Source organism: Mytilus galloprovincialis, chromosome 12 (genome assembly GCF_965363235.1).
Source record: "Mytilus galloprovincialis chromosome 12, xbMytGall1.hap1.1, whole genome shotgun sequence".
Lineage (NCBI taxonomy): Eukaryota > Metazoa > Mollusca > Bivalvia > Mytilida > Mytilidae > Mytilus > Mytilus galloprovincialis.
The window spans coordinates 55,229,111-55,301,199 of NC_134849.1; the positions used below are offsets into that span (position 1 = coordinate 55,229,111).

The 72,089-nt window shown below is 32.2% G+C and overlaps 3 protein-coding genes and 2 pseudogenes across 3 annotated transcripts; 3 read left to right on the forward strand and 2 right to left on the reverse strand.

The window, feature by feature from the left end:
* The first annotated feature begins 1,647 nt into the window (after nt 1-1,647).
* LOC143054277 (uncharacterized) lies at nt 1,648-15,918 on the forward strand. Its single transcript, XM_076227233.1, has 10 exons — nt 1,648-1,736; nt 2,341-2,535; nt 6,704-6,810; nt 7,169-7,268; nt 7,651-7,785; nt 8,851-9,027; nt 9,522-9,629; nt 10,496-10,543; nt 12,300-12,378; nt 13,917-15,918. The coding sequence occupies exons 1-10, from the start codon at nt 1,685-1,687 to the stop codon at nt 15,616-15,618; spliced, it is 2,703 nt and encodes a 900-aa protein (XP_076083348.1). The 5' UTR covers nt 1,648-1,684; the 3' UTR covers nt 15,619-15,918.
* Nucleotides 15,919-16,939: 1,021 nt separating this feature from the next.
* LOC143054278 (uncharacterized) lies at nt 16,940-25,300 on the forward strand (annotated as a pseudogene).
* Nucleotides 25,301-29,013: 3,713 nt separating this feature from the next.
* Nucleotides 29,014-31,413, reverse strand: LOC143055541 (cysteinyl leukotriene receptor 2-like). The gene has a single exon (XM_076228702.1). It carries the CDS (start codon nt 31,385-31,387, stop codon nt 30,251-30,253), a length of 1,137 nt encoding a protein of 378 aa, XP_076084817.1. The 5' UTR covers nt 31,388-31,413; the 3' UTR covers nt 29,014-30,250.
* An 11,944-nt stretch (nt 31,414-43,357) lies between these two features.
* LOC143055542 (uncharacterized) lies at nt 43,358-47,871 on the forward strand (annotated as a pseudogene).
* Nucleotides 47,872-69,747: 21,876 nt separating this feature from the next.
* Nucleotides 69,748-71,028, reverse strand: LOC143053714 (cysteinyl leukotriene receptor 2-like). Its single transcript, XM_076226501.1, has one exon. The coding sequence runs from the start codon at nt 71,026-71,028 to the stop codon at nt 69,886-69,888; it is 1,143 nt and encodes a 380-aa protein (XP_076082616.1). The 3' UTR covers nt 69,748-69,885.
* Nucleotides 71,029-72,089: the final 1,061 nt, after the last annotated feature.

Below are 72,089 nucleotides of genomic sequence, written 5' to 3' on the forward strand. Positions count from 1 at the left end.
ATATGATATGAATTTATTCAGTTTTTACAAAACCAGAACGATGAGTTGGATGTTTACGTTTACATATATCACTTCATTTGACCATTTATATTTAACTTGATTCGAGCGTCACTGATGGGTCTTTTGTAGACTGGCGACTGGCGCAAATACAAAATTTATATCCTGGTATCTATGATAAGTTTATTTCGATACCTTATAACAGTTTCTTAGCTCCTTATGTTTTATCTTTTTCTTGTAGCAGTGTACAATAGATATCACAATCTCCAACAGTAGCGGTTAGCGCAAATTTCATTGCGACATCAAGGATTCAGTATTCCTAACGTACCAATACTTTGAACTGGGGTCCTTTATAGCTTGCTGTTCGGTGGGAGGCACGGCTCCGCAGTGAAGACCGTACTTTGACCTATAATGGTTTACTTTAATAAATTATGACTTGGATGGAGAGTTGTCTCATTGGAGCTCATACCACATCTTCTTATATGAACACTATATGAGTCATGCAACCGATATAAAATGAAAACAAAGCGTTAACATTGTATGCGTCCGAAAAGCTTTTCTATAACTATCTTCATCAGTAACGATTATTAGAAGAAGGCCAACAATTTATAAAGAAAGTCGATTAAAGCTTAACGATGATCGTTCAAAATGTACATTCAATGATTTCATTAGAATTTAGAAATTTTATAAATATTTGGTCAAAATTTCAAAATTTCAAAATTTTTCTTATGTTTGGAATTTTGATATTTTAAAACTTTGATCAAAATTTAAAAAATCTAAAACTTGAAAACTTTTTGATATTTTGAAATTATAAGTGTTACACGGAATGTTTGGCAGTGACTTTCCATGGAGTGCAACTATAATAAAGCCATTCGCCACAACTCGGTCGATAGCGGATTTATTGATAAAAAAAGAAACTAAATGTCCGAGTTATTTCCCCTTACTTATTTTCAGGCAGTATTAAAATAAAATTAACAGTATCCTGCTATCATTAGTCTTGCACAACGAACAACACACTACATTTATACACTGACAGGATCTGAGGATTAGGATCTGAGGATTATAAACAATCTATTTACAAATAAAACATACTTTTATAAACTACAATACAATGTATGTATAAGAGTATATCCGCATAAAAAAATAATAATTGTAAGTATATAATATGTATACTTTTGTTTTAGATGTACAACATGTATATAATAACTGCTGTAAAATTACGATTTGAATGCATGTAAGTGTTTTGAAATTTACATTTTTCTGTGAATTCAACATATTGTTGGATAAACTCTATAGTGAGATAATAAAAACGTTCCTTGTATAAGCGACACTTCAACCGCTAGTTTGGTTGGTACTTTAACAACTACATGTACATGTAGTCTATAAAGTATTACTTGTTACAGCTTGTAAGTGAAGTCATTTGCCCATAAAACAAGCAAGTGCCAAAGGAAGCATGAAGCACGCCTACTGGTGGCCCTCGACTGTTTTCCGCTCTTTCGTCGGATTGTTGTATCTTTGACAACGTTGATTCCCCAGTTCCATTTATCAATATTATGATTATTTTGTACTTTTAATTGTGTCTAAATGCGTTATAGTAGCATGTGTACATCAAGTTTGTTTTTAATATATATTTGTTTATTTTGATTTTTTCAGATTATTTTAAGGGAGATAACTCGGACATAGAATCATGGTTCCTATGACACTATTGATTATTTTCATGTTATTGAACAGCCATCAAGGTAAGACACCTATATTTAAGAGATAACTGTATTGTATTTGATGCTTTAAGGACGTTCATCGGTAGTTTTACTGTCGCAAATTTAGTTTACCTGGCGACGCAATTCAAAAATTCAAAATGTCGGCTTCCTTAGTTACAGGCAAGGAGATAGAGAACTTTACGCTATCTGTCATCTAATCAGAACCATTGATACAAAATAATTGCATTAGAATTTAATTTAGTGGCATAAAACACCAATCAATCAATTAATCAGTGAATGGGAATGATAGAAAATTTGTGCTTGAATTTAAATGAACCAAAATAACTGGTAGAATTTTCCGAGGAAAGTGCATTAGTGTTTATAGGGTTTCTCTGACTATTTCATTCCGTGATTCTATACATGTTCTTAATGTGCTGATGAAGTTGGTTAATATACTTCGTACGGCTTTCTGTTAAAATTTATACAATTACAAGTTGGGTTTTTTCTTCTACAAAAAGCCGTAGCAAGAATATTGACCGATATTTAGAATATTTTTTTAAATCGCGTAATAACTAATTTTAAAGGAAACCTATATAATAAACACTTTGAAATTCTTTAATTTTCGTTTACCTTATTTTCTTTGCAGTTGCATTAGAGACCGTTATTGTAAGAACTTATTACAATACAGAATTATCATGGACAGATGCTAAAGATTTCTGCTTTAACCAGAGCAGTATTCTAGAAGTTAACCATACAGATACCATGACAAGTTTTGAAAACGAGACAGCACAAATATGGACTGGATCTTATACCACGTGGTCTAACTGGGCTTTGATCTGGGGTACGTTTACCGTTTACAATAAGAGGATCTGGTCGGGGTACTCAATTTCTCTATTCAACAGTGGCATAGCTAGGTAATTTTTACGTGTAAGCCAAAACCTCAGCGAGGGGTCTGAGGGTTCAGGTCATTGCACCTGCTGGTAGTTGGTTCGAAGTCCCGTAAGCTAATAGATTATCGAGAATGAGATACCATTCCCTTTATTAAAAATTCTAATCAATAAAATATACTTTAAAAAGAATCTAAATGGTTTATTTCTTATGTTTAGTGTATTCATTGTGTTAATTTGGAATCTTATGGTCATTGGTTTTACAGAAAATGTCCTACATGTAACTGGTTACTTTATGTTTGAAAGGAGCCATGGGGTAAATGCCGTTATTGAACATGAAATAATTAATGTTCGGAGATGATCAGACGCAGTATTAAAATGCGCGAAGGTTCTGTAGAACCCTGGTTCTCGCCTTTGATTGCTTACCTAAAAAAATTAATGAATTTATCTGTCTTTTACAGGATTTAAAAAAAAATCAAATATTTTCTTCAGATGTTTTTCTTGTTCTGGAATATCGACTTCTGTCTTACTTTCACGACAATCTATTGAGGTTAATCATGTAAACTTGCGGAAAAATAAGTATGTCTATAAGTATAATGATAAAAGAATGGAAGACAAACATTTCTTTCAAAATTTTAATTCAGACATTAATCAGGAAAAAAACTTCTTCCAAAGTATCACACAATTCAATCAAGGTTTGACAAAGTACATTGTAATTGGTTAAAAAAATAAACCAAGACTGTATCTACTTGTTCAAATTTTTTTTCTTTAATTCTATAAATATGGGGGAATTAAATATATAATTTCATCATTATGCCCTAGATACATTTTTGGTCATAAACAGTTTCTGTCCAACTTCCATACGAAGGTTTCACAAAGTTATTGATATTAAAAAAAAAAACAATTTTAACCAAACACTGAACCATTAAAGTGACGCTGCCGACGAAATTTATGATCACTATGTCTGGCTTTCGCGACATACGAAAATGTCACAGGCTCGACAAAAATGCAAACCACATATCGAATTTCAGAAGATAATAAATTGCTTTAAACAAAAGGGAAGTGGGTAAAATTATCAGTAAATTCAAACTAGTTACTTCAGACTTTGAAAGACAATAAACAAATCTATATAATTATAAGTAAATTCAAACTAGTAAATTCAGACTTTGAAAGACAATGAACAAATCTATATAATATGATATCATACCATTTGGTTGAAAAGTAAATTTCGTCGCAATTACAAGTAATTGAAAAAAGAAATATAAGGCTGATGTACTTGTAATATTCAGTTCTTTATATTTTATTTAGTAAGATAACAGTAATTTTTTTATCAAAATATTTTTTTCATCAAAATTCAAGTGGACGCCCGGGCGTTTTGACGTAAACGTAGCTACGCGCCTGAAATTTCGTAGATTTGTTTGGTAATTTCTCTAGTATTCTTTATTACTTTTGCCCATTATTCCCATTTCTTCATATTTTTAGTCAATTCGTCTGTTGTTTAAATCCATAATTATTCTCTCCCATATAAAACCCACTCTTATAGTATCGATGCACAATCGAAGTTGCCAAACTAATACATGTTGTTTCTTAAAAATTGCAACATAAACATCAACTAAAATAATTTGAACTAAGAATAAAACAACACATTGGTAGACACTATAATTTAAGGAAAACAATTTAGATAGAGTGGAACTTGAGCAGGCTATTTTAACACAGCTGGTACTGTTTCAATACTTGTTGGTTTTGTTTTCCTTTTGCAAATGGAATTATCTCCTTGTTAGGAATACATAGAACAACCAGCCTTCAAATACCAAAACATATTTTCCAGAAAGGTTTGCACTGATAAGAAGCACTGTTTTTTTTTTATACCCCCCTTTATGAGCATTATGTCTTCTGGTCTGTGTGTCCGTTTGTCCATTCGTGTGTCCGTCAGTCCCTTCGTCCGTCTGTCCCGCTTCAGGTTAAAGTTTTTGGTCGAGGTAGTCTTTGATGAAGTTAATGTCCAATCAACTTGAAACTTAGTAAACATGATCCCTATTATATAATCTTTCTAAGCTTAATGCCAAATTAGAGATTTTACCCTATTTTCATAGTCCACTGTACATAAACAATGATAGTGCGGATGGGGCATCCGTGTACTTGGGACACATTCTTGTTTACATTTAAATAAGTATAGAACTGTTCTATTAGATTTTGTCATTAATATTGCAAAAATAAACAATCTAATAAAAACAGATCTACGCGCAAGCTTATAAAAATGAGCGAGTGCACATATTTATTTTTTTAATTGCTTGTTCCTTAATTACAATGTTCTCATTTTTTTTATGGCATGAATGTATCTGTGGGTATCGGAAAATAGTAAAATCACAAAAATACTGAATTCCGAGGAAAATTCAAAACGAAAAATCCCCCAATCAACTGACAAAATCAAAACCTCAAACACATCAAACGAATGGACAACAACTGTCACATTCCTTAATTTATTAGAGTTGAGGTTAATGCGTCAAACAAACAGACACCCATCTACTTAGATTTTGAGACTCGAAAATCGATTTACATCTGAAGGTCAACATGACTGAAACCGTCAACTATAAATAGCTAGTTAAATTAACCATTTATAGTCAAACTGTCAAATAATCATATCTATAACAGCCACGAAAGATAAACAGGATGTTGAAACTGACCATGAATTAATGGTTAATTACACGGGGTAATTCAAATTCATTACCACGTTTTTGATTTTGCCATGCACTGAGTTAAAAACCAATATTATTAGTCTATTTTCACTTAACGAAGACCAGTTCTATAGTCGCGTTACAGATTAATACAAAAACACACAGAAACGGAAATAGAATAATTTTGATATTGTAGAGGTAGAGGAAAAAATATATGTTTTGCAAAACTTCTATGGTTACCGACCAACTTGTCTGTCCGTTTTTGTTTTGTTTCATAAAAAGCTGACGAAACCATAAAAGTACACTGTCATTATTTCATTCTTATATAGAAATGAGAACAATCATGTGGTATGAGTGTCAATGACAGTGGCGGATCTAGAAATTTTCATAAGTGGGGGCCTGTTGACTGCCTAAGAGAGGGGTCCAGCTCCGGTCATGCCTCAGTGATTCCCTATATAAGCAAACAAATTTTTCCCAGAAAAGGGGGGTTCCAGGCCCCTTTGCCCTACCCCCCCCCCCCCCCCTAATCCGCCTCTGGAGACAGCTCGCTAAGATATAATTAGCACAGACAAGAAAGCTCTGTCACAGCCAAATAACAATATTTTAACTTTAAGAAGACCAGTTCTGCATTTACATTACAGATTAAACTAAAACGCGAAATAAATGAAAAACTAGAATAATCTAGTTGATGTGAGGGAAGCAGAAAAATACACCACAAGCACGGGAATACATTCTAGTGTATCCACACTGCACGAGCAACAAACACTACAATATTAAAACCAGAAGATGTCTACAAAGAAGTTAATTAAATACGGAGTCAACCAAAAGCAAATTTTGAAAATACTCATATATTGTTTACAATATGGCTTATTCTAATGCAATTATTTTGTAACAATTGTTCTGATTGGATGACAGCAAGCGTAAAAATTTCTCTATCTCCTTGTCTGTAACTAAGGGAGCCGACATTTTGAATTTCGGAATGTTTTGACATGTTATTTCTGCAAAAATAAACACAAAACTCACTTGTTGCGCAACTCTCAACAAGAGACCAAATGACACAGAAGTTTACAACTATAGGTCACCGGCACGGTCTTCAAGAATGAGCAAAGCCCATACCGCATAGTCAGCTATAAGAGTCCCCGAAATGACAATGCAAAACAATTCAAACGAGAAAACGAACAGCCTTATTTATGTACAAATGGATGAACGATAAACAAATATGCTATACAAGAACAAATGACAACGATTGAATTACAGACTCCTGGCTTGGGACAGGCACATACATACCGAATGTGACGGGGTTTAACATGTTAGCGGGATTCCAATCCTACTCCATACCTGGGACAGTGGTATACCAGTACAACATAAGAACGAACTATAAAAATCAGTTGAAAAAGGCTTCAAAACTTATTAGATGGATACAAATTGGTTGATTTTGTATTTGTAGGCTGTTATATGTCTCCACAGACAGTATCTACTACGTTTGAGGACATTAACGACGGAAAGTATGACTGTCAAAAGTACTGTCAATCGTCACAATACTTTGCTTATGAGGTTTGTTGTGTATTACATGTATTAAAGATACATTTATTCTTATGAAATCTTGATGTAACAAATGCTTTTATTGACTAGAATATACCGTAAAATCCACAACTGACTTTTGACATATGTTTTTATTGGCTAGAATATTCCGTAAACTCCTTAACTGCCTTAATTATGTGACCATATGCTATGGAGTATAACGAAACAATTCGAGTATAATATATATTTTAATAATTTGTCTTCAATTTCCACATAAAATAAATTTTGTGTTAAAAGAAAATAAATATTGGTAGATAAAAGGATTTAAAATTATTTTTGTAAATATACGATTTATGTTAAAATCTTATATTTTTACGTGTTGTATTTACAGGGTGCTGCGTGTTACTGTCTAGATGTAACCGGTTCTCCTGTCTCATATTCCAATTGTCTAACATCGAATCGAACACCGAGTTATGTGATTGTATATAAACGTTAGTATCTTATTTGTATTTTATATTGGGCAATTCCATTCATGTCTCTCTCTTGGTTAGGTTTTGTGAAATGGGTGGGGATAGAGGAGGGTTCCAATTCAAGTTATTTATAGGGGGTATATAATATGTTCTTGTAAATTTCTATCATTTTTTTGTTCATGGTTATTGAAGCAAGTGTGATAATTCAACATCGTTTTCTCTCTATTTTCTCTAAAAAGGTTCGCACTGTATGTAGTTCAAGTTTTAATGATAACACATTTGTTGCCTTAACCTGCAGAAAGAACCCACATATCTATTTTATAAACGATGTCAATAAAGGTTTCAGAATATGAGGTGACTTGTGGTTTCCTCTTTATTGATCTATTTTGATATATTTGTATAGAAAATATTACTGGAGTACAGAGGTCATTAGATGACACACCAGAAGACCAATTAAAATGTATGTCAGCTCAGTGTCAGGACGGAGAAATCATTCTCAGATCAGAAAACTGCAACAGTTATTATGAAGGAATATGTGGTAAACAATACCTTTAGGAATGCAAGTGTACATAGTTACTCATAATAGAATAAATTGAAAATGGAAATGAATTTGTCAAAGGGATAACAACCCGACCAACGTGCAGAAAACAGCTGAAGGCCACCAAAGTGTTTTCAATACAGCTAAAAAATCCTGCATCCTCAACTGGCCCCTTTACAAAGATATGATATAAATAATAGGTGGTGTGAGCTATGCATCGATGAGCAGGTACAAATGTACCCGACAATAGAAAACAATCGGTAGATTTTACATGTCAACACACAGTTTCAACGACAGCCAAGTGTCTATTCAATATGTTAAGCATAGTACTAAATCTACACGAGTCCAGGGTATATCGCCTTGCTTCAGTAAATTCTAACATTTGTAGTTAAAGAAAACCGTGTAAATTGTAAGGCTTATATTACGAAGAAGTACTTAATCAAGCTAAATTGCATGTGTCTATCTGTATTGCAGTCGAAACTTAACAACACAATGCATTTGTATGTTCCTTAAATCATATTCATAACTTATGACTAAGCTGTCACTAGTGAAGCAATATACAAACAAAAAATTGTGGTATGAATGCCAATGCGAAAATTGCAAACCAGATAATAATCGTTGTGTTCACCGCACGCTCTTCAACAATGAGAAAAAATAACGTTTACCCAACTATAAAAGGGACCTTCATGAAAAATGTGATACTAGAAGTAAACCTGAATCAACGACAACCACTGAGTTACAGGTTTCTGTTTATGGGCAAGAACATAAAAAATATGGAAGGGTTAAACATGTTAATAACACTAAACCGTACCCTTCAGTAACCTTGGATAATCATGATAGTTGTGTAACAGCATAACACACATTATAAAAACAAACTGTAAAATGTTGCAGAAATGGCGTATACTAGGACCTGAATAGATCGATATGAAAGAACAGGTTACACTTTCGAATGTTCATCCTCTGTGTTCATGTGAGTTTAGAAGGTTTTCGTAACCAGTAGTTGTCCGTATATTGTATTTGAAAAAATTGTTTTAGCTTATGTAACCTATAATTGTTTTTTTCAAGAATCTGGATTTAATAATGGAAGCAATACAACACAACAATCCGCAACTACTTTATGTGACAACGCTGATTCATTTTTGCAGTGGTACAATAACAAATCTTTTTGTGACACTGGAAAAACAAACCAACTATGGACCAGTGCAACACGTGTCATTCATACAGACGATCTAACAATGTATGGTTAGTAAGAACTTTTACTAAAATGTCTTTTAATTATTTGTGTCATTTTTTTCCTGCCATGTTGACATAAACCTTCCTTCTTTTTTTAAGTATACTAGATCATCATGCCCGAGAAATTGCGATACAATTTGGCAAGTGTTGACACACGGACTTTTTACATTTCGCCGGCAGTACATCGACTGATCTTATGCTTAAGACATGGATCGATAATGGTCTTCAAATTCGGATATTTTTCCACTGACAAACTTGATTATTTTGTGTTTCAAACACAAATTTATGGTTTCAGAGGAGTTGCGGCAAAATGAAATCCTTTTGTAGTATAGATTCAAATACGCCTACAGTATTTCTCTTCTATTACAACGATATCCTCTAAGCCCTAAATAATGAAATTAAAATGTATTTTGATTTAATATGTGGGTAAATTAGGTATCCCATTAAAGTATATCCCACAACTGCATATACCTATATTAATGCATGATTCGTTTTTTTTTCAGATCAAGCATCATCTATTAATCCAATGATGTGTCAGTACATGGACATCCGGAATTCATCAACAGCGTTAGGAGACTGCACAGACAGACGGACATTTATATGTAGATTGGGTAAGTTATGCATTTGACCATATTATTCTAAATCTTTAATTGTCCTCTGAAATAATATAAAAAAATAGATTATCTTCAGTTGAAAATGGTTTCGTAAGAGTTATTTATTTACCTTTGGGCGCCATATTGAAGGACTCTATGAATATATTCCTTAAAAAAATCGATGAAATTTAACAGGTTATTGTGGAGGCCATATCTTTGAAATAGTTGGATTCTGAACAGTTATCTGCTCTTTGGTTGGGATGCTGCGCATTTACCACAACGGCGACTAAATATGAATTATATTCATTAGATGGACGCAACCGGTACACAATAATACACTGGCTATTGTGCTATGCAATTATATCATACTTAATAAGGGGCTTACTGTACATTGATATATTAACTAAGATAATTATTAGATTGAGTACAAGTATTTTGTAGATTTGTTCTGACCTAGAACATACATTTCGCAAACAATTTATGCAGTTTTCAAGGTAACAATTACCTGACGTGCATCAAGTGCACTTATTGTTCGAAACCGGTAACAAACAGGCATCGTGTAAATGCATCTGATAAAAACCATAAGCAGTGTACTGTGGAACAAATTTTTTTCGTGGGTACCAATTTTCGTGGTTTGAGGAAGACTTACATATTCATGGATATTTAATATCGTGATTTTGGAAAAGTCTACACTCTTTCGTTTAGAAAATTTGTAATTCGTTGAATATTTGAATTCGTGCATCTCCTGTACCCACGAAATCCAGGAAAATTAGTATCCAACGAATATAAATAAAATGAATCCACAGTATTAGCAATTGTAGTAATCAAATGACAAAATCAAAGTAAACAGCTCTATTCATATGTGAATAATTTATTTTTTGTAGAGAAAATTGTCTTACCAAGTGAAACGGTTGAAAGTAATAATATTATAGGCAAGTACTATAGATATGTGTGTTTATCTACTGCACATGATGACGATTTACGAATCTTTTATTCATATATAACACATGCATGAATCGGATTTTACATAAATATGAGTGATGTGAGACATATAAAAATACCACGGTTCAAATCAGCACAAATTAATCTACAGATCAACCAGGAGAGCATATAAATAAAGGCAACAGTAGTATACCGCTGTTCAAAACTCGTAAATCTATGAACAAAAAAAACAAAATCGGGGTAACAAACCAAAACTGAGGGAAACGCATTAAATATCAGAGGAGAACAACATCAAAATGTAACACACACAGCAACGGACTAAGCATTAGACAAAATCCGATGAGAATAACCAATACAGCATGAAAACCAAATACATGAATTTGGGATAGAAAAGTACCGTGACACGTCTTATAGTAATGTGAATTCACACTCAAATATAGGAGAAAACAAACAACACAACGGAAACACAACGTAAAAATGTTACACACACAGAAACGAACTATGATATAACAATGGCCATTTTCCTGACTTAGTACAGGACATTTTTAAAGAAAAAAATGGTGGGTTGAACCTGGTTTTGTGGCATGCCAAACCTCGCACTTTAATGGCATTGTTAAATATAACATTAAAATGACAACATAATAGTACAGGACTACAATACAAATAAAAAGGAGAACGTATTAGGCAAAGAAACACATGAAAAATAGATAACAAAAGACATCAGGTTTAAAATTCAATACGTCAAAAACGCGCCTCGTCCACACAAGACTTACCAGTGACGCCCACATATAAAAGTTCGAGAGTAAAAAAAGGTACAAAGTTGTACAGCTCTGAGGATCAAAAGTTAAAAAAGGTTGTTCCAAATACGGCTAGGGTTTTCTGCTTGTGATAATCACATCCTTATTATTTAGAACAATTTATGCTATTGCAAACAGTAAATTTTATCAAATGAATATAAAAGATTTACATGATAAAACTTACGTCTTAACTAATTACAGAAAAAAAACCTCGAATACATAATACATTGAAGACCAACACAGAAAATAGATACACCCGACTTAGCGAATATAAACATGGCGAAATTCTAAGACTAACAAAGAATATAAACATGGCGAATTTCTAAGACTTACAAAGATCATTAAAGTAGGCCAATAAACAACCACTGACTAGGTTCCATGTTGAATTATCGTGTGTTCAGACATTTCATTTGTATTATCTCACTCTGCCTTCGAGTTTTAATCACGATCAATGGACAATTCAAACAACATACAGTTACAGAAAATAAAACGCAAATCAACACAGCATACTATATTATAACTGTTAGATAAAAAAACTAAACTCCAGTAAATATTAAACGTAACATATAGCATGTTCGTAATCACTAAAAGAAGGCTAAACAATCAACCTGCTCACGTGAACCTGCTGATACGACATGCTCTAATTATACATAAAGAATAAGGAAAGAAAATTTAACATGAATTAAAAGCATTAAATGGAAGAACAAAATTGTTTCTTCATGTTATTTGATAGAATACATAACTAAATTAAAAAACAAGTATGACCTTCATTGGTCGCTGTCTGAGAGATTAGTTTCGATATTGTATCGTTATTTGAGTCACTTCTTACATAAAATTTAATCAATAATTTTATATAATATAATAGAAAAAACATTGTTTAGTTGCTTAGGGAGTTTTTGTTAAATAATTTCCTAAGAGTTCGGTATCCTCTTTATTTTATTTTTTACAGGTATATCAATGTATGGACTGATGGGATTAATTTCACTGGTGATTGTCCTTATAATTATTATCGTTGGCATCAAAACAAGGTAAAACTATCTTGAACTGTAATATAATCTGTATTGCAAAATTCCACCCGTAAGGATCAGGCAATACAAACATCAGCTATACAATTAAATACAATGCAATACAATGCATTACAATAAATTGAATTTGATGCGACTGTCATACAAGTGAGAGGTTTAGCGCTATAAAACCAGGTTCAATCCACCATTTTCTACATTCGAAAAGGCCTTTACTAACTAAGTCAGTTTGATGTGTTTTAGCCTTTGATTTTTCCATTTGATTAGGGACTTTCCGTTTTGAATTTTTTTTCGGAGTTCAGCATTTTAATTTTGTGATTTTACTTTTTTCAGGAATATGGCCGTTGTTATCCATTCGTTTGATGTGTTTTATCATTTTATTTTGCCATTTGGTTAGGGACTTTCCGTTTTAAATTTTCTTCGGGTCTAGTATTTTTGTAATATTACTTTTTTCTAACCAATGAAAACTTAGTCACACCATAATACCACCAATCAAACCGTAATTTGTTAAGTAATTATTTCAAGATAATGAGATTATTGTTTAAGACTAATTGCCTCGTAGCGTGATTCGAAACAATTAAACTTGATACGTACTGTTTTTCGTCTTTACCAGTTTTTTTATAATTAACTCTGATAATGATTTGTTTTTGTAATTATATCATGTTCTACATTATCTTTATAAAAAATCTTATTTGAACTTTGATAAGGCACAGAAAAATACCACAATTTGTTATTATGACAGGAACATAAGTTATAAGAGTCCGTATTTTAGCTCACCTGACCCAAAGACTCAATTTTCGCAATTTGTTTGTTTTCCATTATTGTCTGTTATTGTGTTAGCTACAAATGACAGGGGAAAACTTTATACAGATAAAAATAATTAGCAAAGCAAGAAGTTAGTATTGTCGAAATTTTGACTACTTCTTATTGGAGTAATGCCCTTTAACAACAATTTCACATTGTGTTTGTGCCTTTTATATAAAAAAAACCAAAAAAAAACCCAAAACAATAGATATATTAAGTTAGTAACTCTAGTGTGCAAAATTGAGGCACATATAAAAATCTACAAAAACGTTAATATTGTCGAAATTGTCATAAGACGCCTTATTAGAGTTAAACTATAATAAATAGGACACTTAAAAAGCAAAACATGCATTGTTGTTTCAATGACACCCATACCACATCTTCTAATATCTATATAAGTAGAACATGACTGAAATCGTCCATAACTCCTTATTGTAATTATTGCCCTTTCATGAAGAGTATTACCAATGTTTACCGTATTTAATGGCCAAAATTCGTCAGTAGACTTCTTATTGGAGCTACATGTATGGCTCTTAGTATTGATTTTTGTTAATTTACTTTCTTTTCATATGGTAGTAATTGGGATATATCTACTTTTGTTTGTTTTTTCTTTCGACTATTTAGCTTACTTTTTGTGATTGGTATCTGATTTATTCAATATTTTAAAATCTTTGGTGACAACCAAAGGAACACACTTAGATCAGTTTAATAAGTATATTTCGTTGTATTGTTTGTTTAAGTAATCATGGTAGTAGCAACAAGCGGAAAAAGGAGGATGTGAAAGAGCATGCTGCTGTTGTAAACCAGCGTTCATATTCTGTACAAATTACCGAATTGCAATCCCCATTGGAAGACATAATAGAAGACAGTGAAAGTATCAATGAACAATCAAGTGATGGGAGAAACAGCGGAAACGGAAGTGTGTTGGAAGTGCAGACATCTTTTAAAAACGATAAATTAAATAAACGTCTTACAACTTTCAAACGAGGCAGTCATCGATCAAAACCAGAAATCGGAAACATTACTACTGGAAAAGCGGAAGAAACAAGTGATAATGATGACTCAATAAACAGTATTTGTCATACTAAAACACAAACGGAACAATCAGTACTTAACTCGAACACTATCAATATTGAATCACATCAAATGGAGCATATTCCCTGTATCAACAGTAGATCTGAACACGAAGACAATTATCATCCTACTAAGGACTTCAAAGAGCAGTATCAACCTAACAAGCCTACAATAAACATAAATCAGGATAGTAAAACAGAAACAGAAAACAAGAAATGTCCCGAATTGGCTTTACAAGTTGATTTTGTAGATACTAAAGACACGAAGAACTTTCCAATTCCTGCTCGTGATATCATTTATGAATTATCTGGTAATACGGATCCCAACGATGTGCAAAATTCAACTAGAAGAGAAAGTTACTTTGCAAATGATTTAACTTGTGATTATGATGACATCAACGATCCAGAAGATGCGTCACATACTTCTCGAAGACAAATCGACTTTTCAATATGTTCAAATGAGTTAACCAGTGATTATGATGATATTGAGGAACATGAAGATGCATCACATGCTTCCCGAAGACAAAACAAATATATTCATGAGTTCACCTGTGATTATGATGATATCAATGATTCTGAAGATGTGACAGCTTCATCCCGAAGACAACTTGACTTTACAAATGAATTTCCTGGGGGTGATTACGATGATATTGATACTTCAGAAGAAATGTCAACTCTTTTCCGACCTTCGCATGTCTTCACAAGTGAGCAAATCCCAGATTACGATGAAATTGATGACAGAAAAGACGCAGTAACTCCTAATGTGGAGAAACATTTATTTACTAAGAATCTATCGTTAGATGACATATATGATGGCATAGAAGAAATTACGACTGACGGTGAAAATGCGTCTAAGTTTACTTTAACCGCGCAGAAAGACCGAAAATCGTCTATTGGTCAGTTTGATGACTATGATGAAATTGAAGATTCCAGGGATGCAATGTATACAACAACAGAGCCATACATTGGCATGTCACACAGGAGCAGTGCGACAATAGAACAATACATGGACATGTCTCACGGGATCCGTGCGACACAACTATCTGACAGTGAAGATAGCAGTTCATTGAATACAAGTTCAAATAACCCGTCGCCAACCAAGCTAACCAATGAACCCATATACGCCATTTCAACGAAAAAATCGATAAATAGCAAATCAAAAGAATCTGACGTAGAACCTAAAACATTATCGAACAGTGAAAATATCACTTTAACGAACACATATTCAACTAACCCGTCGTCAAGCATAACCAATGAACCAATATACGCTATTTCAACGAAAAAATCAATCAAAATCAAGTCCAAAGAACCTGATTTAGTAGCTGCACCTGTTTATGCAATTTCATCGAAAAAGTCAAGTAAAATGTAATCACGCGATCCTGGAGTTTTTATCCATAGACGGCATAACAGAAAACTAACCTGAAACGATGCAAGATGCATTTAATAACCAATTGCACGAAACTCGACTTGAAACAATGATGGTTCAATCTGTATTGTACAATTATGTCTAGCTTTGACATAGCTGTACTGTTGATGTTGATAAATCTTTCAAACAATTCAGATAATAAACATCCTAGTTAATATTGTACTTCAGATAGCTAAGTGTGTGTATGTTTTTTAATCTTGGTGTTTGTATTAAAAGTATTAAATCCAAAAAATGATAACAATGTACAGCATCTCTTTCGGTATATTTTTGTTTGAATTAAATTTACAAACAATTTTTGTAAAAACACAGCATGTACATGTTTGCTACTATTAGCAAAAATGATGACACCTACAGTCGACAACGACATCGACCAGTAAAAATGTAAGAGGTCGTCCCAAAAACAGCAATGGTCGTGAATGAATAACCTGTGTGCTTGTATGCATGTTTTACTGGTCACATGTAGAATGTTTATCTGGTTTCAGTTTTATGCATTTGTTAATCTAAATCCAATTGTATATTTCCATTCATAATAAAATAAAAAGAAGGTTCACAATTATTTCTAGATAATTAGCCTCTAGCATCTTCGATAAAATAGGGAGAATTGGAAAATTGTAGAAGAAAACATGTTGGATATCTAGAGCAAGGTCAACTCGATCATGTACATACAATTTCTAGAGGTTTTTGACTTGGATGCCTCACAATCGTTTCTTTGTAGTTAGCTCACCAATTTGATTTACAACTCCATTCTGCAATCAGTAATCATTGTGTCTTTTTAGTTTTAGGCTTACGGTAGATAGAAGGTATCAACTATAGTAATAAGGGTGTCGATTTTGATATACCGGCATTCGTTCTCCAATGAATACATGGATTACACTGAAATCTTTATTATTCAATGTGTCCCTATGAGATACATACATGTGTATGATTGGATAGCAACGACTATCAGATGGTGATGACATATATAGATATAGATATCGAAGGGATTACATAAACAGGTGAACAAAAAACATGATTTAGTTGGTAATTTCACCCTTCAAATGAAAACGAGTGTTGTTATCGAGATGTGATAGATGAATATTTTTGAAAAACACGCATTTAGAACTAAATCCGATAGCTTAAAGAAATATGTCAAAGAATTAGCCTTATCAACGATAGATTAAGTTCGAAAATATCTTTTATGTACAAATGATAAATAGTAAAGACTATTTTAGTAGACAGTTATAAAATGAAATCAACATACATTTTGCTATAAATGATTTTACACTCAAAGTCAAAATAATGTAATGAATAACACTTGGCAGTTGTTTCTTTGTCGACACTACTTTTTCTGTCAGAAACGAAAAAGGAGTATAATAGTACAGCCAAAGGTAAGATTTTTAAACAGTTTGAGACAACCCAGTTAACTCATCAACGATACCAGCGTTAAGGTTGACTTAGCAGGGATTGGGTAATTGGGCATGTTATTGTAGCTAAGTGTAATGCATTACAATTTTCCATGTAATTGAATGTTCCAGATTTTATTTGAACACTCAGACACATATACATGTGTAATGTGTAGTTGAACATTTTTAAAATTACATGTACTGGTAATGTACTTAATTACATTAGAAAAAGCATGTACTGCTAAATTACTTTTCAATTACATTAAAAAAAAACATGTACTACTAAATTACTTTTCAATTACATTTCAAATACATGTGCATGTAATTATTGGTCAGATCTGATCAAGCCACTCAGTAATAAAGCTTCATATATATATATTATATTATTCCGGATACCCTTTTTGTTGATGAAAGTCTATACAAGATTCCGTCGTTCCAATGCTCGGTAACTCATGGATTTCAAACTTTGTTTCCACTCCTATGTACATGTATATAGAAATAACGAGATGTATACATTTATCAATATTAAAAGTAAAACTGACAATCTGCAACCAATTCATAGACCCTTCAACAAGGAACAAAACCAATACCGTATAGTAAACGTTAAAAGGAAACAGGTGAGATAAAATGTGAAATATCTAAAATTTGAAAGCTTACGGTTTTAATCTATCAAACATCAACACAAATATGACAGACATCAAATATTGGTAAATTGATAACCTTATAGATAAATGATCAATGTTTTAGTAATAATGCAATCATTGTAATGATCTGATATGATATTAAAAACATCCAATTTTTTATAAAAAAAAAATCTATTCTAAACCATTTGTTTTAAAGTAGTTATCAAAAGTACCAGGATTATAATTTTATACGCCAGACGCGCGTTTCGTCTACATAAGACTCATCAGTGACGCTCAGATCAAAATAGTTCAAAAAGCCAAATAAATACAAAGTTGAAGAGCATTGAGGACCCAAAATTCCTAAAAGTTGTGCCAAATACGGCTAAGGTAATCTACTCCTGGGGTAGGGGAATCCTTAGTTTTTCGAAAAAATCAAAGTTTTGTTAACAGAAAATTTATAAAATGACCATATAATTGATATTCATGTCAACACCGAAGTGCTGACTACTGGGCTGGTGATACCCCCGGTGACGAAACGTTTACCAGCAGTGGCATCGACCCAGTGGTGTAAATAGTTATCAAAAGTACCAGGATTATAATTTTATACGCCGGACGCGGACATTATATCAAATAAATATTAGTGGTTTTCTAATAATGTAATTGCAGACAATGTTTGATTGATATTCCTAAACATGTAAACCAAATTAAAACAAATTGATAAGTTTGAAATGTTTCACATTATTGATCTAAAAATAGGAACTAGTAATATCATGTATTCATTCATAACACTGTACATAAAAAAAGTTCGTCTGAACGTACGTTACAACAAGGACGCAATGACGAGATACAACCTGGAACCTCAATGCAAGTACAATACAGTCCTGGGATTATTAACTTCAGTTTGCTGGATTACATGTATTTTTTTCTAAAATGAAACAATACAATTTTCTTTCTGACACATTTAAGAATTTAACATTAGTTCAAGGACTGTTAATTAAAAACCAATATTCTGTTTGTGATAGCGATATCTTATACATGTTTGTTTCCGTAGATCACGCATTGAGGACTAAATCTGATATAGCTTATATAATTAGCCACCTAATGTAAACTCTATCAATGAGTTTGAATATATTTTCTCTAGGTACAAAAAGTAAACAGTCAAGTACTTTAAAGTATAAGGCTTTTGAGTGCACTCAACACACATTTTCTAAAAATACTTGTAAGTGTTCAACTCAAAGTCGAAATTATATAACATGTGTAATGTGTAGATAACAATGTGTGTTTACTTACTGACATAATATTCAGTTTATTTGAAATGAAATTAGGAGTTAAATAAAAAAAAATAAAGATACAGGTAAGTGTTTGTATAAGGAGACAATATATACAATTTGACAACAACCTTACAACACAAACGGAATAAAGAGATCTATAGGTTCATTATGCGGTCTTACACAAGTGCAACCATGTCTACATCTGTGTACACCGATCACTGATGAATGAATTGTTCTTAAGGAGTGTTCGAGAGTGATTTGTTTTTCTTCCAAACAACCAAGTACTGTTCAAGTAATTATTTACTGCAGACGATATGAATACCATGCATATGATATCGGGTCCTTTTATAGATGACTTTGCGGTATGGGCTTTGTTCATTGTTGAAGGCCGTACTGTGACCTATAGCTGTTAATTTCTATGTCATTTTGGTCTTTTGTGGGCAGTTGTTGGAAATCATACCACATCTTCTTTTTTCATGTATAGACGAAACATATCTTATTAAATGGAAGCGAGTTGACTTTGAAACACTACTGAAGTTAACGCAGTGGATGAGTCTGAAATGAAACAAAAACAAATAATATAATTACCCCGAGTTTAAATTAACTCACTTTGAGAAAGACTACAATGAGCAAACCCCTGCCAAAACTATGACTTTTACGGGATCAATCATATACTAGTGTCAATAAGAAGATTTAATATAAAAAAAGAAAACGATGCCAATTCAACATCAAAGAATCTACATAATGTTAGAAATAAGTAATAAGTAACGGAACTAATATATATATGAAAGAAAATAAAAATACATATGGGTTTATGTTGCGCAGTCTTCAGTTGGCTATGCTCTGTTATTTGTACTGTTGTTTGTCTGTTTGTCTTGTTTTCTTTTTCACCTCAAGGGTGACTGGGGTATAGAAATATGGTCACTTGGTCTTCTCCCGATCGGCAGTAAAACGCTTGCTGAAGTGGGGTGTCCGTTTGGCTGTGCAGGATGTATCAAGTTCGCAGTCACGTCCGGTCAGAAAGGGACGTTAAATCCGATGCCTCGTGTAAAGAGAGTGCCACGCTCCTGCACGTTAAGAACCCTTGCAACAACTCTTTGAGGGGTCGGTAGGTGGTCTGTTGCAAGGCAAAATTTCTGTCCCTATCCAATATACCCTCATTTTCCAGTGGCAGTCCAAATTTCCCCGACCATCATCCTAGATGACCTCTATTAGAACAACCTACCTATTGTATTTATAGTGAACTTGTTCTCGTCCTGAATTTGCATGAACTATTTGCCACTGGACGTTAAGCAACCAACAATCAATCAAGCAATCAATTTTTTTTTTTAGTCATTGCGTTGTCAGTATATTTTCAACTTATGAGTTTAAATGTCTCTTTGATATGTCTCTCTTGTACAAATCTAAATCAAATCTAATCAGCGACCTTCGTATTCTAATATAATAAGTATCGCCCGAGTGCAGACAGGTTGTTTAAGTATTACTTTATATACTTATATATAACAGATGAAGACTCAATAAAGTAAAATCAAATCACAACATTGTCTCGGGGCTTTTCAGAACTTGACATGTGGCAAGGAAGAAAGCCAATAGTTCACACTGGCTTTTGTTTTCTTTAAATAACTTTATTGTGATCTGTGTTGTTATTTTGGTAGTTATGTGCAATTACCATGCAGCTCGCAGCATTTTTCTATAATAGCAAAGATGTTCATTGATATCAAAGACCTTGTCTGACGAATAACCTTCGTTTTTATGTGTTAGTTGGTGTCTTGTGGAGATTTGTCTCATGAACAATCATACAACATCTTCCTTTTTTGTATTGATATTCGAAAATAAATAACACAATGAATAGGAAAGTTAAAAGGTAAAGAAGGGAAAGTATAACATTTCAGTCGATCCAAAAACATGAATCAATCGAAATTTTATTTAATCTTAGTGAAATAAATGGACGAATGATGTACATATCGATCATGTTTTTCAACTTGTATGTGTTTAAATATCGCCTGGAAAATGTAAATTTTTTTATTGTTTTTCGGGAATTATCGCTACTTTCAAAGCTACATCATGGCGGTAGTTTTCAAAGTAAATGTACTTTGACTATTCAAATGCATATGGATACATATGAATATTATATGTTGATTTCTGCAACGTGAATACATAATATGCATATGCTTTATATGGACCAGACGTTTTGACAGCTCAGTACATGACGTTTATACTACTATCGATCTGCTAACCAACTAACGAATCAAGAAAATAAAGGATATATAAAAAAGATGTGGTATGATTGGCAATGAGACAACTCTCCACAAGAAACCAAATGACACAGAAATTGATAACTGTAGGTCACCATACGATCTTCAACAATGAGCAAAGCCCATACCGCATTGTACGATATAAAAATCCCCGAAATTGTAACATTCGATCTTCAACAAAGGACCAGTATATTAATAATTTTATAGGAATAAAACAATGGGGAAGTACAAAACCTTGCTATACTATTTCAGAAACCAATGAGAAACTAAATGATCTTTTAAATGGAAAACAGAGCGATCGAGATAATCATTTGTTTATTTATTTGATATTTCTAAAATTAATATACTCGTCCTGGAGACATTGCTAAAAAAGAAAGGCAGCAGTTCACAAAATACAAAACAAAAAAAAAATACGCAACATGAATCCAACTTTAAACTTGTGGTGATCTCAGTGCTCTGGAAGTGTAAGCAGATCATTCTCCACATGTATCTGATCTTTCAAGTTTTCCTACGTTTTTTTTCAATTGTTTAAGTTAATTATTTTCTGTTTTTATTTTACATTTACTTGCAGGTGTAAAATAGCACACTCATTATGGCAGATGGTAACTTTAGTGACAATAACAAATTCCTTCAGCAAAACTGTCGAGACAATTGGCCTCTCTGGACATGCATGCTTGGCAATGTAAGCGGCATGTGTAGCACCACGCTGTGGTTCATTGTTCTACTTCCGCAAGTATAGAAGAACTTCCGCCGGAAGTCAGTAAGAGGACTCGATGTACTATGGGCAACATAGAATTTTACGGCATCGTTGATTAACTTATTCTTCGTATTTTTATATGCCAAAATACCAATTTATGGACAAATAAGTTCGGTATATTGTCCTATTTTGGAATTTACACTTCTTGTACAATTTTGGATTTAGAAAAGTACCAAAAGATACTAAAAATAATTTACCCTTCTGTGTGTGTTGTCACGTGGTCGGCTATTATTGCTGTTGAACTGCTATTCAAAGTGGAGAATTTCATAGAATATGTGGCAATCGTATTATGGTGCATAGAAACCTTTCCACAGGTAATATTCATATGTTAATTTCGAAGTGCAAGCCTAGAGCAATATGAAACGATGGAATGAATGTGAAGTCATAGCACATGTTTTTGATGTACTTTACAAGGATAAGGGGCTAATATACATTTGGTATAATATTTTTTAGGGTGCTCAAAAAAAAACTCTTTTGCATATTATGATTGATGTAGAATAAACATTTCCGTAATATGGATAGAAGTTAAATCTATCGTAGTTGTCAGTATGTCCAGATTTATATTAAAAAATAAATCATTATTTTTAACGCCTATATAGATTTGTTTAGCATATTTGAGTGGTCTCTTTTGATAATAATACAAAATGTAAAAGTATGACATAAATTCAAGTAATATAACTGTTATAATCAAGCAAACAAGTCCATAATAAAGAAACACGAATCAATTAAGAATCGTCTGTCGTCAGTTCTTCGATCAAAAATCTCATAATTGTTCTATTTCCTTGACATTTTTGATTTGATAATTCATCTTTCTTTATTAAGGAACAAACATGAAATTAGGTCAATTATCACCAAATCCATTTTCGTTTGAATTGCCTTAATTTGATATCAGCGCTTCTTGTTACTTTTAAGGGAATGTTGAACTTATTTACACATGCTATATCGCCAAAGGCATTGATAATTGCATTCACTTTTGGTTATTAGGAATTTAAGATAGCATATTCACACTCTATTGTGAATGGAATGACGTCGTTAGTAGTTCAGTATCTTAATGCAATTGTATTCTAAAATATTCAGTTGTGCTACTTACATTTAGAAAGTAATGAGGGCAATCGGAAAATGACATTCAAGTCTTAATTCCTTTTTACTATTAAGATATCCAATTTGTGAGCAGAATTCACAAATTAAGAGGAATAACTTCAGAAGGACCGTTTTTAAAAGAACACGTTCAATTGAAGGTGTGATGTACTATATGAAAAAAACATGCACTTTTTCACTTTCAACATTAATATTGTTCCATATTAAGATCGAACTTATTTTGTTAGATGGCACAAAACAAAAGTAGAAAGGACAATGAACGCAATACAAAATATGATACAATATTGTGAGACGAACAATTGTTCAACTTGTTTAAATTATCATACTTTGGTCCCTCGTGAACTGTGTCAATCATACCACATCTCATTGTTAATAATCGTATTGTTAAAAGTGGGAAAAGAAACGAAGCGACATCAACTTTCCATTATGCATTTAAAAACAAATGTTTTGAATGGGAGTTGTAGCTCTAGGGGTAACTTTTCAGTAGTTATTTGGAAATAAAGCCTAAGGACCTTTTATATAATTACTAAAGTATGACCACTCATCGTTCTATATTGAGTAACAACAGTTATGTGCTGTTCTGATAATAGAAAGTATTTGAATTCATTTCTAGCCTGATTTTTATTCCTGGTAAAACATTTTCTACAATGAAATAGTATTTCGATCATCAATACAGCTGTTCTTTTGAATTATTTTGTATGTAAAAAAGCTGCAATACAATGAAGATATACTAGATTTTATATAAACAGAGATAGATTATTTGAGATTGAAATAGTAAAAACTGTAAGATTTCTGTTCACCTCGATTACTTGTTGCGTATACACGTCAACTGGCCTTGTCACAATAACAACAAGATCTTTTGGGAGATGATAAAAACAAGCCATGCTTTCATCAAAATATGAGACATCCATGTATTAGTTACGCCTGATCCATTGGAAAACAGGCATCTAAACAGTACATCCGAATTTTGTTAGATAATGAACTTCAAATTTTCAACAAATAACATATTTTCATAAGGCTTAGTATACAGAGATTGACAAAACCACGAAATCAAATAGTATCCACGAATATGATGCCCACGAAAATAAATGAATGTTTTTTTGTAGGTGTTACTGAACATGAGGCTACAGTCAACCAGTGGTCAAGCGACCGGTTCAGTTGTTATAGCTATGGTAGGAAAGACGACCGACTTTCTAGCCAACAACATCCTTGTTATGCCTATTCAGTATGTCATCATGTGCTATTTTTCAAGCAGTGTAGCATACGTCAACGGTTTCCAGGTAGCGTGGTACTACGGGAACGAGGCTCCTCCTAAAGAATCGGACCAAACAAGGACAAAAGAGTCGAGCAAGCAAACCAAGGAAAGTAATGTGGATGGTAATGAAATGACGTCATCGTATTCAATAAATACTGATTTTCCATTAGCGGTATCTTCATCGCAAACAAAATTGACAACAAATATTCCGGACGGTCTCAAAAACGCAAAGACTATTTTCGTTGTTAGATTGTTGTCTATGGCGATAATAAGCTGTCTACTGATGATGTGCGTGATAGGATTCACCCTGAATGTAGAATCCTTTCTTGTATTGTTAGAACCAACGACAATAGGACTTGTTCTAATTATGGCTCATGTATATTTCACCTACTTTAAAAGGTCACATTATGCATTGTCTTGACTCTAGATAATTCAACATAACAAAGCAATGTACATCCGTCTATATTAAAATAAATGCTAAATGTTCTGTATTTAAAATAAAAAGAAAAAATGTTTTCATTTTTGTGGGATTGAGCTTTTGTTTCCTTTATTGTGAATGTTAAAGGAACAAAATATAAATATGAAATAAAAAATTTCGCAATAATGGTCATACTTAAATGCGTTTCTTTGCGAATGTATAATTGATGATAAGACAAATATGCATGTAAATTTGATTACCAGTAGCTAAATTTATCAAATGAGTTAATACAATTAAGTGCCACGATTGAATGAAACTGTCGATTGTGATGGCACGTTGTTTATAATCTAAAGATATTTGCTGCATAATAAAAGCAATATGAAACATACATGTTTATTAAAACAAATACATACTATAAACTAAACATTTAATAAGACATTTTCTTAAGCATCAGAATTGTTATTGAAATATAAAAACACGTGTTAGTATGAAACCAAATCTTGCTTTGTAATAGCAAAAATATGCTCTGACCCTCATACAACGTATCATTTATATTATTTTTAAACTACAATCAAAGCAAGCTACCGGAAACTAACACTCAATGAAGAAAACCAAAATCTATATCTACAATCACATTTTTCGTTTATGTCATACCTAAGTAAGAAAAAAAGCATTACATTTATGTTAACCTGTATCGGTATAATTGTTTTATACGAAACTAATTGTGTTCTTATTCTAAACTGACCATTTGAGAGATGACTTTCAAATTTATCGAAAAATCGTAAAATATCTAATATACTTAGTAAGCCATAAATAACAGGATTAAATGCCTATAACTTGGCATAACTGATTGTTAAATTATGTAGCAAAAACATCTTACTTCAGGTGTGATTTTTTACAACAGCCAATTAAAATTTTTGCATACCGGCTTTTACACGAATAGAATCAAACTATTAAAAAAGCATGATCACCTTCTATAACGAACACACAAATCAATTATATTCACAAAGTTCTGCTCAAAAGTAGTAAAGTATCATAAGAACAATTAAAGCCGGAACAATAATTTTCTTTTCATTTGTCAACAAGTACGCTAAATAGAAGGTTTTTACTTTATTTCTTATCCAGCTCATCTGTAGTAATGATACTCAAATTTAAACAATAATATATATTGAGTTTATTCATATGTGACTCGGAGATGAATAATCTTAAATGATCCTAGTGAATGGACTTATTGGACATTTTTTTTAAATGTGATCAAATATAAATAACAGATACAAAGATGAACGGATAAGATATTGAGACATACTACTGGAAAGTTAGAAAAGATTGAGATATAATTGATCTTATGAAATAGTCAGATTACCACTATCTGAACAAAACTTTAATTTATCATCGATAGCGTGTCTAATTAGCTGCATTTGTATGATACACATTGTTATGCATATAAAAGTTCTAAGGATATAACAAGCAAAGCAAAAACAAGTTGAATGATCTTCATTTGTTTTCGTTTCAATATTTATACTTATTTTGAATGAGTTACGATTAACAAATAAACTCAATATAGATACAAAAAATGAGATTTTGTATTGTGCAAAACGTGCGTTTCGTCTACAAAAGTATCATCAGTGACGCTCGAAAAAGTATTTAAAATGGAAAAATAAAGTACTTAACCTTTAAAAAGAATTATTAAGAAGGGATATAGTTACGATACTATTGTCAGGTCATTAGAGATTGCATATTGTGGCTTTAGTATTGATTCACTTATAGGGTCTTTGCATCGGAATTAAACACATTTATTCGAAAACCAATTGTTGGCATGACACGTGTTATTTTCTTCTCATACATTGAATGATGGTATAATACTAAATTCCTAACAGGAGGGATTGTGTGATATTCATATAATGAAGACATAATATTGCAATCAGTTAATTGAGGTTTGGAGCTGGTACATTAGTTACTGCTAGTAATCTGTTGTTATTTGTGTATTATTGTCATTTTGTTTCATTTTCTGACATCCGACTCGGACTTCTTTCAAACTTAGTTTGACTGTGCGTATTGTTGCGCATTTGTTTTTCTACATTGGATAGAGGTATAGGGGGAGGGTTGAGATTTAAAAAAAAAAATGTTTAACCCAGCTGCAATTTTGCGCCTGTCCCTTGTCAGGAGCCTCTGGTCTTTGTTAGTCTGGTATGATTTTAAATTTTAGTTTCTTGTGTATAGTATGACGTCTATTAGCACTAGTATGTATATTTTTTTAGGGGCCAGCTGAAGGATACGTCCTCGGTCGGGAGTTTCACGCTACATTGACGACCAATGGGTGGCCTTCGTCTGTTGTCTACACGATGGTCGGGTTGTTGTCACTTTGACAAAATCCCCATTTCCATTCTCAATTTTATGAATTTGAAGAACATTAAGGACCACAAACTCATAAATGTTTGAGCCAATACAGTTAAGGTTATGTATCCATGAGATAGAAAAGCCTAAGTATTTCAAAAATTCAAAGTTTTGTTAACAATACAATTATGATTATATAAATGATAAATCATGTCAACACAAACGTGCGTATTACTTGGTTTGTGATATTCTTGGGGAATAAAAAAAGAAGCAGTTGCATCGACCCAGTCGTAGTGAACAAACTCATCATAGATACCAGGATTGGCATTTATATTGCGTCATGCTCACTTTTCGTCTACAAAAAACTCATCAGTGACGTTTGAGCATATACAACCAATTATAAGTAAATGTTTCTTTTATCAGCATAACATGCTCGCTATACAACGAATACCTGGTGTAATTATTTAAATACAGATAGACAAAGTCAACACATTTTACAAAATGAGTTTGCAAATAATTAATCAACATGTTTTGTTTTATGTGTTTCAAATAAATTTTGAGCGGGAAAAATCTGTTTGATGTTGATTGTACCAATTCCCTGTTCGAAAATCATAGAACATTATCATTGATTATGTAATCATGTAAATGGGTTTATTTGTAATGAACAGATGCTAGAACACAAAATAAATACATATGACCAATTGAAGTCCTCCTCCTGGTACGGGATTTACTCGCTGTGCTGACGACCAATTGATGGCCTTCAGCTGTTGTTTTATTTTATTCTTTGATCATATTGTTGTCTCTGTGATACTTTCCTCATTTCAATTCTCTGTTTAATCAAAGGATGATATTATTTTATACATTTCTAAAACTAATAAGTCCATAATTCTTTAGAGACAGTTTCACAAATTTAACCATCGGCTAATGAAAATCCATTCGTCTTTTACATAATTATTATTCTTTACCTTACGTGATGATAAATACATACAAATATTTTTCGCCATATGAGTACATTATGACTTGAAGAAAAGTAATTTTCAGAAACAATTGTTATACCATTTTCACCCGTTTTTATAATTCGGTTTATGCAGTGAAACCCATATGAAAAGACATTTGATACATACCAGCTGATGTATTATGTATTTAATTCTATGCAATAACATTGTTAAACAATCTTTAGCTATGAGTAAAAAAAAATCTTTAAATTATTTATCTCGTAGACACATTATTAATCATACCACATCACAGTCTTTTGTTTAATGTTTGCAGCATATTTACTATGAGTCATATGATTCTTTCCGTCACTGTAGATGATAAGGTGTCAAAATCAAAATCAAAAATCAAAGGTGGTTCTTTACATCCTACTTATATAATTACAATAGATGTCGCTTACGAATCTAAACATTCATGTTACTAGTATGTTCTATGCGTACTCCGACATTATAAGCGTGTTCTTTATAAAAATACTATTAAAAAGAATTATACTTTAATACGCCACACGCGCGTTTCATCTACATAAGACTCACCAGTGACGCTCAGATGAAAAAAGTTATAAAGCTAATACGGCTAAGGTTATCTAAACCTTGGTTTTGTAAACAGATTTGTTTTAAATGACCATATGATTGATATTCTTGTCAACACCGAAGTGCTGACTACTAGGCTGGTGATACCCTCGGGGACAAAACTAATTTGGCATTCAAATGAGAAGGATCATATTTCAGGGTACATATGTACTAAGTTTCAAGTTGATTGCACTTCAATTTCATCAAAAAGTACCTTTACCAAAATGTATCCCCGAAGAGGGAGATATGGGCAAACGAACAAACGGACGGACGAATAAACGAACGATCGTACAGATACACAGACCGAAAAACATAATGCCTCTAAGTTGGACATGAAAATAAAGTGAAATTGCACTAGATATGTATATTCAATATGAGTATTCACATTTGGTCTATTACGTGTATTCAGATATCACATCATTGTTAAATGTTCTCCAATGTAAAAGGTTTTCCAATGCACATATAAACTCTTCCCAATTGTAAATATTTACTCGTCTTTAAAAACGAATTATGTTCCTTCGGAAAAGTATAAACAAGTTTCACTAATTGGTCATCCACATTTTTGTACCTTTGGTTCACTATATTCAATTTGAAATGTGGAACGGGTCGGCAACTTTTCGACGATTTCGGTTGTTGTAAGCTAAATAAATTGCTCTGGTTATATCGCCATCAATTATTGTCTTCAGTTTTTATCGCATAAAAGCATATACATTGTGTCTTAATTCATTTAATCTTGTATCCCTTAATTCTGTATTTGAAACGATATAGGTACATCTGCGTTTAGCTAGGTAAGATGATCTATTTACTCTCCTATGTTTTGGGTGACATGTTATGAAAAAGTCAGTATTGTTTTGAATCAGTCAGTTTAAAAAAAATATCGGTTTCGTTGTGTATTCCGTTCCCTATGATAAAAATGTCTAAGAGTTGTAGTTTGTTGCTATTGTTTTCATAGTAAGTTAAATGTTATCATTTATTTCATTGAGCACATCTTTAAGTTCCATTAGCATATCTAAACTGTTATTCCATAAAACAAAACAGTCATCTAATTATCTTTTCAAACTTTCATAATTAATATATAAAAGAAATGTCCGATTTGTCTGTTGTGATCACCGAAACATCTTAATCTCAATGATTTGATTGGCTTATGTTGGTGCATCTTTTGTTCCCATTGCAGAACTTGATTTTTGACGATATATTAATTTTTTGGAGTCGAACGTGAAATAATTGTTCTGAAGAATAAGCAGTCCCTCCACTTTAATTTCCTTCTCCATGAATAATTACTTCATTTCCGTTTTTATGTGGAATACTCGTGTAATATATAATTTCGGAATTGAATGATAAGACACCACTTGTATTAATGTATTTGACGCAAGAACACAGCACATCTTAAACGGTTTACTTTTATAGTCTATGTCTCTAAAAAAATGTATTTGTGAATAAGTTTCAAACTTAGATTAAGATTGTTCAAAATACAATTCAATTGTGATTTACATACTAATATGGCATTATCATGATTGGTTCATTGGTTTATATAACTAAACTGATATGTGTGTGTGCACTTTCAAACTTCTTGAACAGTTTAATGTGCATGTTTTAAATATCCTTGGTACATGGTACCAATTAAACCCATGAACAAGTTTTTGATGTTGACTGGGAATATCTAAATGACGTCTTTTTATGTTCACATGTCAACAAAGATTTAACTTCACGTCTAAAATGCTTCCCTGTGATACTGTAGAGAAAAAAGTTAATACAATAGTTCATATAAAATATAGTTTTGGTGATATACAAAATACCCTGCCAATACTCCACGCCATAGTTTGAATATTGTAAATGTGTTGATAAATGTTTACTATGTAGAAAATTCCTAAACCAAACAATAAAGTACGGTCCATTGCACGCTATATAACAAAACGAAATTGTAAACAATATAAGAGTAAACTCCAGTTTTATCAAACTCTCGTCTGATATTGATTGAGATGTGATCGGTCGGTTTTCACGTCTGTTCACGTGCTTTCTGCCGAATACACGAAATTGTGATTTTCGTAAACAAAGTTTTCGCATAATCAGAACATTTAGTACTGATATAATAACAAACGGAACTAATGTAATCAAAAGCGCAAATATGCTATCCAAGATAAATGACAGGAAGTCGTGATCCTTACTTCCGGTACAATAATGAATACCATCATGACTCAAATAAACTCCACTTAAAACTGGTTTATAAATAACTATTATGGAACTCGCTATCATGATTCCAAATATTATCCGCCTTGATCCAGGTAATGAACATATATATCGTCTGTAAAGAGGATGACATACTCCAATATATCGTTCAATAGTGAATGCTGTCACAAGCCAGGACGAGAAGAACCGTAAAACATAAGCTATGTAAAGTAACGTCTGGCATGCACCATCCTTATCCAGAAATTGTAAATTAGTATTCGGAATGAGATAAACAAGGCCTCGTTTTAACCATTCTACCGTCACATAAAGGATTAAAACCAACATATCTGAAATTGACAATGCTGCTAAATATGAACTTGCTGAAAGATTCCTCATGTTTCTTGATAAAAATACTGTTAACGACAATGAGTTTCCGAGAATACCAACGAGCAGTATCACAGGTGTTACATATGCGTAGATGGATCGTCCGATCTCATTAGTTCGTGATTTTTCTGGTTGTTTCATTGGTGTACAATTTGCAGATGTTTCGGTTTCGGAGAAATACTGAGTGTTCAGAAGCTGAAGTAACATATCGTAAACATCATCGTTTGTACAAACCAGTGTACTATTCTGAAAACAAAATATAAAATTGATTTTTTGTTGAAGATAATTTGAAACGCGATCCTTCTACAAATACAATAAGTGACAAAGGGACATACAATTTCATCTTTCAAAACTAATTTTTGAAAACAATTATACTGAATCGATGTTGTCGTCACTCAATCTTGTTATTGTGAATGAAAATTATGTCAAGGTCAAAGAAAATAAAACAAAAAGAAAGAAAGAAGGAAAGAAGGCAGCTTACTGTCTTCAACCCCACGTGTATATCTATATAATATTTCAGTCTCTAAATAGACTGAGAATGAATTTATGAAAAACTATCAAAGGTCTGCCGTTAAATGTTTAAAAAAACTCCCAAAAAAACAAAATAATTTGCGAATGATTGATTTGAAAATGCATTTAATAAGCCACTTTATCATTTATGTACATCTGAGGGAACAACTGCCTTATCAATAATGATCAAAGGACGTGTGATATTTCATGTTTGCCTTTATGTAAAATCAAATATAAAGTATAACCTGCATACCATTAACTGCTATATCAAATTGGTAGATTCTCTAAAACAGTTGATCGGTATAAATGGCGGAGATTTAAACTTCACTAAAAAGGGTTAAATTGCAAAATTACGTAACTCCAAGTAAAATTGAAAACGGAAAGTCTTTTATCAAATGGCAAAATTAAAACATAAAACGAACTGAAAACAAACTGTAATTTTCCTGACTTGATAAAGATTTCCAAAAAGACACAAAAAGATGGCAAAACATGTAACTAATGAGTTAAGCTACACATTTCGCATTTATAAGCCAATTGATGTTGATGGTATTAAATTCATTAGGTATTGATTTCAATCGCTCGTCCTTAATACCGATAATGTATAAGGGGTACATCCCTTACGATGACATAAGTTTGAAATGAACAAGCACGAGCTTAACGTATACTTTAAGAAAGGTAAACCCCATACCATGCATTAAAGGGCAAGTTATTACAAAAATTTAAACAATGGAAGTCAGAGATTCAAGTTCGAAGTTGTCAATCTATGGCAATATGAAGGAACATATCAAGATTTAGATATGTTTTATCCGTAGACACGAGTTAATTGGGTTATATTACGATGTTATTCGATATGAAAATGCATAGTCATTCGTATATCATAGCTTAGGATAATTCATTAATGAATATGACGAAAATGAAGAGCAACAAATTGAAATAAGAACTAAACATATGCATTGCTTTTGCATTTAATTTGTCCTTAAACATCCTTTAAAAGATTAAATTGAAACCAATAAATTTGTAAATTGAAAATTGTAAATACTAAAACTTTCCACATACCATAATTAACAAATCCAATTAAAATGTCAAACAAAAACAAAATAATCCGTTATATTTCTATATCCATTTCACATAAATGATGCCAGACCAATTATGCATCCTATTTTCGTGTTGATAAAACAAATATATCCTTCCGCTGTTTAGACGTTTAAGGTTATCAGTGAAGTACAGATGATGCAGTATTGATGAAACAATAAAGACCACAGTCATATGAATAGTTACCTAGAGTGTCATGTGATAGATAAAAACGATAACAAATATCATACACATAGGTTGATTAATTTATTGGAGTTTTGATTGCATAGCAACATATTGAAAGCAAAAAGATGAAATTAAACTTTAATAGGTGTCAGGTGTCTTTATTGTTGAGAAATATATTGGATGTTAAATGCAGAATACAAACTGAACAAAACAATGATAACTATTTCTCTACGATAACATCTTGCAGTTGCAAACTTACATACTAACTTTTTTTAATGACATTTTAAATATACCACAAATTAAGATATATTGCTCTAATTATGCATATTGTATGTATTCATAAAGAATAAGGAAAGAAACATAAAAAACATTAAATAGAGAAACACAATTGTGTCTGCATGTTATTTGATAGAATATATAACTTAATTAAAAAACAAGTATGACCTTCATTGGTCGCTGTCTGAGAGATTATTATTAAACACATACGACATTTTTACTTTTAGTTACGATATGGTATCGTTATTTGAGTCACTTCTTACATGAAATTTAATCAATAATTTCATATAATATAATAGAAAAAATATTTTTTAGTTGCTTAGGGAGTTTTTATTAAATAATTTCCTAAGAGTTCAGTATCCTTTTTATTTTATTTTTTACAGGTATATCAATGTATGGACTGATGGGATTAATTTCACTGATGATTGTCCTTATAATTATTATCGTTGCCATCAGAACAAGGTAAAACTATCTTGAACTGTAATATAATCTGTATTGCAAAATTCTACCCGTAAGGGTCAGGCAATACAAACATCAGCTATACAATTAGATACAATGCAATACAATGCATTACAATAAATTGAATTTGATGCGACTGTCATACAAGTGAGAGGTTTAGCGCTATAAAACCAGGTTCAATCCACCATTTTCTACATTCGAAAAGGCCTTTACTAAGTCAGTTTGATGTGTTTTAGCCTTTGATTTTTCCATTTGATAAGGGACTTTCCGTTTTGAATTTTTTTTCGGAGTTCAGCATTTTAATTTTGTGATTTTACTTTTTTCAGGAATATGGCAGATGTTATCCATTCGTTTGATGTGTTTTATCATTTTATTTTGCCATTTGGTTAGGGACTTTCCGTTTAAAATTTTCTTCGGGTCTAGTATTTTTGTAATATTACTTTTTTCTAACCAATGAAAACTTAGTCACACCATAATACCACCAATTAAACCGTAATTTGTTAAGTAATTATTTCAAGATGATAAGATTATTGATTAAGACTAATTGCCTCGTAGCGTGATTCGAAACAATTAAACTTGATACGTACTGTTTTTCGTCATTACCAGTTTTTTTTATAATTAACTCTGATAATGATTTGTTTATGTAATTATGTCATGTTCTACATTATCTTTATAAAAATCTTATTTGAACTCTGTTAAGGCACAGAAAAATACCACAATTTGTTATTATGACAGGAACATAATTTATAAGAGTCCGTATTTTAGCTCACCTGACCCAAAGAGTCAATTTTCGCAATTTGTTTGTTTTCCATTATTGTCTGTTATTGTGTTAGCTACAAATGACTGTGGAAAACTTTATACAGATAAAAATAATTAGCAAAGCAAGAAGTTAGTATTGTCGAAATTTTGACTACTTCTTATTCGAGTAATACCCTTTAACAACAATTTCACATTGTGTTTGTGCCTTTTATATAAAAAAAAACAAAACAATAGATATATTAAGTTAGTAACTCTAGTGTGCAAAATTGAGGCACATATAAAAATCTACAAAAACGTTAATATTGTCGAAATTGTCATAAGACTCCTTATTAGAGTTAAACTATAATAAATAGGACACTTAAAAAGCAAAAAATGCATTGTTGTTTCAATGGCACTCATACCACATCTTCTAATATCTATAAGTAGAACATGACTGAAATCGTCCATAACTCCTTATTGTAATTATTGCCCTTTCAAGAAGAGTATTACCAATGTTTACCGTATTTAATGGCCAAAATTCGTCAGTAGACTTCTTATTGGAGCTATGGCTCTTAGTATTGATTTTTACCTATTTTTGGTGTTTTGCCTATTGTCTTGAAAACCATAATACTTAGACATTGTATATCACCCAAAGGATCCGTAATACAAGATCAACAAACTCATTTTTTGTAATGAATTTTAGTCCACAATGCAGAAAAAGCATAAACCAAGGTTAGACCATGTTCTTGTGAGCATCAAGTTTAAACATGTTTGATGATCATTTTCTGTTAATTTAATTTCTTTTCATAGGGTAGTAATTGGGATATATCTACTTTTGTTTGTTTTTTCTTTCGACTATTTAGCTTACTTTTTGTGATTGGTATCTGATTTATTCAAGATTTTAAAATCTTTGGTGACAACCAAAGGAACACACTTAGATCAATTTAATAAGTATATTTCGTTGTATTGTTTGTTTCAGTAATCATGGTAGTAGCAACAAGCGGAAAAAGGAGGATGTGAAAGAGCATGCTGCTGTTGTAAACCAGCGTTCATATTCTGTACAAATTACCGAATTGCAATCCCCATTGGAAGACATAATAGAAGACAGTGAAAGTATCAATGAACAATCAAGTGATGGGAGAAACAGCGGAAACGGAAGTGTGTTGGAAGTGCAGACATCTTTTAAAAACGATAAATTAAATAAACGTCTTACAACTTTCAAACGAGGCAGTCATCGATCAAAACCAGAAATCGGAAACATTACTACTGGAAAAGTGGAAGAAACAAGTGATAATGATGACTCAATAAACAGTATTTGTCATGCTAAAACACAAACGGAACAATCATTACTTAACTCGAACACTATCAATATTGAATCACATCAAATGGAGCATATTCCCTGTATCAACAGTAGATCTGAACACGAAGACAATTATCATCCTACTAAGGACTCCAAAGAGCAGTATCAACCTTACAAGCCTACAATAACCATAAATCAGGATAGTAAAACAGAAACAGAAAACAAGAAATGTCCCGAATTGGCTTTACAAGTTGATTTTGTAGATACTAAAGACACGAAAAACTTTCCAATTCCTGCTCGTGATATCATTTATGAATTATCTGGTAATACGGATCCCAACGATGTGCAAAATTCAACTAGAAGAGAAAGTTACTTTGCAAATGATTTAACTTGTGATTATGATGACATCAACGATCCAGAAGATGGGTCACATACTTCTCGAAGACAAATCGACTTTTCAATATGTTCAAATGAGTTAACCAGTGATTATGATGATATTGAGGAACATGAAGATGCATCACATGCTTCCCGAATACAAAACAAATATATTCATGAGTTCACCTGTGGTTATGATGATATCAATGATTCTGAAGATGTGACAGCTTCATCCCGAAGACAACTGGACTTTACAAATGAATTTCCTGGGGGTGATTACGATGATATTGATACTTCAGAAGAAATGTCAACTCTTTTCCGACCTTCGCATGTCTTCACAAGTGAGCAAATCCCAGATTACGATGAAATTGATGACATAAAAGACGCAGTAACTCCTAATGAGGAGAAACATTTATTTACTAAGAATCTATCGTTAGATGACATATATGATGGCATAGAAGAAATTACGACTGACGGTGAAAATGCGTCTAAGTTTACTTTAACCGCGCAGAAAGACCGAAAATCGTCTATTGGTCAGTTTGATGACTATGATGAAATTGAAGATTCAAGGGATGCAATGTATACAACAACAGAGCCATACATTGGCATTTCACAAAGGAGCACTACGACAATAGAACAATACATCGACATGTCTCATGGGATCCGTGTGACACAACTATCTGACAGTGAAGATAGCAGTTCATTTAATACAAGTTCAAATAACCCGTCGCCAACCAAGCTAACCAGTGAACCCATATACGCCATTTCAACGAAAAAATCAATAAAGAGCAAGTCAAAAGAATTTGACGTAGAACCTAAAACATTATCGAACAGTGAAATTAACACTTCAACGAACACATATTCAACTAACCCGTCGTCATGCATAACCAATGAACCAATATACGCTTTTTCAACGAAAAAGTCATTCAAAATCAAGTCCAAAGAACTTGATTTAGTAGATGCACCTGTTTATGCAATTTCATCGAAAAAGTCAAGTAAAATGTAATCACGCGATCCTAGAGTTTTTATCCATAGAAGGCATACCAGAAAACTAACCCGAAACGATGCAGGATGCATTGAATGACCAATTGCACGAAAAAAGAATTGAAACAATGATGGTTCAATCTGTATTGTACAATCATGTCTAGCGTTGACATAGCTGTACCTTTGATGTTGATAAATCTTTCAATCAATTCAGATAATAAACACCCTAGTTAATATTGTACTTCAGATAGCTAAGTGTGTGTACGTTTTTTTAATCTTGGTGTTTGTGTTGAAAGTATTAAATCCAAAAAATAATGACAATGTACAGCATCTTTTTCGGTATATTTTTGTTTCAATGAAATTTACAAACACTGTTTTAAAAAACACAGCATGTACATGTTTGCTACTATTAGCAAAAATGATGACACCTACAGTCGACAACGACATCGATCAGTAAAAATGTAAAAGGTCGTCCCAAAAACAGCAATGGTCGTGAATGAATAACTTGTGTGCTTGTATGCATGTTTTACTGGTCAATTGTAGATCTGGTTTAAGTTTTATGCATTTGTTAATCTAAATCCAATTGTATATTTCCATTTATAATAAAATAAAAAGAAGGTTCACAATTATTTCTAGATAATTAGCCTCTAGCATCTTCGATAAAATAGGGAGAATTGGAAAATTGTAGAAGAAAACATTTTGGATATCTAGAGCAAGGTCAACTCGATCATGCCCATACAATTTCTAGAGATTTTTTACTTGGATGCTTCACAATCGTTTCTTTGTAGTTAGCTCACCAATTTGATTTACATACATTCTGTAATCAGTAATCATTGTGTCTTTTATTTTTAGGCTTACGGTATATTGAAGGTATCAACAATAGTAATAAGGGTGTCGATTTTGATATACCGGCATTCGTTCTCCAATGAATACATGGATTACACTGAAATCTTCATTATTCAATGTGTCCCTATGAGATACATACATGTGTATGATTGGATAGCAACGACTATCAGCTGGTGATGTACACATATAAATATCGAGAGGATTACATGAACAGGTGAACAAATAAGATGATTTAGTCTGTATTTTCGCCCTTCAAATGAAAACGAATGTTGTTATCGAGATCTGATAGATGAATGTTTTTGTAAAACACGCATTTAGAACTAAATCCGATAGCTTAAAGAAATATGTCAAAGAATTAGCCTTATCAACGATAGATTAAGTTCGAAAATGTCTTTTATGTACAAATGATAAATAGTAAAGACTATTTTAGTAGACAGTTATACAATTTAATCAACATACATTTTGCGATAAATGATTTTACACTCAAAGTCAAAATAATGTAATGAGATAACACTTGGCAGTTGTTTCTTTGTCGACAGTACTTTTTCTCTCAGAAACGAAAAAGGAGTATAGTAGTACAGCCAAAGGTAAGATTTTCAAACAGTTTGAGACAACCCAGTTAACTCATCAACGATACCAGCGTTAAGGATGTACTTAGCAGGGATTGGGTAATTGGGCATGTCATTGTAACTAAGTGTAATGCATTACAATTTTCCATGTAATTGAATGTTCCAGATTTTATTTGAACACTCAGACACATGTACATGTGTAATGTGTAGTTGAGCATTTTTAAAATTACATGTACTGGTAATGTACTTAATTACATTAGAAAAAGCATGTACTGCTAAATTACTGTTCAATTACATTAAAAAAAAAACATGTACTGCTAAATTACTTTTCAATTACATTTCAAATACATGTGCATGTAATTATTGGTCAGATCTGATCAAGCCACTCAGTAATAAAGCTTCATATATATATATTATATTATTCCGGATACCCTTTTTGTTGATGAAAGTCTATACAAGATTCCGTCGTTCCAATGCTCGGTAACTCATGGATTTCAAACTTTGTTTCCACTCCTATGTACATGTATATAGAAATAACGAGATGTATACATTTATCAATATTAAAAGTAAAACTGACAATCTGCAACCAATTCATAGACCCTTCAACAAGGAACAAAACCAATACCGTATAGTAAACGTTAAAAGGAAACAGGTGAGATAAATTGTGAAATATCTAAAATTTGAAAGCTTACTGTTTTAATCTATCAAACATCAACACAAATATGGCAGACATCAAATATTGGTAAATTGATAACCTTATAGATAAATGATCAATGTTTTAGTAATAATGCAATCATTGTAATGATCTGATATGATATCAAAAACATCCAATTTTTTATAAAAAAAAATCTATTCTAAACCATTTGTTTTAAAGTAGTTATCAAAAGTACCAGGATTATAATTTTATACGCCAGACGCGCGTTTCGTCTACATAAGACTCATCAGTGACGCTCAGATCAAAATAGTTCAAAAAGCCAAATAAATACAAAGTTGAAGAGCATTGAGGACCCAAAATTCCTAAAAGTTGTGCCAAATACGGCTATGGTAATCTACTCCTGGGGTAGGGGAATCCTTAGTTTTTCGAAAAAATCAAAGTTTTGTTAACAGAAAATTTATAAAATGACCATATAATTGATATTCATGTCAACACCGAAGTGACAACTACTGGGCTGGTGATACCCCCGGTGACGAAACGTCCACCAGCAGTGGCGTCGACCCAGTGGTGTAAATAGTTATCAAAAATACCAGGATTATAATTTTATACGCCAGACGCGAACATTATCTCAAATAAATATTAGCGGTTTTCTAATAATGTAATTGCAGACAATGTTTGATTGATATTCCTAAACATGTAAACCAAATTAAAACAAATAGATAAGTTTGAAATGTTTCACATTATTGATCTAAAAATAGGAACTAGTAATATCATGTATTCATTCATAACACTGTACATAAAAAAGTTCGTCTGAACGTACGTTACAACAAGGACGCAATGACGAGATACAACCTGGAACCTCAATGCAAGTACAATACAGTCCTGGGATTATTAACTTCAGTTTGCTGGATTACATGTATTTTTTTCTAAAATGAAACAATACAATTTTCTTTCTGACACATTTAAGAATTTAACATTAGTTCAAGGACTGTTAATTAAAAACCAATATTCTGTTTGTGATAGCGATATCTTATACATGTTTGGTTCCGTAGATCACGCATTGAGGACTAAATCTGATAGCTTATATAATTAGCCACCCAATGTAAACTCTATCAATGAGTTTGAATATATTTTCTCTAGGTACAAAAAGTAAACAGTCAAGTACTTTAAAGTATAAGGCTTTTGAGTGCACTCAACATACATTTTCTAAAAATACTTGTAAGTGTTCAACTCAAAGTCGAAATTATATAACATGTGCAATGTGTAGATGACAATATGCAGTTGTATGTTTACTTACTGACATAATATTCAGTTTATTTGAAATGAAATTAAGAGTTTAATAAAAAAAAAATAAAGATACAGGTAAGTGTTTGTATAAGGAGACAATATATACAATTTGACAACAACCTTACAACACAAACGGAATAAAGAGATCTATAGGTTCAATATGCGGTCTTACACCAGTGCAACCATGTCTACATCTGTGTACACCGATCACTGATGAATGAATTGTTCTTAAGGAGTGTTCGAGAGTGATTTGTTTTTCTTCCAAACAACCAAGTACTGTTCAAGTAATTATTTACTGCAGACGATATGAATACCATGCATATGATATCGGGTCCTTTTATAGATGACTTTGCGGTATGGCCTTTGTTCATTGTTGAAGGCTGTACTGTGACCTATAGCTGTTAATTTCTATGTCATTTTGGTCTTTTGTTGGCAGTTGTTGAAAATCATACCACATCTTCTGTTTTCATGTATAGACGAAACATATCTTATTAAATGGAAGCGAGTTGACTTTGAAACACTACTGAAATTAACGCAGTGGATGAGTCTGAAATGAAACAAAAACAAATAATATAATTGCCCCGAGTTTAAATTAACTCACTTTGAGAAAGACTACATGAGCAAACCCCTGCCAAAACTATGACTTTTACGGGATTAATCATATACTAGTGTCAATAAGAAGATTTAATATAAAAAAAGAAAACGATGTCAATTCAACATGAAAGAATCTACATAATGTTAGGAATAAGTAATAAGTAACGGAACTAATATCTATATGAAAGAAAATAAAAATATATATGGGTTTATTTTGCGGTCTTCAATTGGCTATGCTCTGTTATTTGTACCGTTGTTTGTCTGTTTGTCTTTTTTTCTTTTTCACCTCAAGGGTGACTGGGGTATAGAAATATGGTCACTTGGTCTTCTCCCGACCGGCAGTAAAACGCTTGCTGAAGTGGGGTGTCCGTTTGGCTGTGCGGGATGTATCAAGTTCGCAGTCACGTCCGGTCAGAAAGGGACGTTAAATCCGATGCCTCGTGTAAAGAGAGTGCCACGCTCCTGCACGTTAAGAACCCTTGCAAAAACTCTTTGAGGGGTCCGTAAGTGGCCTGTTGCAAGGCAAAATTTCTGTCCCTATCCAATATACCCTCATTTTTCAGTGGCAGTCCAAATTTCCCCGACCATCATCCTAGATGACCTCTATTACAACAACCTACCTATTGTTTTTATTGTGAACTTGTTCTCGTCCTGAATTTGCATGAACTATTTGCCACTGGACGTTAAGTAACCAACAATCAATCAATCAATCAATCAATTTTTCTTTTTTAGTCATTGCATTGTCAGTATATTTTCAACTTATGAGTTTAAATGTCTCTTTGGTATATGTCTCTCTTATACAAATCTAAATCAAATCTAATCAGCGACCTTCGTAAACTTATATGATAAGTATCGCCCGAGTGCAGACAGATTGTTTCAGTATTACTTTATATACTTATATATAACAGATGAAGACCTAATAAAGTAAAATCAAATCACAACATTGTCTCGGCGCTTTTCAGAACTTGACATATGGCAAGGAAGAAAGCCAATAGTTCACACTGGCTTTTGTTTTCCTTAAATAACTTTATTGTGATCTGTGTTGTTGTTTTGGTAGTTATGTGCAATTACCATGCAGCTCGCATCATTTTTCTATAATAGCAAAGTTGTTTCATTGACATCAAAGACCTTGTCTGACGAATAACCTTGTTATCAATTTATATGTCATTTTGGTGTCTTGTGGAGAGTTGTCTCATTGGCAATCATACAACATCTTCCTTTTTTTGTATTGATATTCGAAAATAGATAACACAATAAATAGAAAAGTTAAAAGGGACAGAAGCGAAAATATAACATTTCAGTCGATCCAAAAAAAAAATGAATCAACCTTAAGTTAGTGAAATAAATGGACGAATGATGCACATATCGATCATATTTTTCAAATTGTAAGTGATTACATATCCCCAGGAAAATGCATTTTTCTTATTGGTTTTCGGGAATTATCGCTACTTTCAAAGCACAATTGACTGCATCATGGCGGATGTTTAAAGTAAATGTAGCGACTATAACTATTCAAATGCATATGAATACATATGAATATTATATGTTGATTGCTCAAACGTGAATATATAATATACATATGTTATTTATGGACCAGACGTTTTGACAGCTTAGTACATGACGTGTGTGCTTCATTAGATCTGCTAACTGTTAATTCCAATTTTTCGGACTTAACAAGAGAAAATGAAACACAAATAGTTTCGAATAGTGTAACTAATAAATTAAGAAAATAAAGGATATATAAAAAAAAAGATGTGGTATAATTGCCAATGAGACAACTCTCCACAAGAGACCAAATGACACAGAACTTAAAAACTATAGGTCACCATACGGTCTTCAAGAATGAAAAAAGCCCATACCGCATTGTACGCTATAACAAGCCCCCAAATGTTAACAATCGATCTTCAAAGAGGACCAGTATATTGATAATTTTTAAATAACAAAACAATGTGGAAGAACAAAACCTCGCTTTACCTTTTTCAGAAACCAATGAGAAACTAAACGATTTTTTTAAACCTGGCAAATATAGCGATTGAGGTATTTGTTAATTTATTAGATAAAGTATAATTTCTAAAATCATATAGTCAGCCTGGCGACATCGTACAAAAGAAAAGCTGCAATTCAGAAAATACAAAATAAGAAAATACTAAGTCTACGCAACATGAATCCAACTTTAAATGTTTGATCTCAGTGCTCTGGAAGTGTAGGCAGATCCTGCGCCACATGTGGCATGCGTCATTCTAAACCTTATAGTGTTCGTACGTTTATTTTTTTCGATTGTTTAAGTTAATCGTTTTCTGTTTTTGTTTTACATGTACTTGCAGGTGTATAATATCACACATATTATGGCAGATGGGAATTTTAGTGACAATAACAAATTCCTACAGCAAAACTGTCGAGACAGTTGGCCTCTTTGGACATGTATGCTTGGCAATGTAAACGGCATGTGTAGCACCACGCTGTGTTTCATTGTTCTACTTCCTTAAGTATGGAAGAACTTCCGCCGGAAGTCAGTAAGAGGACTCAGTGTACTATGGGCAACATTGAATTTTACGGCATCGTTGATAAACTTATTCTTCGTATTCATATATGCTAAAATACCAATTTATGGACAAATAAGTTCGGTGTATTGTCCTATTTTAGAATTTGCACTTCTTGTGCAATTTTTGATTTATGGAAAGTACCAAAAGATACTGAAAATAATTTACCCTGCTGTGTGTGTTGTCACGTGGTCGGCTATTATTGCTGTTGAACTGCTATTCAAGGTGGAGAATTTCATAGAATATGTGGCAATTGTATTATGGTGCATAGAAACCTTTCCACAGGTAATATTTCATAGAATATGTGGCATTTATATTTTGGTGCAAATATGTTGACATACTAGTTTTCTGAGTGCCATGGTGCACGACTATAACAATGTGTCTGTGGGGATTTGAACATGGTAAAGTAATATCACTTGTTGTTGATTTACTTTACAAGAATTAGAGGGTTAAATATAAAGTTTTTATAATATATTGTAGGTGCACTTAAAAGACACTATTTTGCATATTGTGCACAATAATGATTGATGTAGAATAAACATTTCCGTGATATGAGTAGTAGTTGAATCTATATGTGCAGCGTGATCAAATAATACAACAATACGAATCAACCTATTCAACGAAAATACTGCAGGTTTCATTTCCCCCCAAAATCTATGTCTGAAATATAAACTTGTTTTGTACTGATTAATATACCAAAATATTTATTTTAAAGAAAAAATAAATTCAATTTAATAGATGTAGGAAGATTTGGTATGAGTGTCAAATCAAGTCTTAATTTATAAAAGTGAACCATTATCATGATTATAGCTCAAGGTACGGTCTTCAACACGGAACCTTGGATCACACAGAATAGCAAGCTATAAAGGGACTCCAAAAAATACTATTGTTAACCATTCAAGCGTGAAAACCAACGGTCTGATTTCTTTATAAAACAAAATGAGAAACAAAAAACACTTTTGAACCACATCAACAAACGACAACTACTGAATATCAGATTCTTGACTTGGGACAGGTGTGTTTCAATTTGTAGCACTCCGTTGTTAGTGTATCTTTGACGTTTTGAGTTTATATATTCCTTCAGTATTCGCTTTATCTCTAGCACATTTGTAAACAGTGTTTTTAATGTTTCACGAGGAAAACGCTCAAACCTTTTAGCTGTAATTATCAAAATCCTTTGCAATATCGGGTTTTCAATGAAATGCAACAACGTACTTTATTCAGCTCTTGAGTTAATTTTCGAGCTTCACTAGTCTTTTGTGGAAAAAATGCGCATCTGGTGTAAACAATTTTAATTCCGGTATCTACGATGAATTTGTCAATTGAAAAAAAAACCATATAAACTTCAAGTTCTTGTGCTTTTAATACTATTATCTCAATGTTTTTCCAATTTCATACAATATGTTATTCATGTTATTTAAGAACGCGAAATCGGTAACACAAAATACGTTGAAGATTTGGTTTTGCAGTATTTCTTATTATTGTTGAGGAAAGCCGAAAAAACTAAAAATTACCGCATCATACGTCACAGACTTTCGAATTGTCTTTATTCTTTCAAAAAAAAACACACAAACAAAATCTTACGAGTTATCATCTAAACTGTGTATAAAAAAATTAATCATTATTTAAACGCCTATATTGAACTGGTCTTTTATTTTAAACATAATATAAGAAGACCCTTAGCATATATGAGAGCTCTCTCGTCATAACAATACAAAACGTAAAAGTATGACATTCATTCAGATAATTTAACTGTTATAAATAAGAAACCAATGTCATAACATAAAAACATGAATCAATTAAGAAATGTCTGTCGTCAGTTCTTCGATCAAGAATCTTATATTTTTTCTATTTGCTTGCTATTTTTGATTTGATAATTCATCATTCTTTATTAAGGAACAGACATGAAATTAGGACAATCTTCAACAAATCAATTTTCTTTTGAATTGCCTTAATTTGATATCAGTGCTTCTTGTTACTTTAAAGGGAGTGTTAAACTTATTTACACAGGCTATATCTTCAGAGGGATTGATAATTGCACTCACATTTGGTTATTAGGAATTTAGGATAAAATATTCACTCTATATCCAATGAAATGACGTCGTTAGTAGTTCAGTATCTTAATGCAGCTGTGCTACTTTAGAAAGTAAGGAGGGCAATCGGAAAATGACATTTAAGTCTTAATTCCTTTTTATCATTCAGATATCCAATTTTTGAGAAGAATTCACAAATAAGGAGGAATAACTTAGATAGGACCGTTTTTAAAGGAACACGTTCAATTAAAGGTGTGATGTACTATTTAAAAAAACATGCACTTTTTCACTTTCAACGTTAATATTGTTCCATATTAAGATCGAAATTATTTTGTTAGCTGGCACAAAACAAAAGGACAATAAACGCAATACAAAATATAATACAATATTGTGAGACGAATAATTGTTCAACTTGTTTAAATGATCATACTTTGGTCCCTCATGAACTGTGTCAATCATACCACATCTCATTGTTCATAATCCTATTGTTAAAAGTGAGAAAAGAAACGAAGCGACAACAGTTTTCCATTATGCATTTATAAAAAAATGTTTTGTTTGGGAGTTATGTAGCTCTAGGGGTAACTTTTCTGTAGTTATTTGGAAATAAAGCCCAAGGACCTTTTATAGTTAAGGCATCAATGTAAATATAAAGGAATTTAATGAGACTGTCATCAAAGTGAGAGGGTTAGCGCTATAAAAGCTGGTTTAATCCACCATTTTTTACATTTGAAAATGCCTGTACCAAGTCAGGAATATGACAGTTCTTGTCCATTCGTTTTTGATGCGTTTTGTTTTTTGATTTTGCCATGTGATTATGGACTTTCCGAATTGATTTTCCTGTAAGTTCTGTATTTATGTGATTTTACTTTTTATATAATTACTAAAGTATGACCACTCATCGTTCCATATTGAGTAACAACAGTTATGTGCTGTTCTGATAATAGAAAGTATTTGAATTCATTTTTGGCCTGATTTTTATTGCTGGTAAAACATTTTCTACAATGAAATAGTATTTCGATCATCAATACAGCTGTTCTTTTAAATTATTTTGTATGTGAAAAAGCTGCAATACAATGAAGATATACTAGATTTTATATAAACAGAGATAGATTTATTGAGATTGAAATAGTAAAAACTGTAAGATTTCTGTTCACCTCGATTACTTGTTGCGTATACACGTCAACTGGCCTTGTCACAATAACAACAAGATCTTTGGGAGATGATAAAAACAAGCCATGCTTTCATCAAAATATGAGACATTCATGTATTGGTTACTCCTGATCCATAGGAATACAAGGATTTAGTAGATAATGAACTTCAAATTTTCAACGAATAACATATTTTCATAAGGCTTAGTAAACAGAGATTGACAAAACCACGAAATCAAATATCCACGAATATGAAAGTTTAGAGAAATCCATGAAAATTGATGCCCACGAAAATAAATGAATCCACAGTAAATTGTATGTTGGTTTTTTTTTTGTAGGTGTTACTGAACATGAGGCTACAGTCAACCAGTGGTCAAGCGACCGGTTCAGTTGTTATAGCTATGGTAGGAAAGATGACCGACTTTCTCGCCAACAACATCCTTGTCATGCCTATTCAGTATGTCATCATGTGCTATTTTTCAAGCAGTGTAGCATACGTCAACGGTTTCCAAGTAGCTTGGTACTATGGGAACGAGGCTCCTCCTAACGAATCGGACCAAACATGGACAAAAGAGTCCAGTTATCAAACCAAGGAAAGGAATGTGGTTGGTAGTGAAATGAAGTCATCATATTCAATGAACAATGATTTTCCATCAGCGTATCTTCATCTCAAACAAAATTGACAACTAATATTCCGGACGGGCTTAGAAACGCAAAGATTATTTTTGTTGTTAGATGGGTTTCTATGGTAATAATAAGCTGTCTGCTGCTGATGTGCGTGATAGGGTTCACCCTGAATGTAGAATCCTTTCTTGGATTGCTACGACCAACGGCAATAGGACTTGTTCTTATTATGGCTCATGTGTATTTCACCTACTTTAAAAGGTCACATTATGCACTGTCTTGACTCTAGATATATAGCATAACAAAGCAATTCATATCAGTCTATGATGAAAAAGACTATATTTCTGTATTTTAATCAAATGTGTTTATTTTTTGTGGGATGGTGCTTTTTTTGGATTAATCGACACTTTTAAAAAAACATTTCGCCTTGCTCGTCATAATTTCATTCGTTTATTTGCAAAATGTATAAGTGTAAATAAAAACAGTATAAATTTGATTGCCCCTAGTAACTTCAATATATATAGCAAATGAGTAAATACAATTAAATGCCACGATTCAAATGTTTAATGAAACTGTCGATTGTGATGATACGTTAGCTTTCGTCTAGAGATATTTGCTGCATAATAAAGCCAAACAAATGAAACACACATGTTTATTTAAAAAAATACAAGGATGCGGTATGTTCGATAATAAGAAACTATCCACCTACTACCAAAGGCAGAATGTTGTTGAAGTAAATAGCTATAGGTCACTCTCGCATTAGCAATCAGTAAAACTTATACTGTAGCATGATATTAAAGGTTTCGAATTAAAAATGTAAAATAATTCAAACCATTGAAAAAAGTATCGATTCGTATACAAATATGATAAACAAAACATACAATAACTTTTACATATAGGTTTCCAAATAGGGACAGGCACATATACCGAATTTGACTATTTACCTGATAATAACATGGGCAATACGACGGGTGCCACGTGTTGGGCAGGATCTGTTTAGCCTGTCGGAGCGGTTGATAGCAACTCAAAATTTTGTTGGGGTTCATGTTGCTTAGTCTTTAGTTTTCGATATTGTGTCTCGGGTACTATTATTTGTCTGTTTGCCTTTTTCCTTTTTAGCCATGGCGTTGTCAATTTGTTTTCGATCTATGAGTTTGAATGTCCCTCTGGTATCTATTCTTTTTCAAATCACACAAACAAAATCATGTTAATGAAAAATAATCACGCAATTTAACCATTCTGGTTTTGTTATTTTTTGCTGAAGGAACTTCCGAACATTACAACAAGCTGGTAATGATCTTTGTTTATAGATAAAAAGTTTATTAATTCAAATTGATAAGTATATAGGGTATAATTTGAATCAGAATAATACTTGCACATATCAAAAAGTTGCTAACTACATTACATCTCACTTTTTCAAAATGTTCAGTACATTTACCGAAAATAAAATATTGTTTCTGCTTCAATGCACAACTTTATAGAATATTTGGTTTTCATTGCTTTTTAACCAAATCATTTTTAACGACTTTCAAATGTTTATATATGGATACCACTAGAAAGTCACACAAGTACTTCAATTTCATTTCAGATATTCCCGAAATAGAAGTACTTAAGATGGTGTTGTACCCATAGTTTTTTGTTTGTCCTAAGCCATTTATTTTATTCGTTTAATTTATCCAATTCTATAGACTTTGGACAAAAAAGAGATAGATATATTGTATAGTCAGCCATCTTTTTGTTGAAGAATGTATGGTGCCCTTTATATATCGTATAGATAGTGTTTTTTTTTGTTGGGTTGCTGTATCAATTGCGTATAACAATCCGCATATCCTTTTATTTTTTAAATTGGCATAATATGGATCAAAATAAATCCGCAGGTGTATAGTTTGCTAGAACACAATGTTTAGTCAATTGACTAGCTGCTACGTTTTGTAACTGTAGATACACGTCTTTAACCAAATTTGGATACAAGGCTTCTCATTTGTCAATAAGTGAATTGTGTAACTTTTTATTTTAACAACTGCGCTCTAAGAAACGGACAAAATTAAGGTGAAACAAATATTTGATTTGGCCTAAACCATGACAAATTTAGACATTTTCAGAACAAATAAACATATAAAGTTATTCTTCTTTTAAGAAATATGAATCACAAGAACACATAACAAAGATACTAATAAGAAGTTTTACTAGTTTATTTGATTAAAGAATAATGCCACTGCTCGGTGGAATAAAAGACTAATATTGAAATAACTTTTAACTAAGGTATATGAAATTTTATTGCACATTGATTGTTCCATAACGGTTCTTACATATACATACTCAAAACTAAAAACATGACTTGAATGCTTTATTTCCAATTGATTTGAATTTTTTTATTCTTACTTCTTGGTTGCGTGACACCAAAACACTCAAGTAAATCATATTTACATATATCTTAAATTACAAAACCGTTATAATTGTCTATTTTATTTAAACACATCAATCAGTCCGGAATACTTAAATGTTTATGATTAACTAAATATTTGATAAGGCATTTGTCAACATCAGAATCGAAATTGAAATATAGCGACAAGTGTCCGTATGAAACCAAATCTTGCTTTGTAATATCAAAAATACTCTCTGAAACTCGCACACAACGTAACTTTTACATTATCAAGCCCCAGGAAACTGACACACAATAATACAAAGCAAGATATATACCTACATTTAAGTCCTTCTTTCATGTCATACCTAAGTACGAAAAATACCAGTGTAACATTTAACTATCTGTAGTTCAGTTAATGTGATGGATTTATTCAATAGGTCTCTTCGTCGGCCGAGGAGCCATGTACATCGTCGCTATAATCCACCTGATATGCATGATGTTTCTATAGATGGCCTTGCCGAACATATCAATAAACCTCTTGGAATTCATCACATTCGCTCTAAACTGTACTCACTTCCGCTTTCTAGACTGAACTCTCTATTGAAAGTGTGTAAAGAATGCCACACTATAGACAGTCGATCTACTAGGTATAAAATAGTTGCCATGGTGATGGATATTGCTAACCATAGATTATTCAGACCCGTTTTTGAACATTTGGAGGAACTGCAAAAACGTTCATTCTTCAACTTGAAGTTCACAAACAAGGGTATTGATGCTAGAACTGATTGAGAAATAACCAGATTTCATCTATCTAAACAAAAAAACTAGTTTATCAGCGACATTATGTCTCATTAGCAGCATTTAGTTGATATGAATAGTTCTATATATATGTTGTGTACAAGTTATTATTTTGTACAAATTATGATATATACAAAAAAATTGTACACATTATAATTTGTATTTGACTTTGTACAAATTGAAATTTGTACAAAAAGTGCCTGTGCAAATTACAATTTGTACAATATTTGACGAAAATTCACTTATAACTTATAACTTATAACAAAAATTCATAATTTGGATTTTGATGAAACTAGATGAGTCAAATAAACTCATCATAGATACCAGGACTAAATTTAGTATATACGCCAGACGCGTGTTTCGTCTACAAAAGACTCATCAGTGACGCTCGAATCCAAAAAAGTTAAAAAGGCCAAATAAATTACGAAGTTGAAGAGCATTGAGGACCAAAATTCCTAAAAGTTTTACCAAATACAGCGAAGGTAATCAATGCTTGACACGAATGGTCCCGTCTCAAAAAGTGAAAAAATCTGCAATTTCAATAACACATGTGGACACAAACATGATGGTAGTCAAAAATCAACTCAAAATGGGGATGCGTATAGAAAAAAAGTCTATAACTGTGATTTTAAACAATTTATTAAAGTCCATAGCCCGTAATTTCTGCCAAAATTAGCCGAGCGGAACAAACTTAAACTTGATCTGTAACTCATCTTTGTTAACTCACATACCAAAAATCAGCCAAACATGTGAAAGAGTTTAGAAAAAAAGTCTGTATAACTGTGATTTTCCACAATTTATCAAAGTCCTAACCCCGTAATTTCCTAAACCTAACACGGAATGAAAGACAAAAGAACAAGTATGTGTACCCCAAGGACAAACATAATGGACTCATAGTTAAATTGGGAACGATACTGCCTCCGGGTGCGGGAATTTCTTGCTACATTGAAGACCTGTTGGTGACCTTCTGCTGTTGTTTTTTTTTTATGGTCAGGTTGTTGTTTCTTTGGCACATTCCCCATTTCCATTTTCAATTTTATGATATTGAAACAGCGATCATTCTTGCAAGGAAGTGTGCACTGTGTGGAAAATAGACCCAAGACGAATATCTTACCAAGAAAACAACCAGTAACTAACAAAACTTGTTGTTTCGGCCTAATGTCATTTATACATATTCCTCAGTATGATCGTGTCCAAACCTATTCTCGATATATTTCTGGCGTAATTGTTGAATCTGGAGATTTTGATTACCAAATCAGAAAAACTGTATAAATTTGAACAGGATATTTATGTCTCATAGTTAAATTGAAGCTATGAAAAACATATTTTATTCACAGTAACTGTTCTTGGGCTTCAACTTTTGCTATGTATCGCAGTTAAACAGCCTTTAAAACAGGTTGCCAGGGGTTTCTTTCATGTGAATGCATAGGCGGGTACAGTACTTCAAAAAGTAAAAATGTGAAAGTCAAAAGATAATGTACTGCATTCCCGATGCCATCTCAAACGAAAGATACAGAATTAATTTAGTATTTGATAATTATGGTGAATTATGTGGTCATTTATTAGCAATTCTGTTGTGTGTTTCAATGCTTTTTTCACCACAATATATATTGTAAAATATTGTACAAGTTATAAGTGCATTGTCATCAAGTTTTGTACAAATAGTAATTTGTACAGACACTTTTTGTACAAATTACAATTTGTACAAAGTCAAAATACAAATGATAATTTGTACAAAGTCAAAATACAAATGATAATTTGTACAAATTATAATTTGTACAAAATGATAACTTTGTACACAACATATATAAGTTATTAGCAATCAGTGACAAAAGAGGGGCGAAAAATACCAGAGGGTTATTCAAACTCACAGATAAAAAAACTGACAACTTCATGGTTTAAAATGAAAAAGACAAACAGAAAAATAATAGTACACAAGACATATCATAGATATTTAAAAAACTTAGCAACACAAATAAGAATTTAACTTGCACAGAATATGCAAGTAATAATGACCTTTCTTTGTTTTCTTTTCAATCTTTATACATATTTCGGATGAATTACAATTGACAAAAACATCCTATTCGCAAAACCAATTTTATATCAATGTTTATTTTAACAGAATGAACAAGCTGACTGTACAATCAATACCTAGTATAATTATTCGAATACAGATAATTAAAGTCAACACATTTCAATAAAATTGGTTTGTAAATAATTTATCGTCATATTAAGTTTTATATTTTTCAAATACATGTTGAGCAAGATAAAACGGTTTGATGTTGATTGTACCAATTCCCTGATCGAAAATGATAGAACTTTATTCAATCATGTTAATGTGTTTATTTGTAATAAACACAGAAGCGCAAGGACATACAGCAACTATCATACTTGGGGCCAATTGAAGTAAGCCTCCTAGTACGGGATATCCCCGCTGTGTTGAAAATCCATTGATGACTTTCAGCTGTCCCCATTTCCATTCCCTATCTCATCAAAGGATTCTATTATTTTATACACTTCCATAATTCTTTAGAGACACTTTAACAAATTTTAACAATCAGCTTATAAACATCCATTTGTCTTTTGCATAACTATTGTTTTTTTTTACTTACGTCATGTACATACTGATAAAAACATACCATTCAGTTTCGCGATGGAAATATATTAGAATTTTTTCAAACTGTTTACACTGTTTTATATTTCGGTTTATGCACCGCAACACATATAAAAAGACCTTTAATACCTACAAGCTTATGTCATGTATGTATTAAGTATTCAATCCTATGCAATACACATTTTTTTATAAGCTTTAGCTGCAAAGAAAAAAAAACAATTGAAGCAGACATACAAGACATAATAAAGATACATTGCACAAGGTCGTGTTTTTCTCTGGCTGTTTATGACGTCTTTACACTAAATCCATTGGATGATGGATGTATACGGATTGATAGTTTAGTCTTAGTCTTTTTTTTAGTTGTTAATGGCTTTGAACTAGCTGTCAGATAACTGCAAGTACTCTCAGATCTGTTCATTGTGTCTTTTTGTGTCGGGATGTATAAGTACCGGGCAACGTCCACTTGTATGTTTGTCCATCTGATGAGTTAAGCCTTTTTCAACTGATTTTTATAGTTCGTTCTTATGTTGTACTGTTATACCACTGTCCCAGGTTGAGGGGAGGGTTGGGATCCCGCTAACATGTTTAACCCCGCCACATTATTTATGTATGTTCCTGTCCCAAGTCAGGAGCCTGTAATTCAGTGGTTGTCGTTTGTTTATGTGTTACATATTTGATTTTCGTTCATTTTTTTGTACATAAATAAGGCCGTTGGTTGTCTCGTTTGAATTGTTTTACATTGTCTTATCGGGGCCTTTTATAGCTGACTATGCGGTATGGGCTTTGCTCATTGTTGAAGGCCGTACGATGACCTATAGTTGTTAATGTCTGTGTCATTTTGGTCTTTTGTGGATAGTTGTCTCATTGGCAATCATACCACATCTTCTTTTTTATATTGAAGTCACAAATGAAAATTCCCTTTGATTTTTTTTCTATATGCTTAAAAACAACCTTAGCAACATAAGTTTTGCCTAGCAACGGTTAAAAAATTGGTGCTTGCACCTCTTAACGATGAATTAAGCAGTTGTTTCTTTTCATATGATGTTTCATTCCAATATTTTTTCATATACATCTTTTTTTTATTCTTAACAAATTCCGTATTGAGCATAGCAACACTAGTGTTGCTTAGCAACAGCAAAACATGTTTGAATAAAAGCCAACTACAAATTAATTAATCATTTTATTGAACAAAATAAATTGAATACAATGCAGATTGTCTGTTTGTGAACATGTTTAGTTAGAAATGAAAAGTTAGTTCAATTGTAGGTCACTACACGCTAATCAACAACTTAGCTACATAACAAGTGCATATCAACCATACAATAATAGGTTCTTTATATTTTTTGAAGTATGAACTTAGTTATTTTTATAGGAATATACTTCCTAATAAGGTGTTACACTATAATATAAACATCTAGGTTATTATTATTTTTCGGACGAATTCTATATCGAGTATAGAATCCCACATATTGCTAAGCAATAGCAAACATTTTTTTTTTAATTGTAGACCACTATAACACCTTTGTTTCAATGTGAAGGTCTTTTCAGGAAAACAAGAATAAATGGATAAAACCAGAGGATTCCGAAAATCTGACAAAAAATCCAAAACATGACAAGCCAGCTTCCTTAACATAATGTATCCATTCATTTCATTTTGGAAGCCAGGGAAAATTGACAATGACAAGTGAGAACTGAGTACAGAATAAACTGATGCTTCTTTCACGATGAAATGGACTATGGTTTGAATGGTTTTACAGTAGTAATTTTGGGGCCCGTTATAGCTTGTTTTTCGGTGTGAGCCAAGGCCCCGTGTTGAAGGCCGTACATTGACCTACATTGTATAATGGTTTACTTTTATAAATTGTTATTTGGATGGAGAGTTGTATCATTGGCACTCACACCACAACTTCTTATATCTATGGAACAATTTTGATATCTGTAATTATGATGTGCATACTGACAATGACATAAAATGGCATCTTTTTCCTGTCAGTGTCAAATGATTTGTGAAATATCATGTAAAATGCATGTATGTGATTAATTTGTATTTTGTATTTTTTCGTTTTGTTTTTGTGTTTTTATAAATTTTTTTATCAAAATGAACTGCAGTTATAGTTGGACATGCAAGTAACTAATAAGAGTATATAAGTTCGGGTTAGGGTGAAGGTTTTCTCCTGTTTAAACGTTTACACATGCTGTGTTTGTTTGCAACTAGCAAGGAACCTGTTCAGTGGTTGCCGTGGTTCATACGTGTTCCTCGTTTCTAATTTTTTTAATATAAAAATGAAACCGTTGGTTTTCCTGTTTTAATTGGTACATTAGTCACTTTTGTGTCCTTGATAGCTTGCTGGTCGGTGTAAGCCAAAGCTCTGTATTAAAGGTCGTAATTTGACCTACAACTGTTTACGTTTTCCATGTTGTGTCCAGGAAGGAGAGTAGTATTATTGGCACTCATACCACATCTTCTTATTTCTATATATCTTGCAGAAGTTGTTTCTTTTGGATGGATGTGTATGTTTAAGCGCGAATTCATATAGAATTCAAGATTGATTCTTACAGTATGCACCCTTTTATAAAATTCATTGTACAATTAGATAAATACAATAAATGAATTAAATCGCCTGATATCTTGGGTTCTGATACCGGCCTGGTCAAACCTAAGACTTAAAAATTGATATTTGCAGATTTCCGTTAATCAATTGGCATTAAGGGTTTAGACTAAGGGCAAAGACTAGTTCGATCGGAGTGTCAAGTTAGGGTAATATGTCTTCTTGCGGACTGTTACCTTTTAGCGGACTGTAACCTTTTTAGCTAGCACAATAAAAATTAATGACACAAGCAACACATGCAGCTACGGGGCGCCGAATGGGACTCTTGTGGTTTTGTACAAAATTCAATTCTGTCATAACAAAATCATTTTTGTCTTACAAAACTATGTGCTACAGACTTGTTTTGTGAGAACTTCAATTTTGTGATGACAAAATTCATTTGTGTAGACAAAATTCATTTTTGTCATGACAAAATTCATTTTTGTAGACAAAATTCATATTTGTCATGACAAAAGTCAATTTTGTCTAAAAGGTATGCAAATATAAACATATTTGCATACAAAATTGACTTTTGTTACCTGATATGGAAATTAAATCACAAAAGTCAATTGTGTGAGGTAAGATTCAATTTTGTAAGACAAAATTGACTTTTGTGAGACAAAATTAACTTTTGTGAGACAAAATTGACTTTTGTGAGACAAAATTGACTTTTGTGAGACAAAATTCAATTTTGTCAATTTTGTTGAGACAAAAGTCAATTTTGTTAATTTTGTTGAGACAAAAGTCAATTCTGTCAATTTTGTTGAGAAAAAAATCAATTTTGTTGAGACAAAAGTTAATTTTGTTGAGACAAAAGTCAATTTTGTTAATTTTGTTGAGACAAAAGTCAATTTTGTCAATTTTGTTGAGACAAAAGTCAATTTTGTGACGACAAAATTCATTTTTGTGACGACAAAATTGACTTTCGTGAGACAAAATTGACTTTCGTGAGACAAAAATCAATTATGTTGAGACAAAATTCAATTTTGTCAATTTTGTTGAGACAATTTGAAAAGTCAATTTTGTCAATTTTGTTGAGACAAAAGTCAATTTTGTCTCACAAAAGTCAATTTTGTCAATTTTGTTGAGACAAAATTCAATTTTGTCAATTTTGTTGAGACAAAAGTCAATTTTGTCAATTTTGTTGAGACAAAATTCATTTTTGTCAATTTTGTGTAACAAAAGTCGATTTTGTATGCAAATTAGTTCATAGAAACCAAACTAAACTAATTTGAATACAAAATTGACTTTTGTCGCCCAATTTTCAAATAAGGTAACAAAATTCAAGTCTGTGTAACAAAAATGAATTTTGTCATGACAAAAGTGACTTTTGTCCGCTGATAGATAATTTTGTTTGACAAAATTTTAAATTTGTAGTATGATACAAATTTTGTTAAACTGAACTTATTTTTGTTGAACAAAAGTCACTTTTGTCCGTACAAAATTGAATTTTGAGTACAAAACCACAAGAGTCCCATTCGGCGCCCCGTAGCAGCAACACAATGTCAAAAAGTTAACACTTGTGAAAACATGAATTATTATTGAAATAGTCAATTTAATGAATTAACTGTTAACAAAACATTATATTGTTTGCAAAAACTACGGATGATATATGCAGGAATAATTAACCTTTATTAGCTGTATTTGGCACAAAAAAAATCGGAATTTTGAGCTTTTTATGGTCTTTTGAGATTTTTTTATTCGACCGTCACTGATGAGTGTTTTGTATACGAAACACACGTCTTACAAGCAAGATATCTTTAATTATGATGCGTTGTATTCCTTTCATATTCAATATTTACTAGAACACACCCGCGAAATCGCGGGCATTCAGAGCGTAATTTATAGTATGCAAAGTGTTGTTGGAAGAATTTTATAAAATATTGAATGAATGGAGAATTTCAGCAAAAGTATCATAAGTCATGGGTTATTGGGGACAGGAAATACTTTTTTAACCCTTCTCCTTTATTTCCAAAATTCCGAATATTTGGTTTTCTATCAATTTCAATATGAACATACATTTAGTATATATTATGACAATTTAAGTAAGGAACCTGTAATTCGGTGGTTGTCGTTTGTTTATTTATTACATACTTGTGTTTCGTTCATTTTTTGTACATAAATAAGGTCGCTAGTTTTCTTTCTCGTTTGAAATGTTTTACATTGTCATTTCGGGCCTTTTAAAGCTGAGTATGCGGTATGGGCTTTGCTCGTTGTTGAAGGATGTACGTACGGTGACCTATAGTTGTTAATTTCTGTGTCATTTTGGTCTCTTGTGGACAGTTGTCTCAACATGGCAATAATACCACATCGTCTTTTTGTTTGTAATCAATGAATTTTTTAAAAGACTTAATGACTGGAGAATTTCAGAAAAGGTATGAAAAGTTCACATAAATAATCTGTATATTATGAACATTCATTACTATATAAATAAAGTGTATTTACTTTCAATTCTAAGTTTACTAATCGATCCATGGTGGTCATTGATATAGTATACAGTATACAGACCCTCTCTATTTAATAAACTTTGTGACCTGGAAAAGTAAACTTGAAAATGATAGCAGATAGAATTCTGAAAATACACTTTATTCGTAGTATATGTATGTTCAAAGTATACAGAACAACGGAAGTCTTATCTGACTTAAAATTTCGTCCAATGACGGGACAATATCCGGATGCCTTTTTTCTCGTTTTTCTCCCAAAATAACTCAATCTGAATAATTATATGAATGGATGACAAATGCGACTATGCACTGTAGGACACAGAAGCGTGTTGATTAATCTATTGTGGAAAGAAGAGAAGCGACACACAAAATGAGGTCTTCTCGTTTAATTGTATAGATTTTCTTTCCTTTGACGTGTAAATATCTGATTAAAAATAAAAGAAGCTTTAAATTCATTATAGTAATTATAGTAATGTTATTTTAGAAGATATATGATTGATTGAATGTTGTTTTCTGACCGTCCAATGACAAATACTTTATGCATGCATATTTATAATGGAAAGATATGTAGAAGATGATTTGCAAACAAGAAATACGAAGTAGCACGCGTTGTCGTCAAGATAGAACAACGGGAAGGCGGGGGACAATTTCAAATAATAAGTCCAATAAATTCAACACTATGACCAAAAAATAACTCAAGATACATACTTTAGATCATAAAAGTGTTGGATAGTTTTGTTTAATCTTGATTATTGTTACACTGACACAATTAACTAATTAAAATTATCACATGGTGTCTTTTTATGTCAGATGAATTACAATGTATGTTATAATTCACAGTTCTGTCATTTATTTTTGCCATTTTGGTTTATATATATAAAATAATTGCCTAAAATGTTAACTTGGAATGCCATACTTGGTAGAAATGCGGATGTGAAAGAAAGCACTTTTCACAAAAGTGTCAACATTCCAGGGCGACGATATCGTCAATCATGAAATAAAATACGTATATGCACTGTTTGAGTATGAACCAGTTATTATATTCATTCACAATTACGTTCCAATAATTCCTCTGAAGTTTGTCATAGTTCCATCTAATTTTGGGTCAAATTTAGACGGTCTGCTAAAATTTCACTTTGAATTCAAGAATAATGAATACAGGTATGTCCTGTTTTTCTGTCTCAAATATGTTTATTTTTCGTCCTAAAGAAACTAGCAATTTTAGCGTAGCATGAATACATGTCCATCGTCGGATCCAGTAAATACCGGAAATCATCTCCGGTCCGCTGTTCGTTTAAACATTTCGTTGATTCAATGAAAACTACGACGTTTTTTGTCACTTTTTGAACTTTTAACTATGAACATACTTACGACCCACATAAATATTTGAACTGTATCAACATTTATATTCAAGGTATGTCTGGTATAAATATTATCATGGGTTGTAGGTACGCTCATAGTTTAAAATGCAGAAAAAAGGTTTGTAAACTGCCCTTTTTCTGCCCTTTTTGCGAATCTTGAGGTCTTTACAGCAACAGAGCATGAATAATATCAGCGGAAGTTTCGTAATTTGATGTTTACAAAAATATAGGTTTTAAACTTTAAAAATAATGTATTATAATTAATGTCAAATCACTTTTAATTTGATAGAAATTAGGGGGCCGATCTCTGATGCTTATCGTACCTTATCCTTTCCTATTACATGATTGTATTTGTACATAACAATGTTCTTAAATCATTCAAATTACTTACTACCGGTTTCGATATTAAATAGATAATCATGAATATAGATCGGATTTGTCTTGTACTTTGATCTCGAAATTGTTATTTATGTACTGTCATTTGTTTTCTAATGGTGTTGTCGGTTTGGTCATTATATATCCTGGTTCCCGGTACTACGTTCCAGGTATTAGCTATTAGCCATACTCTCTCACGAGGTCCCGGTACGGGGTTATTATTTAAATTTCAAAATGGACCGGAAGTTGGCATTTGGGAGTCCGCCTCAAGTAAACAAAAGCTTTAAATTTTGGCCTTAGGAGACAGAAAATAACAAAACGACTTTGCACATTTCTGCAAAAAAGTATTTTCATTGATTTAAGACATTAATGATTTAAATTGGAACACAGACAAAAAATGTGCAAACGATTTATTCCAAGCACATCCAACGACAAGGACTTGTATGTTGGTCAGACCTATGTCAACCTATAAATTACACCCTGTAAGACTTAATAGCAGTTGATAAGTATCGGACAAGAAAGAATAAAGAAAAAAAATCAAATGTGTTTGGCTGAATCACAGGTTTAAAGATGAATTGCAGTCTTCAGAGGGTTGAGTTTTAATTTCTTAATGTTGATTTAAAATTCTGAAGAAATTAATTGCACAATTAAACAAAGAATTAAGTATTATGTAGTCTGTGGAGAGTCCATCATCACATGTTTAAGTATACCTCTATTTTCTTCCCAAAAAAACCTGTTTAAGTATTACTATTTAAATTTCCACCACTAATTTTTTAACACCTAGCTATATAGATTAAGAACAGTGAAATTGTAATCGCAAACAGTAAAATTTTACTACCTTATATCATGTGTATAAAACCTTGAATTTTACAGCAAAATTTACTTCCACTACTGGGAAAAATCTGTTACGAAAGTATCGGTTGATAATATAAAGCCTTCATTTTAACATTTTTTCAGCAAATATGGATTTTAGAAATAAATGTTTGCATCAAAGGCAAAAATTAACCTTCTATGCTATTAAAAAGAAGGAAAAAGTTCATTTTTTCCAATTTTACAAAAAATAAGCTATAATCGATATCTAAACCTATATGTTTAAAACTTTGGTATATTAAACTTCAAAATCACAATTTGTGACGAAACTATAAATTTGCTACTTATAGATAAGTGATTTTTTTTATTACTAATTTCAGTAGGTCCCTGGGCTGGTGTTTGGATCTAGAATTTTTAAAGCTGGATCTAGCAAACCAACATTTATAATAATACAATGAAAGACTATGCATGAACCATATATTGTTGTCGTCGTAATCCAGCGTCATCGTCCACGTCGTCCAAAGACACTTAGTTTCCAGACAATAGCTTTAGTTAAGTTTATGATCTCTATGAAATTAAAACACAAGGTTTGACAGCACAAAAGGAAGGTTGGGATTGATTTTGGGGGTTATGGTTCTAGCAGTTTAGGAATTAAACGCCTTAAAAGGGATCCAAATAGGCATTTTTCTAGTTTCCAGAAAGTAACTTGTATGCAAGTGTATGGATCTTTCTGAAATTGTACCACAAGGTTCCATACAAAAAAAGGAAAGTTGAGATTGATTTATGGGTTTATGGCCCTATAAACTGGTTAGGAATGAGGGGCCAAAAACAATACTTGTCTTATACTTTGATTTCAACAAAAAATCAAGATATGGGGTTCTTTGATATAATGAATCTTACCATGTATTTAGATTTTTTATTTTTCGGCCATGTAATCAAATTGGTCCATATGAGGTCAAAAGGGTCCAAACTTAAACTTTGTTTCATTTCCTTAAAAATTGCATTTTTGAGGTTCTTTAAAATGCTGAATCTAACCATGTATTTAGATTTTGGATATTGGACCATAAAAGATAATAAATGTCCAATTTAAAAAAAATTAAGTTCAAACTTCTTTAATAGACCACATTCATTCTGTGTCAGAAACCTATGCTGTGTCACAATCCAAATTCAGAGCTGTATCAAGCTTAAATGTTGTGTCCTGGGATACTTGGCTGCCCAAACTGTTCAGGGTTCAACTTCTGGGGTTGTACATGTATGAACCTGCGCCCTGGAACATTTTATTATAGGATTAAACACATTTTTTCTAGAGGTTATTGATGTGTAAACCGGGGCGATTAACTCACAAACTGAATAAAAGTCCGAAGGACTTTTATGTTGAGTTTGTGAGTAAGAGCCCCGGTTTACACATCAATAACCTCTAGAAAAAATGTGTTTAATCCTTATAATTCTTCAGCCAAACATTTGTGATATTTAATAAACATTTTTTTTAATGATGGCTACTATATATATTACCATCAAAAGCACAATGGCAAGTCGTAACTAAGGAGTACGCCGCCATCTTGACTTTCTAAAAACCATAAATGTCAGATAAATACAACGGAATCTTAAATAAAATAGCACCTACCTCAAAAACTTCATTTTAATTAAATGTTATTCTAATTTGAAGCGTACACGTAACGAAATAATCTTTCCCTTGAAAATTTCTATTCGTATGACGTCGTGTTTTGCCATGACGTAAATTCGCCAAATCATTCATGAAATTTCGCGGAATTTTATTAAATTTTATTTTTATACATTTTCGAAGCTTAGTGAATTAAATTTATTTCTTTTTTTGTTTGTTATATATGCACTAGAATACTAGTAGTCACAACTGTTATGCCATTGTTTTTAAATCTCAAATTGCTGAAAATCCTGGGATCACTGCAAGCTTGTGTATCGCGCATGAATAGATTACAAAAGTAGTTTCGGAAACATGGTTTATCGAAGTGTAAACTTAGAGAAAAATTCTAATTGACCAATCCAATTCTAGTATTTATAGATATGCAAATCATATAAGAATTATTATAGGATTAAACACATTTTTTCTAGAGGTTATTGATGTGTAAACCGGGGCGATTAACTCACAAACTTAATAAAAGTCCGGACTTTTATGTTGAGTTTGTGAGTAAGAGCCCCGGTTTACACATCAATAACCTCTAGACAAAATGTGTTTAATCCTTATAATTCTTCAGCCAAACATGTTTTTTGTTGATGGCTACTATATATATTTACCATCAAAAGCACAATGGCAAGTCGAAACTAAGGAGTACGCCGCCATCTTGACTTTCTAAAAACCATAAATGTCCGATAAATACAACGGAATCTTAAACCTACCTCAAAAACTTCATTTTAATTAAATTTTATCCGAATTTGAAGCGTACACGTAACGAAATAATCTTTCCCTTGAAAATTTCCATTCGTATGACGTCGTGTTTTGTCATGACGTAAAATCGCCAAATCCTTCATGAAATTTCGCGGAATTTTATTAAATTTAATTTTTGTACATTTTCGAAGCTTTAGTGCAATAAATTTATTTCTTTTTTTGTTATATATGCACTAGAATGGTCACAACTGTTATGCAATTGTTTTTTAATCTCAATTTGCTGAAAATCCCGGGATCACTGCAAGCTTGTGTATCGCGCATGAATAGATTACAAAAGTAGTTTCGGAAACATGGTTTATCGAAGTGTAAACTTAGAGAAAAATTCTAATTGACCAATCCAATTCAAGTATTTATAGATATGCAAATCATATAAGAATTATTAAATTTTATTATACTTAATTTGTTTGGTTGTTTATTCTTTGAGCAAATTTTAATTCATTTAAAAATATAGGACAACAGAGTTGGTGTATGTGGGTTCGATTCCCACCCTAAGCATTCATTTATATCAGCTGGTGCAAAGCGGGCAGTTTAGCTTAGTGGCCCCACACTGACTGTTGTTCCAATGTAAAAAAAAAAACACTTTCTATTTTTGTTTTCTTATCAAAGACAATGAAAATCAAAATCATGGTATACCTTTGAAAATTATACCAAAGAAAGTGAGATTTATACTCGGGTTGCATTCCCATAGGTTTCATTATACAGCTATAGGAAGCTATTATTAACTATGAAAATACAATGACTTTTAATAGGTATATTATATACATAATATACAAGGCATATTACTTTGAAGTACACAAAATGAAGTATGTGGGTTACATCAATTGCAATTCAAGCTGCTGCCACATTACTTGGATGCAATATATACATATCTGACTCCCAAAGTCCCCTGTATATGTCCTTGTACATTGTATCATAGATCAAATTTATTCATGGATTGTTTTACAATAGTATTTTTTGTGGTCCTTTTTAGCTTGCTGTTCCGTGTGAGCAAAGCTTTAGCAACCTCATCATTACAAATTAATACTCATGACCATGATGACCAATAGAAAGAAAAACAACCAAAAAGCAAATTAGCTTTAAAAAAAGAAAGAGTGCCACAAAACTAGAGGCTCTCAAGAGCCTGTGTCGCTCACCTGACTCTACTTGGGTTTTTGAAAAAAAAGATATTAATCATGACAGGTACTTAAATAATGATTGAGACCAAATTTGGTTGCATTCCATTCTATGGTTCTCTTAAAGAAGATTTCCCTATGTTAAACTAAGTCCCCCGCTGGCGGCCATCTTGGATGATGGATCGGCTACAAAGTAACCACACTTGGTCAGCACCTCATAAGGAACAGTCATGCTATGTTTGGTTTCATTCCATTCAGTGGTTCTCTAAAAGTAGACATTTGTATGTATTTCCCATAAGGTCCTTTGTTAAACTAAGTCCCCCGCTGGTGGCCATCAGGCCTCTACAATAACTTTTTTTTCAACTTGTCCAGTAGGACAAGTACATACCAAAACTTACTTGTCCGAATGAAATTGTAACTTGTCAAAAAAAAATCTTAATATTAACCTTTTTTGCATTTCAAGTTGATTCAAGGAACAAAATAAATTAAAAAAAAATTGAACAGAATTTGATTTATATCCTTTGAAATACTTTTAAAAGATAGGAGCCATGAACAACTGAATTCAGTTGTGTCACAGGACTTAGGTTCTAGTTTTTATCAATGCTAAAGTCTCATCATACATTGCACATGAGGCACCATCTGATTGGCCTCTAAATGTACACTCATTGGATTTTTATCCTATTTTTTTAAAAGTTGAAAAAAGTTTATTCAAATGCAATCAATAAAAAGAATATGAGGTATGATTGTCAATGAGACAAAAGACCAAATGACACAGAAATTAACAACTATAGGTCACTGCATTGCAAGTATTGTTTTTTCTACATAAAGATCAAACATGATTTAATGATTTTTATGGTAAATAATTTCCTCATTCTTATTTAAAAAATACGGTATGGACATTGGTATTAATTATTATAGAGCAACAAAATAAGGTAGGAAAAGAGGTTCTGATTTGTCTTGGTCCAGAAATGTCTACTGCCTTGCCAAACTGTCTATTAATCATGTCTAAGAAATATGTCTCCTACGGTGCCCAACTGTCTATTAAACTTGGAGCCAATCATTTCCGAGCTGGTGACGAACTGTCTCTTAAAGTTACCTTATCTAAAAAGCGTATGGTTGAATGGGATCGGTAAATAAAGGCAACAGTAGTATACCGCTGTTCAAAACTCATAAATCCATGGACAAAAAACAAAATCGGGGTAACAAACCAAAACCGAGCGAAACGCATTAAATATAAGATAAGACTGGTTTCCGAGAAAAGTGTGCTTTTTATCTGTTAAAAGTACTTGACAAAGAACCAGTTTTAAATTATCGATTGCAAGTCTGAGGGGTCTTGAGAAATAAAAAGTTTCAATTAGTTTCAGTTTAAAAAAAAAAGATGTCAAACAAATCTTCTTTTCTTGTTTTTTTTGTTTTTTTGTTAATAATTATACTTTGTTCATCAAAGTTGGATTAAATTTTTTTCTGCAGAATGATTCTACTTGTCCCATCGGACAAGCTTGGTATAGCTTTTACTTGTCCGACCTTTTTTACCTCTGGTACCGGACAATCGGACAAGCGTTATTGTCGAGGCCTGGCCATCTTGGATGATGGATTGGCTACAAAGTAACAACATTTGGTCAGCACCTCATAAGGAACATTCATGCTATGTTCGTTTTCATTCCATTCAGTGGTTCTCTAAAAGAAGACATTTGTATGTATTTCCCATAGGGTCCTATGTTAAACTAAGTCCCCCGCTGGCGGCCATCTTGGATGATGGATCGGCTACAAAGTAACAACACTTGGTCAGCACCTCATAAGGAACATTCATGCCATGTTTGGTTTAATTCCATTTTATAGTGGTTCTCTAGAAGAAGTTCAAAATGTAAAAAGTTAAAGACGACGGACGCGCGGACGACGGACGCCAAGTGATGAGAAAAGCTCACTTGGCCCTTCCGGCCAGGTGAGCTAAAAATCAGCTACAAACCAAACAACAAAAAATAACATAAAACTGAATCTTAAGTGATACAGGAAATATAGATTCCTACACTGCAACAAGTGTATTACGATATTTCTCCACTCGAGACAGTTAAATTTTATTATTTAAAGCGCGAGGCTTGCCGAGCTCTTTAAATAACTAAAATTTAACTGTCGAGAGTGGAGAAATATCGTAATACACGAGTTATAGTGTAGGAATCTGTTTCTCTAATGATTTTTATCCTTTTTTTTCAAAGATTTTCAGAAACTTGTGTTCTTTATATGCGACGTCATCAGGCATTGTCGCCTTTTTTCATGACGTCACAATAGCAAAATTCAGAAGAAAACAAAACATTTAGACGTCATAATCAAATTTCGACTAATCATTTGCCGAGAACAGATTTTTCACTAGTGAGGAGAAATATTTTTCTCTCACCGGTCAGAAAATGTGAAAATAGCACAAAAATTAGAGAAATTGATGTAAAAAACACTAAAAGAAAAAAATCAAGAAATTAGAATACATTTATACTGCTGAGCAGTGTCCTATCCCATACATTTCAAATAGAATCCCAGATAATAGACCTCAACACATATGACTCAAATTATTCAAATAACAATTGCTGCTTTTTTTCAATGGATTTTTTTCTTCAAATAAGAATTCTATTAAATGAACCCTACTTTATCAAAAATATGTTTTTTCAAATAAAAAACAAATATTTGATGCCAAAACCTGGACTAGTAGAACAGAGAAATGAATAGACCTGAACTGATCTGAAAATCTAAGGTCAGACTTATTTAAACTTCAATAATTTTTTTAGTATTCAAATTAAATTATTAAATTGACCTGAAATTTCACTAATAAATTCCATTCATTTATTTTCTCGAGTAATTTCCTTGAAATCTAGATTTTGTCAAAAGCATTAATTGAATATACTATCAAAAAAAGATTTGATCGGAAATTATCTGGTCAATACAGGTATAATATTTTAATTGGCAGTGGCTATTTTACCGGCTCTGATTAAAATATTTCAATTCAAGCCGGCAAAATGGCCTATTTATCTAGAAAAGGCTGTTTTACCAGCAACATAGTTAATTTGTTATTTTGAAGGGTCTTTGTATCAAAGAGTGAAATTTAATATTTACTTTTGAAAAGTACTATGACAGTGTGCATGGTTGAAGGGCTGATCCCGAAATCAAGGGCTTAATAATATGATATCCCGAGGTCCCGAATTTAAAGAAATCCCGACATCACGAAATTTCGAAAAAAAAATTCCCGGATCCCGAAAGGATTGATCCATAATAACAAGCTTAAAAACACCTGATCCTGGCCCTGGAGTCCCGATTTGTCATATAACATATGACCTCGGGGCATTATTCACTATTTCTATTTACTGAGTGTTCTTGCGATCAATGTGCCACCTTGAATAAGAATGCGAAGTCATATGTTATAGGACTAGAGCCCCGATAAATGTCCGACCCACCTCATATATACATGCATCATATGAAAATAAAACTCAGATTTATTAATTGTTGGTTAAAAAAAAAGTTGAAAATATCATTGCATCATAAATTTGATAAAACATTATACAATATAAGAAAGTCAATCACATAGCTTCAAAAATCATTTTTTTGAAATTAAACTTGCTTTTGAAACAACTGGTCAGTTATTTGAATTGCATACACATGCATGTATGCGTAAACAGAATAGTTTTTAGTTTGGCTTCCGTTTACCTCATGCCAACACAATAAACATACAATGTATTTTCTATTTTTCCAGCACCCGCAACACAGTCACGATATTGCTGTTGCCGATAAATTAGCCATTTCAGAGATATATTATTCAGAGCCGGCAAAATAGCCACTGCCACTTTGATTTCCTCGCTAAGGTCCGAGTTTTGACAATGGTCAACACTATTTTTCATAATTTCTTATTAAATATTATATACATGTGTAGAACTTTTTGATAAAGTTGAAGAAAATCCATTGAAAAATAAAACAGTAAAAATTTGAAGTTAGAATAACTGATAACTATGATTTCAGGTACGTTCAGATCTCATCATTTCTCTTAATTCAGATCGAAGTTCTGGAATCAAAAACTAGTTTTTTTTATTTATACCATTTCATTTTTTCTTTTCATTTGTTCCTGTTTATCTTTTTAATTATGATGTTCAACTTGGCAAATAACATCTTCAAGAGATGGATCTCGGAATTCATAATGTGAGGGGCGTCTCCTAAGACGCCAAAATAAAAAAGTTCGCCAATAGACGACGTTTGGTTTAGAAATACCTCCGATTTTGAAGAACGTTGTAAACAAGTTCAAGGTAACGTGAAGTTCGTCCCGGTCGTTATATTGGTATATGTGTAACATACTGAATATTGCGATCGGGAACCAGTCTAGTCATTATAATTCTCATGACAATCACTGCAAATGATAATACTGTAAACCAACTTATTTTCGCGGATTCTTTATTTCGCGTATTGCCAATTAAAGTCCACTTCGCGGCTACTTAATTTCGCGAATTTCTAATTTATATGATGTAGTTCAGTAAGGAAAGATCAAAGTGTTACATATTCGCGACGATTTATATTCGTGTTTTTTTTTCTACTCGCGAAAGTCGCGAAAATAAATCGCTCGCGAAAATAAGTTGGTTTACGGTATATAGAAGATTTTCCGAAGCACAAGTAAAAGTGTTCTGGATTTAAAAATAAAATGTGTCCGGATTAAAAACAAATTCTGTTCCCTTGGATAAGTTTAAACAAGAATCACTATTTTTTGGTCATATTATTGTACCTTTGGTTGACTATATTCTGTTTAGAATAGGGCACGGTTTAGTAACGATTCAATGATGTATGTTACCGTTTGCCTTTGCTGACTTTAATTAAATTATATAATTTCATCATGGCTCTGTATAAATGGTAAATTATTATGTATGGTATTGAATAATTCATTATTTCTTGGTTTGTGAGTTGAAACTTTTGTTGAGATAAAACGATTACTTCGTATGCGATTTAGATTTTCCTAATTCCTGTGATGTAAACACATTTAACATTGGCACATTTTTTGTTTAAAAAAATACGAAAAAATAACAAGGATTTTATAAAATTTTGAAAAATGGCTTTTGAAACTTTATGTAATAAAATTATAAAAAGATAAGTAGGGGTTAGTGGGCAATTTTTTTTTAATGGCAATACATGGATAAAACCAGGGTATTCCGAAAATCTGGCAAAAAATCAAAAAAAGAGAGGAGCAAACATCTTTAACATATCTAAGCAGTTAATCCATAGAATACAACAGTCATCTATTATGTATCTTTTCCATAAATGTCCGAATTTCGTTGTGAACTCAGATACATCTTAATCTCGAGGTATCCTATCACTAGATTGGCATACGTAGGTGCAAATTCTGTACACATTGCAGAACCTGATTTTTCGCGAAATATTTTAGTGTCGAACATGAAATAATTGTTCTGAACAACTATAATTTCTTTCTCTATTGTGTTGAGTAGTTCGGTTTTTTATATGTATGGATGTAGAATATCTGTATAATATATGATTTTGAATTCAAATTAAATGATCTTTCAAACTTCATAAACAACCTAAGTTAAAACTGATGTGTTCTTTATTTTTAGGAGTATTTTTGAAAAAAGCTTGTTACGTTGCACCAATTAAACCCATGAACAAGTTTTTGAAGTTGATTGGCAATATCTAAATGACGTCTTTTTATGTTCACATGTTAACAACGATTTGACTTCACGTCTAAAATGCCTTCCTGTGATACTGTAGAGAAAAAAGTTAATACAGTAATTCATATAAAATATAGTTTTGGTTATATACAAAATACCCTGCCAATACTCCACGCCATTGTTTGAATATTGTAAATGTACATGTGTTGATAAATGTTTACTATGTAGAAAATTCCTAAACCAAACAATAAAGTACGGTCCATTGCATGCTATATAGCAAAACGAAACTGTAAACAATATAAGAGTAAACTCAAGTTTTATCAAACTCTCGTCTGATATTGATTGAGATGTGATCGGTCGGTTTTCACGTCTGTTCACGTGCTTTCTGCCGAATACACGAAATTGTGATTTTCGTAAACAAAGTTTTCGCATAATCAGAACATTTAGTACTGATATAATAACAAACGGAACTAATGTAATCAAAAGCGCAAATATGCTATCCAAGATAAATGACACGAAGTCGTGATCCTTACTTCCGGTACAATAATGAATACCATCATGACTCAAATAAACTCCACTTAAAACTGGTTTATAAATAACTATTATGCAACTCGCTATCATGATTCCAAATATTATCCGCCTTGATCCAGGTAATGAACATATATATCGTCTGTAAAGAGGATGACATACTCCAATATATCGTTCAATAGTGAATGCTGTCACAAGCCAGGACGAGAAGAACCGTAAAACATAAGCTATGTAAAGTAACGTCTGGCATGCACCATCCTTATCCAGAAATTGTAAATTAGTATTCGGAATGAGATAAACAAGGCCTCGTTTTAACCATTCTACCGTCACATAAAGGATTAAAACCAACATATCTGAAATTGACAATGCTGCTAAATATGAACTTGCTGAGAGATTCCTCATGTTTCTTGATAAAAATACTGTTAACGACAATGAGTTTCCGAGAATACCAACGAGCAGTATCACAGGTGTTACATATGCGTAGATGGATCGGCCGATCTCATTAGTTCGTGATTTTTCTGGTTGTTTCATTGGTGTACAATTTGCAGATGTTTCGGTTTCGGAGAAATACTGAGTGTTCAGAAGCTGAAGTAACATATCGTAAACATCATCGTTTGTACAAACCAGTGTACTATTCTGAAAACAAAATATTAAATTGATTTTTTGTTGAAGATAATTTGAAACGCGATCCTTCTACAAATACAATAAGTGACAAAGGGACATACAATTTCATCTTTCAAAACTAATTTTTGAAAACAATTATACTGAATCGATGTTGTCGTCACTCAATCTTGTTATTGTGAATGAAAATTATGTCAAGGTCAAAGAAAATAAAACAAAAAGGAAGAAAGAAAGAAAGAAAGAAGGAAAGAAGGCAGCTTACTGTCTTCAACCTCACGTGAATATCTATATAATATTTCAGTCTCTAAATAGACCGAGAATGAATTTATGAAAAACGATCAAAGGTCTGCCGATAAATGTTTAAAAAAACTCCCAAAAAACAAAATAATTTGCGAATGATTGATTTGAAAATGCATTTAATAAGCCCCTTTATCATTGTTTCTATGTACATCTGAGGGAACAACTGCCTTATCAATAATGATCAAAGGACGCGTGATATTTCATTTTTATGTAAAATCAAATATAAAGTATAACCTGCATACCATTAACTGCTATATCAAATTAGTAGATTCTCTAAAACAGTTGATCGGTATAAATGGCGGAGATTTAAACTTCACTAAAAAGGGTTAAATTGCAAAATTACGTAACTCCAAGTAAAATTGAAAACGGAAAGTCTTTTATCAAATGGCAAAATTAAAACATAAAACGAACTGAAAACAAACTGTAATTTTCCTGACTTGATAAAGATTTCCAAAAAGACACAAAAAGATGGCAAAACATGTAACTAATGAGTTAAGCTACACATTTCGCATTTATAAGCCCATTGATGTTGATGACATTAAATTCATTAGGTATTGATTTCAATCGCTCGTCCTTAATACCGGTTATGTATAAGGGGTGCATCCCTTACGATGAGATAAGTTTGAAATGAACAAGCACGAGCTTAGCGTATACTTTAAGAAAGGTAAAAGCCATACCATGCATTAAAGGGCCAGTTATTACAAAAATTTAAACGATGGAAGTCAGGGTCCGTGTAT

Coding starts and splice junctions, on each gene's coding strand:
- LOC143055541 (XM_076228702.1), bottom strand. CDS start 31,387: ATGTTACTTCAGCTTCTGAACACTCAGTATTTCTCCGAAACCGAAACA.
- LOC143054277 (XM_076227233.1), top strand. CDS start 1,685: ATGGTTCCTATGACACTATTGATTATTTTCATGTTATTGAACAGCCAT. Junction 1,737..2,340: donor GTTATTGAACAGCCATCAAG/GTAAGACACCTA, acceptor TTTTCTTTGCAG/TTGCATTAGAGACCGTTATT. Junction 7,786..8,850: donor TTATTATGAAGGAATATGTG/GTAAACAATACC, acceptor GTTTTTTTCAAG/AATCTGGATTTAATAATGGA.
- LOC143053714 (XM_076226501.1), bottom strand. CDS start 71,028: ATGTTACTTCAGCTTCTGAACACTCAGTATTTCTCCGAAACCGAAACA.